The 66,566-nt window shown below is 44.7% G+C and overlaps 1 protein-coding gene across 2 annotated transcripts; it reads left to right on the forward strand.

Annotated features, from left to right (window-relative positions):
* The first annotated feature begins 17,580 nt into the window (after positions 1-17,580).
* On the forward strand, positions 17,581-51,943 carry GRK6 (G protein-coupled receptor kinase 6). Of its 2 annotated transcripts, none has more exons than XM_060240147.1 (16): positions 17,581-17,775; positions 24,989-25,084; positions 36,227-36,339; positions 36,897-36,974; positions 37,218-37,318; positions 38,123-38,215; positions 38,585-38,648; positions 39,470-39,610; positions 42,321-42,511; positions 43,542-43,579; positions 43,702-43,791; positions 45,960-46,168; positions 47,151-47,288; positions 47,404-47,541; positions 47,732-47,866; positions 50,674-51,943. In XM_060240147.1, the coding sequence occupies exons 1-16, from the start codon at positions 17,724-17,726 to the stop codon at positions 50,722-50,724; spliced, it is 1,728 nt and encodes a 575-aa protein (XP_060096130.1). In that variant the 5' UTR covers positions 17,581-17,723; the 3' UTR covers positions 50,725-51,943. The 2 variants fall into 2 exon arrangements, with proteins under 2 accessions (XP_060096130.1, XP_060096131.1); XM_060240148.1 differs by lacking the exon at positions 50,674-51,943 and adding an exon at positions 49,531-49,784 and having other exon boundaries at positions 17,597-17,775.
* The last annotated feature ends 14,623 nt before the right edge of the window (positions 51,944-66,566 follow it).

A 66,566-nucleotide genomic window follows, 5' to 3' on the forward strand; every position in this document is an offset into this window, starting at 1 on the left:
GATACTCGGTCTTTCACCAGTCGCAGACTAGCGGGCGGGGGGGAGGGGTGGCTCTGTTCATTCGAGACGCTTACTCCTTCCGGGCCCTCCCGGCCCCGGAGATCAAGGGCATTGAATGTGCCGGTCTGGCGTGGGATGTTGGGGAGGGGTTGGCGATCTGGCTGGTGTACCGACCGCCTAACGCACCGGCCAGCGCCTTACTATCCCTGATGGAGGCCGCAGCAGGATGGGCATTGGAGCACCCGAGGCTTTTGATCCTGGGTGACTTCAATGTTCATGCCGATTACGTGACCTCCAATCAGGCGATGGACCTAGTGTCTTCCATGGCGACACTGGGACTCTCCCAAGTAGTTACGACACCCACTCACCAGGCGGGTCACATGTTAGACTTGATCTTCGCGACGGGAGTTTTAGTGAACGATCTTGCTTCTATAGCGGTGCCATGGTCGGATCACTATGCCCTCAAGGCTCGTGTGGACGTCCCACCCCAAGCCCGTTTGGGCGGCGAGCTTATTTTAGCTCGCCCGCGGAGCCTGATGGACCCAGAACGGTTCCTGACGGCTCTGCGGGATCCCTGGCCCCCTGGCGATTCCCTCGATGACCTGGTGGAGTCTTGGAATGATAGGCTCGCCAGGGCCATCGATGAGATCGCACCTAGACGTCCTCTGCGCCCTCGCTCAAGGCCGACACCTTGGTATAACCAGGAGTTGCGGCATTTTAAACGGAGACTCAGACGACTAGAGAGGCAATGGCGGCGTACTCGAGACGAAGCGATTCGAACATCTTATAGAGAGTTTATGAAGTCCTATGAGATGGCAGTCAAGGCCGCAAAGAAAACATACTTTGCGGCGGAGATTGCGTCCGCAACTTCGCGCCCGGCACAACTGTTCAATACAATTTGGACTCTTACAACACTGCCACAGGGCAGACCAAATTTTAATGAATTGGAAATTGGCTGTGAGGCTTTTGCGAACTTTTTTGCGGATAAAATCGCATCGCTCCGTTCCGACTTCCCTGCCATATTAGATGCAGCTAGCGAACCTGAGGCTCCGTGCCTGTCTTCGGATCGTGTTCTGGACGGCTTCGGTGCGCTCAGCCTGGAAGAAGTTGACAGGATCCTCCTATCTGCACGCCCAACAACTTGTAAATTGGACCCGTGCCCCTCCTGGCTTATTAAGACCTGCCAGAGGGAGCTAAGATATCCTATACGGGATATCATAAATAGATCCCTATTGGAGGGGCATTTTCCATCAGCGCTTAAAGAGGCGGTGGTCCGCCCCCTCTTGAAAAAAACAACGTTAGATCCGGCCGAATTGGCACACTATCGGCCGGTCTCGAATTTGCCCTTTTTGGGTAAACTTATTGAGAGGGCAGTGGCGTTGCAGCTACAGAGTTTCCCGGAGGATGCTTCTGTCCTTGACTCCTGCCAGTCTGGCTTCCGCCCGGGCCATGGGACGGAGACGGTGCTGGTCGCCCTGGTGGATGACCTTCAGCGGCATCTGGATCAAGGCGGCTCGGTGGTGCTGATGTTGTTAGACCTATCGGCAGCGTTCGATACGGTCGACCATCGGCTTCTGGCGTGCCGCCTTGCCGACGCGGGGATTCAGGGGCTGGCCTTGCAATGGCTTTCCTCTTTCCTTGATGGTCGGGGACAAAGGGTGGCGATTGGGGAAGAGCTGTCCCAGAGACACAAGCTTGATTGCGGAGTGCCTCAAGGGGCGGTACTTTCCCCGATGTTATTTAACATCTATATGTGCCCCCTTGCCCAGATTGCCCGAAGGTATGGGCTGGGTTGTCATCAGTATGCTGATGACACCCAGCTCTATCTGCTCATGGACGGCCGGCCTGCCTGCGTCCCAGAAAATCTGGACCGGCAGTGGCTAGGTGGCTTAGGCTGAGCGGGCTGAAGCTGAATCCGGTGAAGACAGAGGTCCTTTGCTTGGGTCGTTGTGGCCCGGGAAGGGAAATCCCCCTGCCAGTTTTTGACGGCGCGCCATTGATAGCGGCGAGCAGGGTCAAAAGTTTGGGGGTACTATTGGAGCCTTCACTGACAATGGAGGCTCAGATAGCAGCCACTGCCAAGTCCGCATTCTTTTATCTTAGGCGGGCGAAGCAGCTGCCCCCTTCCTGGAACGCGACGACCTAACAACAGTGATTCATGCTACGGTCACCTCGAGGTTGGACTACTGTAATGCCCTCTACATGGGGCTACCCTTGTGTCGGACCCGGAAATTGCAGTTGGTGCAGAATGCCGCTGCCCGGCTGCTATTAGGGCTCCCAAGATGGGAGCACATTCGGTCGGGGCTTCGGGATCTGCACTGGCTGCCAATAACATTCCGAGTCCAGTACAAGGTGTTGGTCATTACCTTTAAAGCCCTATATGGCCTAGGACCTGCCTACCTTAGGGACCGTCTCTCCCCACACGTTCCCCAGAGTGTACTACGATCGGGTTCACAAAACCTGTTAGTAATCCCCGGGCCAAAGGAGGCCCGCCTGAAATCCACCAGGGATCGGACCTTCTCGGTAACGGCGCCTTACTGGTGGAACCAGCTGCCGGAAGAGGTGCGGGCCCTGCGGGACCTAGGGCAGTTCCGCAGGGCCTGTAAGACAGCCCTCTTCCAGCAGGCCTATAACAACTAACTGACAATGAGAATATCTTCTGGATGGAACTAAAAATGCATTTATGGACCGCTGCTCTTTATTCTTATTTTTATGTCTTATTAATTATGGTTTTAACTTTGTTATGTAAATGTTTTTAAGCTGAATTTATGTGAATTAAAATGTTGTAAGCCGCCCTGAGCCACTTTGGTGGGAAGGGCGGGATATAAGTCTAAATATAAATAAATGAATGAATGAATGAATGAATGAATGAATGAATGAATGATTCAGAGTTGAGAGTAAGCAGTGAAATGGCTAAGTTTGCAGATGACACTAAATTGTTCAGGATGGTGAGAACCAGAGAGGATTGTGAGGCACTCCAAAGGGATCTGTTGAGACTGGGTGAGTGGGCATCAATGTGGCAGATGAGGTTCAATGTGACCAAGGGGAAAGTAATGCACATTGGGGCCAAAAATCCCAGCTTCAAATACAAGTTGATGGGGTGTGAACTGGCGGAGACTGACCAAGAGAGAGATCTTGGGGTCGTGGTAGTTAACTCACTGAAAATGTCAAGACAGTGTGCAATTGCAATAAAAAAGGCCAACACCACTTCCGGGTTTTGGTCATGGCGGATTGAGCTGCTTCTCAGCCGAGGAGCAAACTAGAACCTCTGTTCTGGGCAGAGAAGGTGATCTCAACACCTGCTGCCTACTTCTTCCAGGCAGGGAGAAGGCCAAGATATGCATATCAAGTTCTGAGGGGATTTACTTTGGGTGACAAGGGACTCCAGTGGAGTTCCTTTTTGGCTTTGAAGAGTCCCCCGAGAAGGACTGCATTCAATCATCTACAGAGGATCTCTAAGGTCATTAAGTTGACTTAAATTCATCAAGATTCAAAGCTTCTTTGGGACTGATTAACATCTATTTTTTAAAAGAGCAGTGCGCAGAAGGATATTGGCATTGAAGGTAAAAGAACTATATCTATCATTCCGGGACTAATATAAGACTAATTTAAAATAAAAACAAAGGTCTGGATCCAAATATACCATCTTAAATTAAGGAAGTTAAAGGAGAGATAAAAATTGGGACTGGTGATATTGGAGGAATAAGATTATAAGAGGAAAAACAAATATTGTTTTGAATACCTGTGGTCGGGAGCAGACAACCCCCTCCGAGGAGAACTGCTGACTTAGTGAATACAACATAGGAAATGTCGTCACAGAAATAATGCGAGACTTCTTAACCACTGAAAATGAGACTTCGTGGCAAGAAAGGAAGGAAGGAGCCATTAAGAGAAGGGAAAATAACAAGCCTCCCAACCCTCTCTAGGACCTCAAATCATAGAGAAGTACTAGCGGCCATTATAAGAAGGTCAACATTTTAAAAATTAATTAAAAGAAAATGGGACATTGAAAAATAGTGGAGCCAGCTGATGTTGTTATTAAAAGGTGAAATCTATTGGATTATATGTTTAGAATCAACTTTGGTGCAGTTTTGGAGAAAAAAGGGAAAAACTTTTTTAAAGGACAGAAAACCCGCGGACACCATTTTGAAGGATTTTTTTTTTAAAAAATTAATATCTGGACTTAGGAGCATCAGAGAATGGTGATTTTGGGCTTATATAAAAGGGCATGGTCCAATCTATAAGACTGAGTACTTGAAATTTGAATCTGAGAGGTCAACTTTAGAGCCTATTTAAGCAAAGGGCAAACAGTGATGTCTGTGTAAAAACCAGCAACAAAGCAGATATGAACGAGGGCTGAGTCACTTGAAGAAGAAAAAATGGCCAAATGGCAAGATGCAATGGATGCTATGGAGGCAAGATTGGCAAAGATAATAAAGGAATCAAAAATAGAAATAAAGAAAGAACTAAAAAAAAGACATTGAGTCCACTGCAGAAGAAATTTAAAAAGAAATTTAAAAAGACATTGAAGATGTCAGAAAAGATTCTCAAGCAGCGTTAAAGAAGGTTCAAGAAGTGGAAGAAAAGGTGAAAGACCAAGTTATAAGAATGGACACAGTGGATTCCACTATTCAAAAAATGCAGGAGAAAGCATTACTACTAGACTGTAAATTAATGGAAAATCAGACACGGTTAAGAGGGGTGCCTGAATCTACTGAGACTGACTTAAGGACATACCGTATATAATAAAAATTATTGCTAGATTTCTAGAAGAAGACCCAGATGAAACTAACCATTTCTATGACTATATCTACAGGGTAAATTCGGAATACGCCAAAAGAAGCTACCAAGAGATGTGGTGGTGAGATTTGTGACAAGAGATATGGTGGGAAAGATTCTGAGTAAACAATTTGAGAGCACACTGGAAGTGGATGGCAGTAGAGTAAGAATCATTAAAGAATTGCCAAGGAAAGTCATCAACAATAGGAGGCTTTATAAAAAGTTGACAGAAAAGTTGAGAGAAAAAGAAATGAGATACAGATGGGAACTCCCAGAGGGCTTAAGTTTTGAATTTAAAGAGCGGAGATTTACCATCACAAACATTCAGGAAATGACAAAGTTTGGGGGGGGGGGCATAAGGACTTTGGGGGAACAGATCAAGAATAAAAACCATTATGGATTACAAATTAATATCTTGGCATGTAAATGGACTTAATTCACCACAAAAAAGGACAACCTTTCACTGGATTGGGAAACAAAAATGTAACATAATTTGCCTGCAAGAAGTACATATCAAACAAATGGATTATAATTTTTTATGGAACAAACAACTTGGCATGGAATTTTGCTCATTGGCCAAGGAGAAAAAAAGAGATGTAGTTTTTTACATCAGACAAGAATTAGATCCAAAATTAATTTTTAAAGATGATAATGGTAGATATATTGCAGTAGAAGTGACTCTGAACTACAAAAGAACTTTGTTGTTGGGAATATATGCCCCAAATGGAGCAAAAGACTCTTTTTTAAAGATATCTTGCAACAACTAGACCAAGTGGTGTATGAGCAAATTATGATAACAGGAGACTTTAATGGAACAGTTAAAAATATTTTGGACAGATCGGGAAAAAAAGATAATAAAGGAAAATTACCAGTCATTCTTTGAATTGGTGAAACAAGAAAGTCTAGAAGATATTTGGAGGCAGTTAAACCCCAAGAACGTGACTATACTTATTTTTCGGCAAGGCATAATTCTTTCTCTAGAATTGACATGATATGGACTACAAAAGATCTTGGACTATTAACGAAAAAAAATAGAGATACTTCCTAAAATAAGGGCAGATCACAATCCAATAATGTGGTCTGCAAAGTCAGGGAAAAGGACTCCAAGGTGGCGGATAAATGAAGACTTGCTACAGAAACAGGAGATAGTGGTGTCTCTGGAATAGGAAACTAAATGCTTCTTCCAAATAAATGAAAAGGAGGACATTCAATTTCAAATTGTGTGGGATGCCTATAAAGCAGTAATGAGGGGCGTTTTAATTACATTGAACAATAAAGAAAAAAGAGCCAAAAATAAGCAAATGATGGATATTCAGAAAGAAATTGGAAAAAAGAAGGAGCTTAAAAAGCGACCTGGGGAAAAAAAATTATAAGAGCGATAACAGTATTACAAAGCCAACTGAGACATTTGCTGAATAAAGAAATGGAATGGAATTTTAAAAGACTTCAACAGAAATCTTTTGAAGGAGTGAATAAACCTAGAAAATATCTTGCTTGGAAAATGAAAAAAAGAAGGGAGAATAAAGTAATTAACAAAATTGTGTCAAGAGGAAAAGACATTGTTGATCATGAAGGAATTAAAAGGGAATTTTATAAATACTATGCCAAACTATTTAAAAGTCAAAGCATAGATAAGCAAAAAATTGATGCGTATCTACAGAAAATCAAGGTAAATTCCTTAGAAAATATGGAGAAGGTGTTGAATAAACCAATTGAGAAAGGAGAAATTGAGGAGGTGATTAATTCAATGAAGATAGGAAAAGCACCTGGTCCAGATGGCTTTATGGCAAAATTTTATAAAGTCCTCGCGGAGACGTTATTACCAAAACTTCAGAACCTGATGAACGTTATAAGAATAGACAGGAAAATTCCCAATACATGGAAAGAAGCAGTAATTTCTTTGATTCCAAAAGAAGACAGAGACGCTACAAAATTATAGACCAATTTCATTGCTTAACAATGACTACAAAATATATACAAGAATTTTAGCAGAACGCCTTAAACAGCATTTGAACAGTTTTATTAAAGAAGAGCAAGCAGGATTTCTTCCCAGGAGACAAATTAGAGACAATATTAGAACAGTTATAGACATCACTGAATACTATGAAAAACACCCTGAGAAAGAAGTTGCATTAATTTTTGCACACGCTGAGAAAGCATTTGATAATGTGCACTGGGATTTTATATTCGCAGTGATGGAGAAACTGAGATTGGGAGAGACCCTAGTGAGCTATAATGCCATAGAGGCCACCCTCCAAAGCAACCATTTTCTCCTGGAGGAATTGATCTCTGCAGTTTAGAGATCAGTTATACCCGTGAAAGCTTATCTATATAGTAATAATTCTCTTATCACCATGGCCAAATTGAGGATGGCCATTAGTTAATATTTCCAGAACAAACAATTGGCCCATCACTTGTTGGTTAGTGTCTCTGGCATCCCATTGGCTGACTTCCCTGTCCCGCCTACTCAGGCTCGGGAATGTTGAACAAACTGCCAGAAGCAGTCTTGACTCAGAGACAGCCACATCTCTTAGCTTTTCTCTGTCAACCGACCTCAGAAACAGCTGCAGAGCTCCTGCAGCCTCACAAAAGGCTCTATCAGCAGCCCACACAGACAGCCTCCCAGCACACACAGCTTCCAGAGGCTGCTGCAAAAGCCAGGGAGCCTGGCGCCACCTCAGAGGGAATGGCTGTCCCACCTTTACCATCTTTCACTCCCTCTCTGTCCTCCCCTCAGCCTCACCCCACGATGGTTGACTGAGAAGGATACAGGGAAGCCTCACAGGTTTCCATCGCCTTCCCCCTCCCTGCAGCTTCTACATAGGAAAAGGACAGTTTTTCTTCACAGTGTGGGGGAGACCAAAGCAGCTTACATCATTCTTCTCTCTCCTCTTTGATTTGAACAACCCTGGGAGGCAGGGTAGGCTATAAGTCTGTGACTGGTTCAAAATCACCCAGTCAGCTTCCACAGCAAGAACCTGTGTCTGGCAGACCCCACTCTGAAGCCCTAACTCCTATGCCTTCCTCAAACTCCACCACAGAATCCCCAGGAATTTCTCACCAACCTGTAAAGTTACCACTAAAGGCCTCTGGGTGAGTGGCCCCCACTCTTGCTGTCTTCTCTCCCACCCAAGTGAAGGCATTTACTCCCCCTCCTCACCTCAAGGGAAGCTGACCCCCTTAACAAACATCTCCATATTACTATTTAATTTAGTTTGTTATAAGGTAATAAACTCTATCTGTTAAAGAATCTTTCTTCAAAAAAACACCAAAGGTTATAGCTATAATCCATCTTCATGGTAGTTCTTCTTAATCATTGGCAAGGAAACGAAAAAGTTATAATCCAATAATCCTATTTTTTTAAACTGCAATCCATATATAGTTTCTTTATGAATTAACCATTGTCAAATATCACCAAATGTTCTTTAACGTTCCATTGTTTTTCAATATATTTTTGGAACTTTCTCCATTCGTTTTTAAACTTCTCTAGATCTTGTTCTTTTAAGATTCTTGTAAGTTTGTCCATTTCACTCCAATGCATGACTTTCAAAATCCATTCCCACATTTCTGGTATTTTGTCTTCTTTCCACATTTCCTTCACTTGGGTGGGTGGGAAGACAGCAAGGCTGGGGGAGTACTCGCCCAGAGGTCTTTAGTGGTACCTTTCCAGGTTGGTGGAATATTCCTAAAATATCACTACAGGCCTCTGAGGGAGAGGTCGTTCCTCCTGGGGAACCACTGTTGCCAATCTCCAGGTGAGGGCTAGAGATCACTCAGAATTACAACTGCTAGCCAGGAAGTTTGAAAGGATACTACCAGCTGCCATCCAAGACCTATCCATTTAAAACCTACCTGGCATTATATACAGGATGCAGAGAAAGGGCCTTAAGATTGCAGCATGAAACATTTTTCCTCCCTTGCCCTTCTTAAAATCCAGCCTGAGGAAGAATTCTAGAGAACTCAAAAGAATTGCACACTGCTGGGTGCTGCCTTGATTTGTCAAGCCCCCCTGGAATTTATAGCCACACAAGTAACCCGGTTTTAATAGCAAACGCTAAAGGTGAGAGCAAGATAGTGCAATGCTACATAATACAATGTCTTGTGCTTTTGTTGAGCTTAGCCCGGCCCTTGCATGTTTTCATTTCCCTGTTGGAATGACAGTTATATGACCCAGCTTGGCCAGATTTTCTATTATTATTATTATTACAACCACCACCACTTATCATCTTCTTCCCCCTTGCCAGCAGCACCTCTGGGAAAGTCATTTCTCTAAAGAAGAATGTTTGTCTAAAATAGGAACACTTCCTGCTCCTGGCTCTCTGGGAAGCACTTGATAGGGTGACAAATAATGCTGAGCTCATTGTAGCAGACAACTAACAGCTGTAATACATGGGAACATAGCATGGAGCTACCAAGAGGGTTTGGACTTTCAAGAAAAGCAGCTGGTAAAATGAAACTTTTTTGCCTTCCTCCCCCCCTTATTTTCCTACAGTGCCCCCTGCTGTCCAACTGTGCCAGAGCATAAAACAAAATCTTTATTGTTTTGATTTCACAGCAGTCCTTGGCAAGTTTAATTTTGAAACTCTTGACACTCTTTCAGACCTATTCATTCAGTTTAAATAAAAAAAATCTTGAAGGAGGTCTCTCTTCTGGAATTTTAACATGGAAAGTGGTATATATCAATAAACTGGAAAAAAGAAAAGTGGTGTATACATAAAATCATGATTGTGATTGATGTCACTAACTAAAATTCTATCCCAAACTATCCATAATTCACAGTGGGGATTCTTTTACCATGCAGAAGGGCTTTGTGTGGCTGCTTTCATGTGATAAAAGCAGTTCAGAAATCAGCACTGGGTACTGCAGGCAAAATGGTACTTGCACATCATGAACAGTGATGGAGTGGTGCAGTCATCTCAAGCAGAATTATGGCTTCTGCCACAAAAATCTGGGCCATGCACAGGAGAGCAAACTATTTGTGAGCCTAGCTCCAGGTAGCTAGCCATGTTGGTCTGAAGCGATAGAACAAAGTTGGACTGTGGTTGAGAATGCAAATGTGTAGTCACTCAGTACAAAACGCCACTAACAAAATCATTTTCCAGACATGCTAACAGTAGCCATACTTACAAAGGCGCCATCAAGTTGCAACCAACTTCAGGCAATCCCTGCAAGCAACTTTCAAGGCAAGTGAGAAGCAGAGGTGGTTTGCCTTTGCCTTCCTTGGTGGTCTCCCAAGACCTTTGTATCTTCTAAAACCTGACAAGATTGGGTTGTACCAAGCTGCTTGCCCTCCAGTTTCAGCCATGTCCTTTATTTATTATATCCAAAAAAGAATCCTGCTGCTGACAAGTCTCTCTTGCTACTACGACACAGAAGTGAAGCTTAATTTCACTACTGATAGAGTTCTGGATCCATTTCAGGGTGTTGGTTTTAACTTTTAAGACCCTGAGCGGCCAGCAACCAACATACCTGAGGGACCACCTCTCTCCTTGTGTACCCTGAAGGGCCTTAATATAGGGTTGCCAAGTCCCATTTTTAAAATATCTGGGGACTTTGGGGGTGGAGCCAGGAGACACTGGGGTGGAGCTGGGGGAGGGGGGGAAACGGCGCCGGGGAGCGTCGCTGCGCTGCCGTGACTGCTCCTCCGAGATGGGCTCAGGCTGGGCCCATCTCGGAGGAGCAGCTGCCAGGGGGGGGGCGTCGCGGCGGCGTCGCGCGCTCCGCCTCTGCATTGGAATGGGGGGGGTGGAGGCGGGCCAGGAGCGTGGCGAGCCGCGAGTCCGGGTCCTAGAGGGGCCCGGATTCGCGGCTCGCCATGCTCCTGGCCTGCCTCCACCCTCCCCTTCTCTGGTTTGGCTGCTCCTCCGAGATGGGCTCAGGCTGGGCCCATCTCGGAGGAGCAGCTGCCGGGGGGGGGGGGGCGCGGCGCGGCAGCGGCGCGCGCTCCGCTCAGCCTCTGGTAGCCTTCCCAACCCTCCCGCTCTGGCGGGGGATGCCAGGTTTTCCACCCTCTTCCCCCGCTCCCACAAAAAACAGAAGCGGGGGGAGGGGGGAAACGGCGGGCACCCCATCCCAGAGCGGGCGATGCTGCCGCGCTGCTCCCGCCCCCTCCCTCCCCGCAGCTGCTCCTCCGAGATGGGCGCAGGCTGAGCCCATCTCGGAGGAGCAGCCAAAGCAGAGAAGGGGAGGGTGGAGGCGGGCCAGGAGCATGGCGAGCCGCGAATCCGGGCCCCTCTAGGACCCGGACTCGCGGCTCGCCACGCTCCTGGCCCGCCTCCACCCCCCCCCCCCATTCCAACCCAGAGGCTAGGGTTGCCAAGTCCAATTAAAGAAAAATCTGGGGACTTTGGGGGTGGAGCCAGGAGACTTTGGGGGTGGAACCAGGAGAAATTGGGGGTGGAGCCAAGAACAAGGATGTGACAAGCATAATTGAACTCCAAGGGAGTTCTGGCCATCACATTTAAAGGGGCAGCACACCTTTTAAAATTCCTTTCTTCCATAGGAAATAATGAAGTATAGGGGCACCATCTTTTGGGGCTCATAGAATTGGACCCTCTGGTCCAATCGTTTTGAAACTTGGGGGGTATTTTGGGGAGAGGCACTAGATGTTATACTAAAAATTTGGTGCCTCTACCTCAAAAAATAGCCCCCCCAGAGCCCCCAATACCAACGGATGAATTCCCTATTATTCCCTATGGGAATCGTTCTCCATAGGGAATAATAGAATGCCCAGTAGACATTTCCCTCCCCCCCACACGCTTTCTAAAAGGGGGGAGGGCCTCCAAACCAGGGAATCCCCTGCCCCCTCCCTCTCTCTCTCACACACACACACACACTTACCAGATCTTCTTCCGGAGAACTCTTGCTGTGAAAGTGAAAGCAAAAGAAAGGGCGGGGCTGTTCTCCCAAGCCCTTCCTGCTCCCTGCCCAGCCTTAAAGGGGAAGACATTTTACAAACGGCTCAGGAGCTCTATAATGAAGCCTACAGGTATGTTCTCCCCCCCCCTCCACCCCCCACCCCCCGCTTCCCACTTCTTGAAGACCGGGAGATGAGGCTGCAAACCCAGGGGACTTCCGCCAGAGCGGGAGGGTTGGGAAGCCTACCTTAATATCAGCTACTGGTAATCCTGGGCCTAAAAGACATCCTTCTAGCCTTGATTAGGTGACCAGGTAAAATGAGCTCCCTATGGAGATCAGGGCCCTGCAGGGCCTGTAAAACGGAGCTCTTCCACCAGGCTTTTGGTTGAGGCACTTTCTGATTCTTATAACATTTGATATTTCAAAAACCCACAGATCAGACCAGATCTATTAACATCTGAAACATACCCAGGCTGACATGGTTTTATAATGCCATCTTAACACTGTTAACTGTGTTTTTAATTATTGTATGTTAGAGTTTTAACATGGTTGTTTAACCCATATGTTGTAATCCACTCTGAGCCCATTTCAGTGTGGAGGGCAGGATGTTAAATGAATGAATGAATGAATGACAGTCTTGCTGATAGTTTGTAGTAAAGAAAGCCCAGCTGCTTGCTCAGATCAGAAGAAAGGATGTGTCCAATAGCAGACCTGTACCCAAGGCCAGAACAAGAGCTAAAAGGGAGCACTGCACACCATTTGAGCCCAATGCCAGTTGCTACTTTTCTCTGTTTTTAAACATCTTTTTGGGGACAAAAGATGTTTAAAAGTTTAAAACAAGCTGGTGACATTTCAGTTAACACACATATATCCTGATTGTATGTGCATATATCTGTATGTAAGAAAGAACCAAGGAGTGTTCACTTTATGAATGAAACCAGGGACCAATATTTGGATAAATATGGGGTTTAAATCAAATCTTCATCTGTATACATGTTGACTGTGCACATACAAAGAACAACCAAGTGTACCTGGATTGTATGAGAGTTCACTTTAATTTATGAACAGGCCTTGTGAGTAATGGTGGGGAATCACTGCAGTATTCTGGAGCTCAAAACAGTGAACTCATACCCTCCAGAAACCTCCATGCAGGGTTTAAGAGGGAGATGTACAAAAGCAGTGAGCCTGTTTTTATGCAGGTTGCCTCAGGGCTGATCCACAGCAAGGTAGCACTGCTGGACACACTTGGGAATGAATCCCTTTGAAGTCAGCAAGAATGACCTTTGGGTAAACACGCTTACAAATCAGATGCTCCAGTCCCTATGCTTAAGCTCCATACTTCTCACAGTCCTCCTCTCTCCATTGCTCACAAGAGAGTCTCTCAATTGAGTGATATCATCAGGATGAATTATTGTCAGTATTTTATGAACAAAAACACTTGGGTGCAGGCACCATTTTTGTTTTTGTTATCCCACTGTGTGGGTAGAGTGCTTGGAAATGTCTGGGCCACCATCAACATTCTTAACTCTTGCCTTTCATGGCTTACATCCAGCCATGGGAGATGATTGCACTTAGCAGGAAAGAGATGTTTCCCTGTAAGACTGGCCTGCAGAGCCTGTTTCACCCTACCCTACAAGGTTTTCACAACAGGTGGAGAGACTTTTCTTTCTCTCTGGTAACCTGCTGCCACCATCTGACCTTTATAGGAATTACTCATTGGGGGGGTCAAGACTCCCAGCTTCCCTTCCAATTCTGAGGCCTTGCCTCTGTGTTCCCACTGTCACCATGGAGACAGTTTACTGCCTTGTGCACCCCTGAGGAATAGGCACATGCCAACTGCCTGCCTTCACCCTGGTGCCCCTTTTAAAATAACTCCTTCAAGACAGTGGAGGTCTATGTGGTACAGAGAACCACTACCAGTATAAAAAGTTATAAAGTATTTATTAAAAAGAAAATCTTCACAAGCATACTTTTCACTCAGCACCGAATTGAGCAAGGGATTCAGAACAAATGGATAAAATGCAATACCTCTGTCCCTCTCTATACATGCCCTAGCAGATCTTAAAATATAGGACAGGTTCCTTATTAGGTGCCTCATTAGATGAGCTGATATAGGACTGGAATCTCTGTCTCTCTGAAGGCCTCAATGAGGTTCCCCCCACCCCTCAATGTCCTCTGTGGTCTTGTGGGAGATCATACTGTTGGTACACCATTGAACTCAGGGGGATGAAACAAGAACTCAGACAACTTGAATGAATTTGGCAGTGGGTTCATTATGAAGCCATGATATAGGACATTTATGAAATCCTATGAGGTGGCAGTGAAGGCAGCAAAGAAGGCTTTTTCCTTCACCTCCATTGCATTCACTAGCTCATGCCCAGCATAATTGTTTAGGGTGATTCAGCCTTTAACTTCCCTCACAAAAGGAAGTCAAAATAGTAGGAATTTCGCCATTAGCTGTGAGGCATCCACAAGCTTTCTTGAACATAAAGTCTTGTCACTCTGCCATAACCTACCTGCCAATATTGATACAGTAAGTGGCCTTTTGGCTGCCTTTGGATGGATTCTTTCAACCAGCTATATCCTACTGATGTTGATAGGATCCCGGGTACTGTCAGACCAACCATATGCCTTCTTGATCCATGCCCATCATGGCTAGTAAAAGCCAGTAATGAGAGGGTACGGGGCTCATGGATGGATATTATCAACTTGTTCTTTGACACAGAGGCTTATCTGGAGGGTCTCAAAGGAGGCTGTGGTTGTACTGCTCTTGAAAAAAACAACTTTGGATCTTGCAAATTACCACCCAGCATTGTATTTATTATTTCTGGATAAGGTAACTGAGAGAGCGGTAACTGAACAGCTCTAGGGTTTCCTGGACGACACTGCAGCATTGGATCCATTCCAATCCAGTTTCCACCCTGGTCATGGGATGGAGACAGTACTGGTCACCCTAACAGACAACCTCCACAGACAGCTAGACTGAGGCAGGTTGGCACTATTAGATTTTACAGCAGTCTTTAACATGGTCAGCTATGATCTGTTGACCCACCGCTTCACTAACAAAGGAGTTCAGGGGCTAGTCCTTCAATGACTTACCTCCTTCCTCTAAGGTCAGGGACACAGGGTTGCGCTAGGAGAGAATGTGTCCTCTAGACATCCCTTAATATGTGCCTCAGGGGGCACTTCTTTCCCTGATGTTATTTAAAATCTATATGTGCTCCCTTGCCCAGCTGGTACAGAGGTTTGGGATTGATGACACCCAGCTGTTATTGGATAGCCACCTGGATACTGCCCCACAAAATCTGGCTGTGGGTCTAGAGGCCATGGTTGGATGGTTGAAGCAGAGTAAGTTGAAACTGAATTAAATCAAGACAGAGGTTCTTTGGCTGCAGGGGATGTGTGTGTGGCTTCGGGACTGGGGCACAGATTGTCCACTCTTGATGGGGCGTCACTGATACCTGCACAGTCTGTTAAGAGTTTGGAAGTGATCTTGGATTCCTTCTTGAATATGGAGGCCCAAGTTACAGACATTGCCAAGCTGGCATTCTTTCATCTGTGGCAGACCTGGCAATTGGCCCCTTTCTTGTCCTGTCCTGACCTAGCCACAGTAATCCATGCAATGGTCACCTCCAGGCTAGACTACTGTAACTCGCTGTATACTGGTCTGTCCTTGAGACTGACCAGAAACTCCAACTGGTTCAGGATGCGGTGCTGTAAGTCCTGATGGGATCATGGATGGCACATATACAACTCGTGCTGCGCCAGCTGCACTGGTTCCCAGTGGAGCACCAACTCAAGTTCAAGGCTTTGGTATTGACCCACAAGGCCTTGATTGGTCAGGGACCAATGTACTGACAGGACCATCTCCTCCATTATGTCCCCAGGAGAGCATTTTGCTCCTTAGACAGCAATTTACTGGTGGTCCCTGACCCTAAAGGCATCTGGCTGTCCTCAACCAGGGTTAGAGCCTTTTTGGTTCTGGCCCCAACCTGGTGGAACTCTCTGCCAAATTCCATCAGAGCCCTGTGGGACACTATGCAATTCCATAGGGTCTGTAAGGCAGAGAAGTTCCACAGACATTTGGTTAAGGACAGCAAGAGTTACCATCGATGTTCCCTTTAAGCTGCAGAGTCTTGTGAGCAAAAATTCTACTTTGTGAGCTACTGGCATGAAAGTTGTGAGCTGCTGCATAAATTAGTTTGCTCTGGGGTCATCTTTCCTGAGCTAAGACAAAAATGTGTAAGCTGGAGGCTAAAAATCAGTGAGCTAGTTCATGCTAACTCAGCTTAGAAGGATCACTGGTTACCATCTTGGCTGGCACCCTTCTTCGCTCTCTGTATGTGCTTTGCCTCTTCCCCCTGCCTGCAAAGCAGGGATTATCACCATCTGATTTTAAAATGTTTTAATTTATTGTTTTATTTTGTATGTTTTAATGGACTCTGTACATGGCCCAGAGCCCTGCAGTAGCAGAAATTGGGTGATTCCAAAATTTTAGAGATGACGACAGTTTTGTGAATGCCAAGAGGGTGGGACCCTTCCTGACATAAGGTGGGGGCCACAACTGAGAATGCCTATGTCCAGGCAGTTGGTTGATTTTGCCCGTTTGCAGGGTGACGCTAGCAGACAGCCTGGGAGTCTAAGCAGGCCAGCCTCTCTCAATCAAAATGACTATCAACACAGCACAGAAATCTAAGTCCTCTGTTGCTCAAGGCCCACTGAAATACAGCCCAGACATAGGTTTACAATGGCAAAAATAGGCCAAGAGGGGAAATGGAAAGCAATGAGTAAGCAATTAAAGGCAGGGTCATGTGGCAGGGGTGGGGAAGATTTATATCCCACCCTCCCCACCAAAGCAGGCTCAAGCAGCTCATAATTTCATAATCCTATGAAAAAGGATGCAGCAGCTGATCCACTGAAAGACACAGACAGTTCCAAGATCTGCAAGACGCTCAATTCGACCCTGTTAAGATGGAAATTTGTTGTTGTTAACCATTCAGTCCTGTCCAACAACACTTGGCAATTCTATGGGCCAGCTCTCTTCAAATTTTCCGATCTTGTACTGTACCTAATAGTTATAATACAGGCTGTGGAAGAAAAGTTTTTACAACTTTCTCTGAGAGACTGTCAGATTCAGGCATCATTTCTAATTTTTCACTGAATTTTAAATTCAACTAAACCTGGATATGGAAAATATCTCCTTTGTTTAACCCAGACTTGTAAGCAATAGAGCAATTAACAGACAACTTTTATTACCTCTTATTGGTTTCCCACACAAATGCTATCCAGGCCAAATGTTCTTTCAATTTGTTAATTTCACTATTTTGCTCTTGTATTCTAACTTTGTAACCACTTTGCATTCTTAACCACTGTCCACCACCTATATGAAGTTCTGCTCACTGTGCCCATTCCATTGTCTGATTAAGTATGCATGCATACCAAACCTTACATTCTGAATAAAACTTTGTTGGTTTTAAAGGTGCTACTGGACTCCTACTTTGTTCTATTGCTTCAGACCAACAAGGCTGCCCAACACCCTTAGCCCAGCTCTGCCGTTCCCCACAACCCCCCAAAACCCGTCTCTACACCAGTCACGTGTGCCAACCTTGTTCCATGCCCTCCAAAACTGCCACTCACATCTCCGATCATCACCAACTAACAACTTCTAGTCCAATCGTGTCCTAGCACAAAGGTGGAGCGCAAAGGGTTGGGATGCCGCGGTCGAACCTAGCCAATCCATTATCAACAGAGACCTGATTGGTAGGAGCTCTCTAGGCGTTCCTTTCCCCAATCAGCTGGCGTAAGGGCTGCTCTGTATTCACTACCGGCTCCTTCCCACCCTCTTTCCCTTGCGATAGCCAATGAGAAAATAAGAGCCAGAAGGAGGTGGGGGAGCTTCACAGGCCAATGGGCGGCCGAGAGGGAGGTGCGCGCGTGGGGATTGGCGGAGGAGCGCAGGCAGCGGAGGTGACTGAGGCACTGGAGCTCGCCAGGCGGAGGTGGGCTGAAGGGAGCGCGGTTAGAGGAGGTGCAGGAGACGGTGGCAGCAGTCGAAAAGGCAGCGGAGCGGCGCCCCGGGTGGGCTCATGGAGCTCGAGAATATCGTGGCCAACACGGTGCTGCTCAAGGCGCGCGAGGGTGAGGGCATGCCCCGTGCACTGGAGGAACTAGGCCGGGCTGTGAGAGGAGGGCAGGACACCGGCCAAGCCTGTGCCATTCAGCACTGTCCGGCTAAGGTCCCGCATGGCCCGGCACAGCAGCGTATCCCTTTGCAGTACATTGCAAGGCGCTGTGAGGAGGTAGAAAAGCAGCTACGGTGGTGCTCTGTCCTCTGTAACTCAGCAGGGGTGCTTGGCTGTGTGGTCTCGCGAATGAGAGACAAAGATCTCCTCCTGGAGCTTCAGTTGTCAAGCCATTCCAGGGAGAAGGGACGGTTGTGACTTGGCCCACAAGCTGCCCGGGCTGGTTTCCTGGAGTATGGCAGGCGTAAAAAGGCTAGCAAGCTGGTGTGTGTGAAAGGCCTCGTTAAGAAGCTGTCCATAAAGAGGTTGAAGCCTGCCTGTGAACACCTGACAGATATAAACAAAAGGGGGTGGGGGGAGGTTTGTGACTGAACTGTGCTTGTGGCAATTGTGTTACTATTTCTTGAACATTTATCTTAGTCGTTCTTGGCCTCTAGTATGGATTTTGGAATCTGTGGAAGGAGGTTTTAAAACAAGCAGAAGTTTTAACTGAGACATAGGGATGTAACCTTATTTCTCCAGACTAAGAGGAGCTGAAAACTTGCAATAAGATTGGGAATTTTTCCTCTTCAAAGGATTTTATGTAGCAACGTGAGAGGGGTTCTGGTTCAATGCTAGAGCATCAGCTTTGCATGCAAGAGGTCTCAGGTTCAGTCCCTGGCATTTTCATTTTAAGGAGCACAAGTAGCAGGTGTTTACCCAAAGCTTGCCAGAGTAGACCACTAAGCTAAGTAAACCAGCAGACTGATAAGATACCTTCGCGTGAGATCATACTTTGTACATCAGACTGTGTAACTATTGTAGGTGGAGCATCTGGAGTGAATTATATTGTATGGATTTTCCTGTAAGAACAACATTTGTTTGCTGTCTATGGCATTGGCCTGTTACTGAGACCAGTTTAAAGAGTTTATGGAACTGGCTTTGACATAAGACCTCTGTGCATGATTTTGTACTTGACTGCTGCATTAAAGCTAGGTGTTGAAAGGTTTTGCAACACTTTTCCTATCCTTTATCTGACAAGGCTCTGGATTGAATGGTGTGTGAAAGGGCACAGTCTGGCATTGAGTTATCAGTTTTGCATGTGCACGAATTCTTATATTTTAATGGGATTACTAGTGAAATGAAATGAGAGCCTCTTTTATTACTTCTTTATCTGCAGAGTGAAGAGAATGAATGAGGGATAAAACAGTGCCTCTAACTGTTGAATGGTACTGTTTTGCAGAAGTACCATCATAGAGTAGAGGTGTGAATCATCTGTGCTGTTTCCTGTTACTGTCTATTTCATTTGGTCTTACTTTTAAGTGCTTAAGAAGAGCTGCTGAGCTGGGAAAGTTGACAGCCTTCTATCAGATAACTATCACAAAAAGGGCTTTCATCTGTTCTTGCAATTTCAAGCCTACCTATCTCATAAAGGCACTATGTAACCTTTGAAATGTACCAGCCCTTTGCATTGGGATAGGGTTTCATAAATCTGTGTGTGTGTGGGGGGGGTTATCCCAATTATTTGCCAACCCCCTCCCAAAGTCTAAATAAGCAATGCGTATCAAAGATTTTGCAACCCTTTTCCCATCCTCCTCCTTCTGACAAAGCTCTGAATTGAGTGGTGTGTAAAAGGACACGGTCTGGCATTATCAGTTTTGCATGTGCATGAATTCTTACATTTTAGTTAAATCTCTAGTGAAATGTGTATGTTCTTATTTTGCTTAATTTATTGTCCTTTTGAGAGTCATGAAAAAGGCAAAGGGGCTATAGAATGCTAAAGCTCCCCCCCCACACACACACCCAATTTCCTGACTCATAGAAGTCTTGGCTCCTTCCAGATATTTCACCAGCAGCTTTCATGTGTCAGTGAAATCTGGGATCCTCAAGATGCTGAATTCTGTGGCTACTCCCAAACTGCATGCAGCAAAAAAGCCAAGCAGACTCAGCCTTGGCTTGGATTTACTTCTGCTAGGGCAGTGACTTTGCATTAAAGGATGTGTGCAAAGTATTATTTCCTTTCTAGACTATTGCTGGTTGGAAAGAAGATGCCATTTGGGTTCTGTTTGTATGGTTGTGAGTTTGTAGCATATTTTGAAGTAAGGGGATGCTGTGTGGCTGTGTTTTGAATTGGTTGCTTTGAGTGGCCTGGCATGACGGTATAAGAATATATGTTGCTTGCCATCCTTGTTTACTTAACCTCACAGTCCATCCTCCTAAAAGCCTTTCCCTATTTTTTTCCATTTAAATACATGACTTATATGTGGAATGAGAACAACTTTCCAAACTTAAGTGTTTTTTAATTTAGAAACTGTTATGACATTGCCTGAGAATGGAAGTGATAATTTAGTGCTAACCAAAGGAGAGTTTTTAAGGGCACACTGACTCTGGTAAGATACTTGTGTTTCTTTCATCCAGAGAAACGGGTATTTCTTGATCATTCAGTATGTTCCTGGGTAGACAGAATCTGTACTACCAGTTAGGATTTCCTTTTTTTTTCTTGTTAAACACCTTGTGGTGGAGTTGCCACAACTACACATTGAAGAACTTGATTCACAAAACTGAATGTTGTTATTAAATACAAAACAAAAATAATCCTGACCGAAGTAATTTAGTTTAGGATTGCACTGAGAGTGAGTTAACTGGAATGAAAGGGGGGGGAAGGGAAGGAGTTGATTTTATGATGGGCCCCATAGTGTTTGGTAGGCAGTGTGGGCAGTTCAGATTATTTCAGGCTATCAGTTTGGAATGGAAGGGACTCTTAATCATAGGTCAACAGGTTTCTTGATGGGAAATAGAAGTTATCTTTGATAAACAGGGCTGTCACAGAGAAGTAAGGGCTTTGGTTAAATTATCTGAAATGGTGGCCTAGGAGTTCCCTGTTATAAATTATTTACCTTTTTAAGGAAGAGCAGGCAACCAGTGCTTTAGGTCAGAGAGGCTTTCTGGCAGTAATTCAGAATTCCTCTTACTCATAACTGTTGAGATGGAATTGAGTGCAATTTAAATGCTGTCTAATAAATATTCTTCAGTAGAATTGTCAACATGCTTGGGGACTACTGGAAACTTACCGGTATATATTGCACTTGAGCTCAGTCATCTTGGAAATACTGGCTTTAACTTTTTAAAGTTTTTACCACTTTTCTGAGAGCCAGTGTGGTATGGTAGTTAAGAGTATTGGACTACTAGCTAGGAGATCTGTGTTCAAATCCCCACTGGTGCCACGGAAGCTCACTGGGTGAATTTGGGCCAGTTACACTTTTTCAGTCTAACCTACCTCACAGGATTGTTGTGAAGATAAAATGGAAAAAAGAGCAGTATAAGTGGCTTCTGTTTCCTGCTGGGGAGACCACTGGGGTACAAATAAACTAAATAAATATAAAATGTGATGGTCATGAACTTCAGGACTCAAACAATTCTATACAGATCTTACTGTTTCAGATATCATTTTTAAAATCAGAGTTTTAGTTCAGAGGCACCTTTAAGATCAACAAAGTTTTATTCAAGGTGTGGGCTTTTGTGTGTATTGTACACTTCCTCAGACAATCCTAACACTTAGTTTTAAAAATGTAATCGAGCGCATTATAACTCTTGATGAGCTCAACTTGCTTGAAATTTTAACTGAGGAGAAACCTTCTAACGCTTCTCCACCTGCCAGGAATTATTTTCTCGATACAAATATTTTGGGATAGCAGCAGTGAAACCTCAATTTAGTAAGAGAATTCAGTATCTCATTGAGTTAAAGTAGGCATGTTATAATAATATACCATTTACAGATCATACTGCTGCATTGTCTAAGACTGCATAACTGTTACATTGACAACCCCAAAATCGCTAAAAGAGATTATTTTCTATCACAAAATAATGATTTTGTGATAAAAATCCTGGTCACTTATCATTAATGACTTGTATCTCATTTGTTGGATCACAGTGATTGGTGCCTGCCTTGCTAAATGTAAGAGATGAGGGGATCCAATGTGTCATGCACTGATTTTGTGAAAACTCCAGTGACATTGGCTGCCAGTTTATTTTTGAGTTCAAGATGGTGGTTGTGACCTTCTGTAGGCCTCCATGATTTGGGACTTGCATATCTAAAGGACTCTTTCTCCCTGTATGTCCCGATGTACCAACTATGGTCTTTAGCTTCCCACCCAGCATCTGGGTGTTATCTCACTAAAGGTAGCTCACCTGGCATCACCTAGGGTCTGCAGTTGCGCCCACTTCATGGAACAGTCTTCCTGAGTAAGTGAGGTAGGGGGTGCTGTCCTTGCAAACTTTCAGGAGGCTCTGTAAAACTGCTTTATTCACCAGAACTTTTAATGGAGTGTAAGTTGCTGCCATTTTACTAGGTTGGAGTGTACTGAAGTTTTATCGTTACTTGGTTGTTTTTAATTATGTATTGTGAGGCATGTTGAACCATGGAGAAAAGCAGAGTATAAATAATAGAGGAAGTCTTTATGTCCACTTGCCACTGAAATCTGCTTCTTCCATGCATCTTTTATGCACTGTATTGCAGTTGGGTTTAAGTATCTGCACAGACTGGGTGAAACTCTTGAGCTCATCATATGCTTTCAAGATGGCCTCCCAAAGCCACTCAAATGTGACAGATTTTCCATACAGAAAGCATGTTCATGTAGGAACAAATATGTATGCGTATCATGCATGTAATAGAAAGCTGTGTTTTACGTTGAAATAGGTGTGCACCCTTGGTGCACAGATTTTACCTGTAGTTGCCATGCTGTTTCTTACATGAGATTTTTATCTAGGTTGGAAATCTGGTACACTTGAAGCAGCTCTAAATGCTGAAAAAGTTGCCCAGTCCTTCTCTACACAGGGTTTCCTGTTTGTATGATTCCAGGTAACAAAATAGCACTTCATGCCACAGACTGCTACTTCTCCAGGTACTTTTAGCATGGGCCTACAAATTTGTTTGAACAAATTTTGTAATTTATTTCAGTTAAGCAATTTATATATGTTTGTTACTTTATAAAATTCTGTTTCTGCTAGTTGAAGATGATGTTGAACTCTGAGAAAGTCACTTGTTTGAATATTTGACTAAGATTCCCTTCAGGCTTAAAATACCTGGTGAAATCTCAGGTGCCAGATTTAAGGAAGCTTTAAGCTACCCTTATAGAAGGATGTGGTTAGCTTTGACTTGGTGGAGGGAAAAGCAAGAGAGCATCTTATCTTCTTTCCTTCTTAAGTACTTCTGCTTAGTGGCCATATTCAGCAGAGATATGATAGCATGGCATGATTGAGCTGCCTTTCTTCTTCATCCTCCCCCTTTATTGGATTTCCCTTAGGTGAGGAGAAACTGAATCACTGGCTTTGATAAGTGGCCAGTTTGTAAGATGCATCACTGAAACCTCTTTAAACTGTACGCCTGTCTTCTCTTTCACCAATTGCTTCCTCCCTTTTAAAGCTTCAGTTTTAGGGCAATAAGTAAGCATTGTGCAGCTCAGTACTCAGTGCCTTGATTCACTTCCTTCCTATGTTTGTACAGTCAATTGCTTGGCATAAGTATTGGCTGGTTTTAGGCAATGCTGCTATAAGAAAAAAGTAAGAATTCATATATTATGCCTTTGTATTCTGTTTGCTTCTCCCCTCTCTGTTCACCCATCCATGGTCAAGGTGCCAATGCAAAATCAGTAACATGTCTAGATGCTGCTTTGCTTCAGCCTTGTCATTTGCCTAGCCTCAGTTCTCTTACTTCCAGTGTAATAATTTTAGCCAAATAGTAGCTTCTCTGAAGCTTGAACCCCTTATTTTCTTTGGGTACTGTCCATTTTTCATTGTAAACACTAGGACATTTGTATCATTATGGTGTGCAGATAACTGGTTTTCATTCCAGAACCTTTGAAACACTAACTGCCACACTATTCTTGTTCACTCAATGAAAACAATCCTAAAGTGAAGGTTCCTCATACGGTGCAATACCTAGAAGGTCGAATAAATGATGTCCTTGTGTGTGCTGTGCATCTGGTTATTTTCTCCTGTCCCCCTCCTGATTTGCATGTAAAGGGCTTCCGTTGGCCACAGGAAATCTGCCTGGCAGGGTATATTTTAAACACATTGATTGTTTACTAAGGCTGTTTCTTTAAAAATATGTGTTAACATCTGTTTTAATTAGCAATTTTTTTTCTCCTGTCCATGAATAAGTATGTGACTGGAAAGCCTGGCTATTAGCTTTGGATGTGGAAAGCCCAAATTCAGATCACTTCTCAGTCATGAAACTCAGTAGGTGGTCTTACGTGTGTCTCAATCTGTCAGTCAAATCTCTTTGCTGAGAGGATAATATGAGATACACACTAACCACCTTAATCCCTGTGGGAAGAAAATTTAAATTTTAAAAAAGGAGCCATTTGGGAGACTTTATTTGGAGCAGTAAAGTGTCCTGTGTACGTAATCTGGGTGGGAAGGAAGTGACTGCTCTGGAAGTTCATTTTCATGTGTTCTAACATCATTTGAGGAGTAGGTGGTGCATGTAGAACTGGCAGTATTGTTAATCTTTTTTTCCATGAATAAAAGTGCTTGAGGGCAGGCCAGAAGGACTGGACAATTAACTCTAACATCTCTTATGAGCATTATGCTGCTTAGCTCTGCTTTTCAGATTGCTGGTTAACTCTCATTCCATTCCTTGAAGGGGAGAAGTAGAGCAAAATCTTGATGTAGTGTCTCAGATTCAATTGACTAACACAGCTATCCTTTGAATTTGTTTCAGAATCAAGTAGGTGCTTAGGCACAGCTGTCTATCAAGGATGAGTTTATTCTTGTAGAGGTGGTTCCCTTTCTTAGCATACAAAGACTTGGCATTGAACCACTAGACAGCAATGTGTGCTGTAATGGTGATATACAAGAGAATCTTGAGATCATGTTTCAGTGCATTGTGTATTCAGCCTAGTGAAGGTTAGTTACAGGGAAACACTGTGTGATCTGAAACAAGCACTTTGCCAATCTGATATTTTGTTCCTTTGTCTGTGATTGGAAGTGGTCTTCTGAGATGCCTGTGTGGGTGGCACCAGAGGACAGCATGATGCAGATAAGAGTCTTCTTAAGGTATGAACTTTGATCAGCTCCTGTTCTTGGTATATTCACTGTATATATTGTTTTTTGTTCTGTATCTCATTCAGGTGGAGGAGGGAACCGAAAGGGCAAAAGCAAGAAATGGCGCCAAATGTTGCAGTTTCCACACATCAGCCAGTGTGAAGATCTTCGGCATACATTGGGTGAGGATCACATCTGTAATTGGTTCATCTAGGTCATTATTATCTACTTGGACTGGCAGTGGCTCTCCAGGATCTCAGGTAAAGGTTTTCCATTGCCTGCTACTAGGTCCTTTTATCTGAAATGCGGATAATTGAACCTGGGACCTTCTGCATTCAAAGAAGATGCTCTGTCACTGACTCTCCTGTTCTTCCAGATGTGATACTGGCAGGGCAGGAGTGAAAATGAAGAGACTTTAGTTACTTGACAGAAGCTCTTGTTTATTCCTCTCTTGTTATCTTGAGAGTTGTAATTCTCAAGCATCTTCAGCATAGAAGTAAAAAATGTTTTGCTTCATGCTGTGTTGCTTGACCATGGTTCTTTCTGTGGCAGCCTTGTGAGGGGCCATAGCTCAGTCGTGGGTTCAGCCTTGAATAGCAGAGCTAGAAAGGCTTTTGCCTGAAAGGGCAATTGGAGAGTACAGAATTGGGATAGATGGACCAATCTATCAATGCATTTTTATCCTGCTTTTCTGTCAAGGAGCTCAGGGAGTTCTACATGATTGTCCCTTTCCCATTTTTATCTTCACAGCAACTCTGCAAAATAAGTTCAGTTAAAAGATTGTGACTTGCTCAGGCAAGGAGGCTAGATGGCCATCTGACAACTATGCTGATCTGTGAACTTAGCGAAACTATAGGATCTTAGCGTACAGCTGTGTAAATTAAAAAACTGCTAAGAAACACTATACATTTTGAACAAGACTGTGTAATGTAAAGGTCAGCGGTGTTCTGACAAAGCTTGCACATAGAACTTCAAATAGCATGTAGCAAAAAAACATTAACAGAAGACAGTTCAAAAGCAGTCTTTCCAATCACAAAGGAGTGACAGTATTCCAGTATTTAGTTCATGGAACTGAAAGAAGCCTTTCCAAAGACGTCTGTTCTAGATATCAAGACATTTCATCTGTCTTTCTTCAGTTTGGAGGCTTATTTATCACTGGAACTAGAAATATATACATAGATGTCATATTAAATCATTATAAAATAGTCCAGGGGTGGCCAACAGTAGCTCTCCAGATGTTTTTTGCCTACAACTCCCATCAGCCCCAGCCAGCATGGCCAATGGCTGGGGCTGACGGGAGTTGTAGGCAAAAAAACATTTGGAGAGCTACCGTTGGCCACCCCTGCAATAGTCAAAAAATAATCAAACAGTTGTCAAAACATCATAGACAGAACACTCACCCCAATCTTTACAATACATTCACAGGAGACCAACAAGGTTCAGAACATGTCTGTAAGATTTCCAAGTTCTCAAAACTCTAGAGCCATGTGTCATGATCCTGGGCCTAGCAAGGCCTGCAGGCCCCAGGGAAGCCTGCTTAGGAGTACTGGGAAGAGCCTACATTTCCCAGGATCCCCTCTATCCCTCTGATTGGGTGGCAAGGGTTTTGGAGGGAAACTGGCCCAGAGAGGGGTAGGGCCTGGAAAGAGATGATAAAAGGGCTAAGCCCAGGAAGGGGGTGTTCTTTTCCTAGGAGGCAGAGCTGAGGAGGAGCTGCTGCCAGGAAGAGACCCTTGCCCTTAGAGGAAGGATGAGTAGATTAGGTCTGACTGAGATAGTAGGGACAATAAGTTCAGATGCGTTAGGGCATTTGCTTATTTTTCCCTTTACTCCTTCTACTGTTTTATGCACCTTGTTTGTTATATTGCACTGACCTTTTAAATAAACCTTTTTTGTTGTTGTTGTTCACTCTGCCTGGTCCTCACGCCTATTACTTGGCCTAAGCTAAGGAAGACCTGGAAGGGCTTGGGAGGGTACTCTGGGCCTTCTCAAGGGAGACCATTAACCCAGAGTGGTAGCAGCAATTGGTAAGACGCCCTCTGAGTCGTGACACCATGTTGCAACATTTAAAAGACCAACAGGTAGGCTTCCCAACCCTCCCACCCTGGCGGGGGACCCCAGGATTTCCACCCTCTTCCCCTGCTCCCCAAAAAAACGGAAGCATGGGGAAGGGGGGGGGAACGGCGCCAGGGAACATGGTGAGCCGCCACATCCCGGAGCGGGCGAGGCCGCCGCGCCGCTGCCGCCCCCTCCCCGCCCACCGCAGCTGCTCCTCCGAGATGAGCCCAGGCTGAGCCCATCTTGGAGGAGCAGCCAAGAGGCGGCAGCAGTGCAGGGGAGGGCGAGGCAGGCCAGGAGCATGGCGAGCTGTGAATCCGGGCCCTTCTAGGACCCGGACTTGTGGCTCGCCACGCCCCCGGCCCGCCTCCACCCCCCCTCCGATTCCACCCCAGAGGCAGAGTGGGCGAGGCCGCCGCGCCGCTGCCGCCTCTTCTCCGCTCGCCATGGCTGCTCCTTCGAGATGGGCTCAGCCTGAGCCCATCTCAGAGGAGCAGCCACGGCGAGCGGAGAAGAGGCGGCAGCGGCCTCGCCCGCTCCGAGACGGGGCGGCTCGCCGTTCCCCCCCTCCCCCCTAGCTCCACCCCAGTGTCTCCTGGCTCCACCCCCAAAGTCTCCTGGCTCCACCCCCAAAGTCCCCAGATATTTCTGGGGTTGGACTTGGGAACCCTACCAACAGATGAGCTTAATTAAGCCAACAGAAGCATAGTTAAGGGGCCCCTAACTATACATGTCCATACATACAAAAAACACCAAACAAGCAGTTTATAAAAATACAGGGTAATCAACTGCCCTATTCAATCCGAAAGGTTCAAATGTTTTTAAATCATAGATGAACCTTGATTCTCTCTGTAAAAGACATCTCTGTATATCCAGTCTCTGAAATGGTTTATTTCTTTGTGCAAAAATCACACAAAATTTTAAATTCTCTATACTATGTCCTGTAGATCTGAAGTGTTCTCCCATAAGGACATTCTCAACCAGTCTAGAAAGTCTAGATTTATGCTCATGCACCCAGGCCTTAATTGGTCTTGTAGTAGATCCCACATATTTTTTTTCTGGCAAACACAAATTGCTAAATAAATTACATTGGAAGTTTTACAACTTGCAAAAAAAATTGTCCTGCAGTCCTAAAGAGCTCATTAATTAAAAATATGCTCTACCCTCAATCATATGCTTGCATGCCTGGCATCTTTTATACTGATGGAACCCTATTGGCATATTATTAGTTTCTGTGAACTTAGCCAGTTCATTAAAAGAAGGACAGGAAGGGTTGCATCAGTGCTTAGTTCTTGTGGCCCTTTCTTATATGCCCAGGGAAATGCTGATTGCCACTTTGGGGTCAGGCAGCAATTTTTCTTTAGGCCAGTTTTGCCAGGGACCTGGAGGTTGGTGGGTTTTTGTTTTTGTTTTTGTTTTACATCTTGGCTTGAGCAAGGTTCCCTGGATGTGTTTGTGGGGAAGGTATTTGTGAATTTCCTGCATTGTGCAAGGGGTTGAACTAGATGACCCTGGAGGTCCTTTCCAATTCTGTGATTCTATGATTCTGAGGAACTTTGTGGCAAAATGGAGATTTAATCTGGTCTCCCAGAGTCTAGCCTAGCACTCTTTACTACAACACCAAACTGGCAGTTTCATATGTTCAGTTATGGCCCGTGCACGCGCCATTACAAAGCTTCCATAATCTTCTTTGAAATAGATGGTGTGCTGTTCGCTAGACTTTCTTGAAAAAGATTTTGTGTGCTCACCTGTGGATATCAGTGCTTTTGCTTCCAGCTGTTCTGAGATCTAAGCAAGCTCCTTTTTGTCTTTCTACTAGCTTGATGGGAATCATCAAAAGCATTTTTCCCTGATCCCAGAGCCTTTTGAAATGCATCAGCATTTGGAAAAAAGGACTGCTTGCTCTGAAGAGATAGAGCACCTTCTCCTAGAAGTTGACCAATTTACTTTTTCCCACACCTGTTAAATGAATCAGGTTTCATCTTCTGTTAATAGTTTTAAAAGAAGCTTGGGATGAGATGAGAGAGACAACTAAACAGCAAAACAAAACAGCTCTTGTGTTTTAGGCTGAGCTTGATTCCTGCATTCTGGCACTCACTGCTGATTGCCATTTTAGGGGCTGAGATCTCTTTTGCAGTCAGAGTGCCAGTCCAAGGATATATCCCAAGATGAAAGATGTTGAGTTTATCTCTAAGATTCCTTTTTAAGTTCAAGCTGATTCTTTTGACAGTACAAGGAATTTTTGGGGTGATGAGCAGCATACACAGCGAACCTTAGGTGCAGCAAATGTGGTCAGAGCAGCTTGTTACTGAATATATAGCTCAAGGTATCTTGTTACTGGTAATACATGCTTATCCAGGCCATTAGAAAGGACATTCTATACTGCTTTGGTGTGTGGCAAAGTATGAGCTTCCTCACAAGATGGCAAAGGTGATTCTTCTAACCTAGATCATGCTGTTTGATGCTGCTGCTGTTAATATTTAAAAGGAGGTCTTTTAACTTGAATTCCACTCTCTATAGAGTGAGTCAGAGTTAGCTATTCTTTCTGAGACTCAGATTTATTCAGATTATTATTTTCTTCAGGAAAATGTTTTTTCCAGTTCTATAGATTCATCTATAAAGAGCTTTGTAAGCTGGTAGGGAAAAGTAATCCTTTTGGGTTCTGCAGGAGGGAAACTGAGATATAAGTTTAAGTTTAATTTGATTTATACCCCACCCTCCCCGCCAAGGTGGGCTCAGGGCATCTGAGCATCTGTCTTTTTAAATTATAAATAGAGCTGAAATTCTCAGTTCTAACTAGCTCAGTTAACTAGGCTATAGTATGAAAAGGTTGCTGAGCTGAGTGAGAGAAGTTCATCACATAAAAACTTGATGGTTTGCTGTACCGCCTAATTAGTCATGCTGACTTCTGCATTATGATATGGAAGACTGACGTTCTGAATACTGATTTTTAGATCCCAGCCCAGCCTCTTTATGTGACCTTTCAGAAAACAGCTCATTGTTCTGTTCAGCTTCTCCTCTGCTCCTCTGTTTTTTGTTTTTTTCCCCCCTTGCTGATCTCAACTGTGGACTAAGCCAAGGTTTCATTGTGCTGCCCACAGTGACGCCCAGGCTTTTTCCTTGAGTGGTTTCACTTAATTATTCTTTTGGATGTGCATTATCTTGTGTGTGATGGAAGATGAAATTCACTGCTGGTGTTCTGCCAGTGTACCATTGCTGAGTATTGAAACTTTCTGCGTGGCTCACCCATCTGACTTTTGTTTAGATCTGGCTTAGTTTGTATGTTACTTCATTCCACCACTGCTGCTATTGAACTAGTCCTCATAATTTTCCTTTCCCATAAGGTGGCTTTTCTCACTTGAGGGAAGGACATCCTGATGTTTGGACACCCCTCCCATAATCCTTGATGACAGGAAGTAGGTTGATTTTTCTGTCTCCAAGATGGAGGGAGTTAACCATTCTTTAGTTCTCTTCCTGTGTCCCCTGCAAGAACCCAGATTAGTCAGAACTCTGTAGCTGGATACAGCTGGGAGTGTGGCTGTGACATTCTCCTTGTATGCCTTGTTTTCCCTTTCATTTGTCCACATCTTCATTAATTAAAAAAAAGAAGGATCCCCCTGTGTCTTCCCCTGTTATCTTTCCAAATTCTTATCTGCTACAGTGATGCTGTCAAGTGGTTCAATGGCATCTTTGAATGAGAAACTGAGCTCAGCGATCCCTCTTCTTAGTCATGTGCTGAAAAGCCCTCAGGTGGGGGAGCCACAAGCCACACTTGTTCAGACTATGAAGGAGAAGTGAAGGGTGCTGTCTCTCTCAGTACACCACTATCACAGCTTCCCCAGTTAGTGCTAATTCAGACATAGCCCTGCATGTGTACAGGTGGTGCATCTTCAAGGTATGGTCTGAAGTTCTGTCTGAATTGGGCAGGAGCTGGCTAGGAGACCTGAGAATTTCCTCCTTGAGTTTCATGAAGAAAGAAAGGTGTGATATAAATGTAATAAACAACTGTGAAACACACTGACATTCTGAAACAAGTATTTGTTTGATAAGGAGACCCTGCTTTGTGCGTTTATCTTCCATAATGTGTGAACTGACCCTACAAGCACTTCCTCTTTTCGGAGCAGCAATTATCATGAAAAGAAAATAACATTTTCCTCCTCTTAAGTTGGAGAAGGAGCAAGTCTGACTAACATAGGAGTTATCTATCTACTCTAGGGCCCTTGTCTTGCAAAATAGCTTAGCTAGACCCCAAGCTCCTCTGATATAGTGGAATTCTCTAGTCTGTCAGGCTCTGAACCTTTCACCTTCCTTCATTCAGTACACTCATTTCCTAGCAGAGAAGGAAACAGTACCGCTTGCATGTGGCCCCTTTCTCCGCCCCTCCACCATTTCTAGTTTGGTGTTGTTTTCTCTGAGCATATTCGCAAATCAGGAAACCACAGTTTCCTTAGAGAAACTGCCGCACAGAGAAGAGTACTTACAACATGCTCCATGAGAGACTTGAGGCAGAAGACAAACTTCCTTGGAAATGATGACTAATGATTCCTGCCAGGTGGGTGGGACTTCATAATACTATCCTGAGTCCTTTGGGGTTAACTAAAAACAAAAACCCTGTTGCAGGGGTGGCCAACGGTAACTCTCCAGATGTTTTTTGCCTACAACTCCCATCAACCCCAGCCAGCATGGGATTGCTCTTTCCTCTCCCTGTGAGACTGTAGTTTACCACTTGATAACTTTGCCTAAAAGTGGAGTAGTGTTGCACTGTTGATGCAAACGTATCCAGTGATCCAATCATACATATCTCTTTTCAGGCCTGCAGACCTTGACTGGTGCCTTAAGTCAACAGGCTGCCCTCAGAGCCTGCTCAGCTGTCTGGCTCCCTGCCCACCACACCTGGCCCCACTGGTGGACCTCCTGAGGGACATGGTTTTTTGGCCACTCTGTGACAGTGTGTTGGACTGGATGGGCCATTGACCTGATCCAACATGGCTTCTGTTATGTTCTTAAGTTCACACTGGAGCTCTATACCAACTGCACCATGCCCAGCCTCACTTTACTAGTCAATCTAACCGATGTCCTCTCCCCTGGCAGTCTCTGCTGCTAGCTGCACTCAGGGCCTCCTCCCTTACAAGCCAGGTGAGTTGGGTGGGGGGATGACTTGGCCAGCAGTCTGCCTTTCAGCCTGCAAAGTCATCAGGGCAAAAGGGCCTCTGTGTGCAGACAGAATAGGGAGGCAGAGGCCAAAGCAGCTCACCTGGCTCACTCCACCCCTGGCTCCTCACCCCCTCCTAGAGCAGCAGCAGCATGCCTTGTCCTCCCCCAGGCAGATGGCTGCCTGCTATGGCCTGCCAGGGGGCTCCTCTTCCTCTTTGCTGCTGCTGCTTGCCCCCTCACTGCCCCTGACTCCTGAAGCAGCTGAAGAGGAGGAGGACAAAGACTAAGAGGAGCCACCCCCATCACCTGCCTTGCGTCCCGGTCCTCCCCGGTTCCTGGCCCTAGCACCCACCTGTCCCCCAAAGCAGCAGATTGGACCCAGGAAACAGCCACCACCAATGCTTCCATGTGCATCTTGTCCTCCCCTGTCCAGCTGCCTGCCCGCTATGGCCCATGTGGTGGCATTTGAAGGGGTCTTTGCAGTAAATGGAGGCATGCCCCCAAATACCCCACTGTAGCTAAAGGCCTGCCCCTGTCATCCAGTTCAGTGCTGCTGCTGTGCTCTCTCTTGCCTGCCTCTCTTGTGTCTTGCTGGCAAGCAAGCTATCCCCAAGCCAGCAAAGCAAAAGTTGCTGCACCCTCCAGTTCCTGACTGTCTCCATCCCTCAGACTCCCAAGCCAACAAGGCAAGTGCCACCAGACTCTAGGTGGGACCTGGCTGGGGGGAGGGATGCCATACTCATTGCGGGACCTGGAGATCCAGTGATAGATAGATAGATAATTTTATTTGTATCCCGCCCTCCCCGCCGGAGCAGGCTCAGGGCGGCTAACAGCATTATATAAAAACATTATATAAAATGTTTATATACTATTTAATAATCCCTAATCCCTAATTTCTTCATGGCTATGTGCTCCACTAAATGAAAAATCCTGGCTATGGCCCTGCCTCTTTCCATGAAATGACAGTCATACTGAAGGGGTCAACTCTTGACTTTCCCTGGTCTGTAGGTGGGTCAGTCTGTCTTTGATAATAAAACTGGCTGATGGCACTGTTGTTGACTGGTGTTTAAAAGGGTACAGCACTGAGGTGAAATGTTCTGCATCGTGAAATGAAAATCAAAATAAATATCCAGCTGTATTAAAGAACAAGGTCTCACATGAGCAAATTCAGCCCTGCTTTTGTTCTCTGTGTGTTTAGGCCAGGGAAGAAGGATGGAGTTTATCAGGAGTGGTATACAGTGGTGTATAGGGAGAGACTGGAAGAACATTCCTCTTTCATTCCATTTTTGTTAAATCTGTGATTTAGAGAGGTTTGTGTTTTTGCATTAGTCACTTGAACTGGATATGCCTTCTGACTGGAGGGAGGATTTAGAGGCTTGGGGAGGAATGATAGCTGTAGTAAAGAATCTCTACTCCCAGGCAACTGAAACCTCGTTTGTGACCATTGTGTTTTTCCCAAATCAGTGTTTTTTAAACTCTGTTCTGGGGTTGGGGATACTTGAGAGTTGTGAAAAATGCTAGCATGTCAAAATAAATGAATGAATTAGACTTCTATGAACCTGAACTAACCACCCACCCACCCACCCACGAGGCTGCCTACAGTTTCCCTGGTTGATGTCATTGCTCCACCCTTACTTTCTCCAAATTAGACTCCACTAGAGATTCCTAATTAGACTCCACTCTCTATACCAGCCAGTTTGGTGTAGTGGCTAAGTGCATGGACTCTTAACGGTGAGAACTGGGTTTGATTTCCCTCTCCTCCACTTGCAGCTGCTGGAATGGCCTGGAATCAGCCATAGCTCTCGTAGGAATTCTCCTTGAAAGGGCAGCTGCTGTAAGAGCTCTCTCAACCCCACCCACCTCACAGGATGTTTGTTTACGGGGAGGGTAGGTAAAGGAGATTGTGACCACTCTGAGATTCAGCATATAGGGTGGGATATAAATCCAATATCCTAATCTTCTATACCTGATATGATGGGATCTTTCAGTCACTCTGAGGAGGTTGCCTTGCTATGTCCCTGCAGAAGTCACTTCTCTAGCTTGCCTTCTTTCACTCAGAAATCAGTAACTTTAGCAGGAATTAACACCTTGTAACATGAACATAAGCATAAAAGCATCAGACCTTCTCCATCAGACTAAAGGTCCATCTAGTCCCATGCACTGTCCATTGGATGCCCTGGGGAACCCACAATTCGGGCAGTAGTCAAGCCACTGGCATTCAGTGACATGCTGCCTTTAGCCATCATGGTTAACAACTCTTGATAGACTTTGCCTACAGAATTTTGTCTAATCCCCTTTTAAAGTCATCTAAGCTAATAGTCATTGCCCCCATCTTGTGCCGGCACACATTGTTTAAAGGAAGTACTTCTTTTCAGCTTTTCTAAAGTTAACTGCTGATTACTTTTTTTGGCTAACCCCAAGATTGTGTAAGATGGACAAATAGTCCACTATCCACTTTCCTTACTCCAAGCACAATCTTATAAAATCATGTTATGTTTACCCACCACCACCACTGCCTGGTCACTTAGAGATTAGAGATTTCCAGATCCTTTAATCTTTCTTTGTAGGGGAGGTGCCAGCCAAGGATTTTGCAAAATACAGGGTGTAACTAACTGAATTTCACAACGATGGGGAGGGGGGAAATGAGATAAAGACAGTATGATCATGATGCTAGCAGTTTTATTCTCTTATCTTTTTATTCTCTTTATTTTTAGTCTCTTTATCTTTTTGCATGGAATTTTCCTGTTCCACCTATTCTGAGTTGATGTTTTCATTGACCCATCCAACAAAACGGTGGTGTCATCACCAGTTCAGATACCTGTCAGTGTACTTGTGATGCTGGAATTTTTTTGTCCCAGTGTACATCATTTCCACTTACACATCAAAGAGAAATGTTAGAAGAAAGCTTTAAGAAGAAGAGAAAAAAGCTTTTATTTCCTGCTTCTTGTGATGGTAGAAGCAGGAAGGAGCTTGTAGTGCCCCCCCAGCTTAATAAGGAAACAAGTAAGATTTTGGAGTGTGTACGGGTGGTGGTTGGAAAAATAACCTGACAACTTTATTAGAATGAAAATACTTAGCATATTATTTGGATCTGCGCTAAGCAGCTTTTCTGGTTGGGTGGCAGTGTTTCTGTGCCTTATTGAGAGGACACAAGAGAAAATGTCTCCCCCCACCCACCCACCCAGTGAACATAATGAAAAGAAGTGAGCCTCAAGTTAGAACCACTTTGGAGCACTTGTTTTTAAACTGGAGAAGTGTGAAGTCCAATGGATTTCATATGCATATACTGAGAGAGAGCTTCCTTGGAAACAGTGAGTTATATGGAGTGTCAGTCTTACTCAAAGAGTGATTCCTCACTGGCATTTTCTCTGCCCCCACTCTTCTCCCTGCTCCGGTTCAAGCGATGGATTCCCCACTAGTTACTCCATGGACATCTTACATTGCAGTTTTTTGATGTTACTGTCACAGCAACAGACTGCTTTTTTTTTGGAGTTCCAGCCCTGAAGCAAGAGGCGCTGTGGAGCGACTGGTGGCTTGTGCCAATGCAAGGAGAAGCATGGGGGTGGAGTAAATGCTGGTGAGGAATCGCTCAAAGAAAGGTTGAGAGAGGATGGGTATCTCTGTCCTGCTATTATAATGAGATATTTAGAAATCAGTAGGAGCTATAAGTTTCCTTGCTTGGATGCTGTATTCTGTGGTGCAGTTTGTGGCCCTTTTTTCTAAACTTTCCAATGAGCAGTGGGAATGTTGTGCAGTTTGGCATCTCCTCTGCTGTGTTACCAGGAGGAAAGATCTGATAGTCTAGAGATATTCTTAAAATCTTGCAGGTAAATGTGGCTTGTAGTTGGAAACTGAGATGAGATCCAAATGGAGGTGAGGGAGGAAATAACAGGCTGTTTGCCTAGGAACATGCCTAGTCCTATAGATTCTCTTCCTTGATTTTTAATTTCCAGAGATGGCACAACTCATTTGTAAACTGAGGGACATTGTAGAAATAACTGAATGAGTTCTCTGGAAGATGGTTTAAATGTCCACCTTCAGTCTCCTCTCTTGAATCTTCCTTGGATCTGGTACAGATATTGGCCAGTGTTTAATGTTTTTTCTCTTTCCAGAGCGGGACTACCACAGCTTGTGTGAAAAACAGCCCATAGGCCGCTTGCTCTTCCGGCAGTTTTGTGAAACCCGGGTGGAGCTGATGCGCTGTGTCATGTTCCTGGATGCTCTGGTAAGCACATCTGTGTGGGATGCTGTCCCCTCTGGTGGCTGTGCATGGGTACTGCCTGCCTGCAGAGTTGAGTGTACAGAGGTGGCTTACTCTCACCTTGTTGTGTCTACTGCAGTCATATTCTATTCAGAGCTGACTTGCATGCTGTGGGTTTATAATGAATACTGAATTCCTCACAAGGAATATTTGGGCAGGTGATGGATGTCCTGCAACTTTCCTCATTTGCCTCAATGCATTTGATCATCTATCCATATCTTCTTTATTTCGCTCTTCCTTCAGAGAATTCATGGCAGTATACATGATCCCCCCCCCCTTTGTCTTCACAGCAGCCCCGTAAGTTGGTTAGGTTGTGAGAACTTGTTTGGCCCACGGAGTTTCATGACTAAGTAAGGATTTGAAGCTGGGTCTCCCCAGTCCTGGTGTGAAACTTTGAACTGCTAGACCACATGGGCTTTTGATAGTTGATCTGGATCTCCTTCCCTTCTGGATTTTATTCTTAGTACAAGCCCATAAAGCAAATAGGTGACACTTTCTGTCCTATCCTCTTTTCTCCATAGGCAGAGTATGAAGTGACACCTGATGAAAAACGGAAGGAGTGTGGGCAGATACTGATTGAGACATACCTGAACCCTAAGGTGAGAACACTCTCAATTTGCAGAATTGAAGAAAAGGAGCTATATGGCTCTAGCCACTGCACTGATGGGCTGTATGGTAAGTGGCTGTAGTGAGAGCTGAACTTAGCCTAATGAAAGTTTTGTCCAGCACAGAGTCTTCGATCTGAATGTTACCATACTGGAGCAAATGTTAGTGCCAGCTACTAGCTCACACAGAAGTTTAATTTTTTCCTCCCAGGTTTGACCCTGATCTTTTGTTCTCAGAGTGCAGACCATGTGCCTGAAGTTCCCTCACACCTAGTAAATCTGTGCTCAGAGCGACTGGAGCAGGAGCCATGTAAAGAGCTCTTCAAGGAATGTACCAAGTGAGTAGAAAGAGTGGGAGGATGTTGGGGTAGAACATCAGCATTTCCCCAGAATAGTAGTCACTGGGTTGGATCCTGCAGAGGACTGATGGTGGTGGAAAGGGGATAATTTCTGGCAATTCCTTTCTCCTGCAGACCTCCAGACCAGTATGCTGCTCCAGAGAAGGAGGGGGTTCTCTGTCACCCAAGAGAAGCATTTAGGGGGCACTTTGGGATGCCTCTTCTTTGTCTTAAACTTTTCACACTGCCTCAGGTTTTGCTTCATAGACTTACCAGTCCTTCCATATCTTGAAAGGACTGTTCAAATTATCACAGAGAGAAAACTGTGCTTATACCTATGGCTGAATTTGAAGACTGAAACAGTACTAAAAGGAAACTTCTTAAACAGCCATTGCTTGAAGGATTTTCCCTGTGTTCTTCATCTTGTCATTACTCAAAATAATTCAAGGCTCTAGTCACAGGCCTTGCAGCTATACAAAAAACTCTGGCACTGTCTCATAAACACTGGTGTTCTAGGAACAAAGAGCCTCTGGTCTGGAGCCTGCTATTCTGCCAACCTCTGCAAAGGGAAGTGCCTGTCTTGTTCCTTTCTATTGCTCCACAGATTGGATATCTTGTCCTTGAACTCATCAGGATGTCCGGGGTCCTTAGTACAATCTTGGCCTCATGAGCCAAAAGCCCTTCAAAGCCTTTGGAAATTGTCAAGCTTTTGAAGTGTAATGAGCACTCAACACCATGTGTCCTCTGTATGTCATTGTGTAGTAGAACCTCACTATTTCTAAGAGGCTCTCTTTACTTTCTCAGGCTCATCCATGACTACCTGAGTGTGGCACCTTTTGCTGACTACCTTGACAGCATCTACTTCAATCGTTTTCTGCAATGGAAATATCTGGAAAGGTAAAGTCCACCTTTCTGTGGTTTCAGCGGTATGTATCATGTATAATTTATTTGACCAAGTGCCCTCATGCATGATGCCCTGGTAAAGAGTATGCTTCATGCTTCTTATCTGTCAAGAAAGGTGCTGCTGGCTGGTGGTCATGAAGGAAAAATGAGTCTGGTTTAGCATATTTTGGCTTTTGCTGTGGTCAGCCTTGAACCTTATAACCTTATAAGCTACATGATCCTAGTCTCTTCATATGTAGCAGTCTGATTGATTGTAATACTGAAATGTTGCTTAATTTGCAAAATAAGGGAGCAGAAAGAACCTTTTTACCTTTGCAGTTGATTACTTCTAGTTCACTCTAGTTTCCTCTGTTCTGTTCTCAGGCGGCATGTGACCAAGAACACTTTCCGCCAGTATCGTGTACTAGGAAAGGGAGGCTTTGGAGAGGTATGTAGCCTCAACACAGGTGGTGACTTCCCTGCTTGCTTTCAAGAAGCAGTAGCATGGAATATGTTGGAAGTGTTGTGTTCCATAATAAGAGCTGGGTGTGCAGTTTCAGGTGGGTAGCTGTGTTAGTCTGTAATAGTAGATCAGAACTTGAGTACAGTAGCACCTTCAAGACTAACAAAATTTTCTAGGGAATAAGCTTTTGAGAGTCCCAGATTATACCTTGGAAAAATTAAGTTGCTACTGGACTCAAAACTTCAGTCCTGTATGCAGGTGCTGTTGGTTAGTTGGGCATTGATGCACAGAAGTACTCACCTGAACTTCAGCATTCTACTGAGTGTCATACAAAGTATCTTGGAGAGCAATCCCTGTACTCAAAATTGTACTCAAGTCTATTCAGTGATGCTTACTCTTAGCCAAGTGTTACTAGGATGGCACTGTTGGGTGCTTTCTGCTGCTTTTATTATTTCATTCCATAAATACCGCTCTCCAAGCAAAGGAATTCTAACACTGAGTAATCATAAGGATACAATCTTAAAACTATTCATTTTGGTTGAACTGCTCTTGAGCTCTGATGGGTGGATTGCATTTCTTTTCCCCACAGCAAGAGGAAGGAGCCATTTTTTTCTGCCATAAGCTGTGGTTTCACAGTATATCACAATATAATCATTTAATCTCTAAGGTTCTACAGCATTTTACCTTGAAGCTAGCTATTCAAGTGAGAGTTATGATTTCAGAGTTTAACTGTTTGATAGACAGAAATCATAAAATCCTAAGAATTGTCAGTTATATTTTTCTAAGGACATTTTTTCTCTCTCAAGGTATGTGCTTGCCAAGTAAGAGCCACTGGGAAGATGTATGCCTGCAAGAAACTTGAGAAGAAAAGAATAAAAAAGAGGAAAGGGGAAGCTATGGCTTTGAACGAGAAGCAGATATTGGAGAAAGTGAACAGTAGGTTTGTAGTAAGTACATAGGAACTGCTTTACTTTTGTGCTTGGGATGAGACAGGGCTTGATCTTGCCCTTGACTCTCACCCACCCCAGTGAAACTCTGAGTTTCATACTACAGAAGGCTGCAGTGCTTTGAATTTCCTCAACCAGACAGCTGATGGATATCCCTCCTGTCAACCATGAGCCCATGGTGCTGTACTTTGGACTAGTAGCCAGTTGTCTGGGGGCACTTTGATAATACTGGGGCATGGATGGCTGTCCTCAGTTACCATCTACTTAAGACAAGTAACCAGGGGGATGTCTGGATTTGGGATGGGTACAGACCAAAAAAAGGCAGTTCGGGCTCTGTGGCAGCCCACGGACCAAACCCCAAACCGAACTGGCCTCACACAGACCGAACTGGTTGGTGGCCCTGCAAGCCCCATTGAAAGAGACTGCAGTCCCTTTAAACAGAGTTTGTAGGAAGCCGGAAAAACAGCTGAGTGGCAGGGAGCACCTTGCTCTCCACTGCTCAGCTATTTCTGGCTGTCTTCTGCAGTCCCTTTAAAGTTTAAAAGCCAAAAAAGCAGCTGTGGGGTGGGGAGGTGCCCCCCCCCCGCTGCACAACTGTTTTGTGCTATCTCCTGAATTCCCTTTGAACCTTAAAATGACTGCAGAAAACAGCCTGAAAAACAGTGGCCAGCAGAAAAGGGAGGGGATCTCTCGGGAAGGGTATTCCCTCTCAGATTTCAGCTGGCTGCAGCAAGCCCTGGCCAATAGAAAGGGGGGGGGGGGAGATCTCTCTCAGCAGGGAGTTGCTGCCAGCAGAAGGGAAGGGAAGGAAGATCTCCTGGGATGGGTCCTCACCCCTTCCATTTAAATCCCTGTTCTGCTCCTCACAAATTGCTGCAGGGGGCACAAAGCAGTAGTGGTTTAAATGGGTCTGAGCCATTTAAACCAAACAACTGAGTGACAGGGAGCTTCCAGCTGCTCAGCTCTGTTTCTCCTGAAGAGCCATCAGGAGTCACCATTAATTGCACCCAAAATTCTTGATAGTTCATCCCAGTTCTTCAGTTCATAAACTTAGATTTGAAAACCCCAAAGAGGCCAGAATTCATGACAAGCTTTAATTCATCACCAAGTTTGTTCTCATCCCTAATCTGGATGATGGCTGTTGCACTGTTGAGCCCCCTTCCAATTCTCTGCCACCCCACTATAAGGTCTTCTAAGGTCTTCATTTCAGAGGCACTGTTCATGAGGTACTCTTCTGTGGTTTTATCTCACAGCTGCTGTAATATTTATGAACCAGATTTTCATTACAGTGGTCTTTTCCATTCAGTTGCCATCCACCTTTCTCAACTGGGTAGCAATCAAGAGGATTCCTGCTATTGGTCATGTTTGTGTGGCACTGGGCTTTCCATCTGTGCCAGTGTGGTTTAAAACCATAGAAGCAGAACTGTGAAGGTTTCCTGGCTGAATGACAAAGCCACTGTGGGGTAGTGATTAGAGCAGGGGTCCCCAAACTTTTGAAACCTGTGAGGTCCATTTGAATTTTGACACAGTGATGTGCACAGCTACAAAATGGCTGCCAAAGGAAGAAGAGCTAGCCACAAAATGACTGCCACTGCTTACATTCATTCATACAGTGCAGATCTTTGTGCCGTAGTGGCAGCTACTGACAAAGCAACATTTTTAAAAATCTGCACAGTCAATCAAATCTCCGATGGCCAGTCAGAAGCCTCATTGGAAAAATCTCCACCTGGTCCTGCCCACTCTCCTGGCAGATGCTAGAAACATGTTTGCAGGCACCATGTTCAGGTCTTTTGGATTAGAGTATCAGACTAACACTTGGGAGATTCAGGTTTGAATCTTCACTGTGCCATAGCCATTTGCATGGTCATCTTGGACCAGTCACTCAGCCTAAACTACTTCACAGGGTTGTTATGAAAATGTTGTAAGCTTTTGGGTCCCTGTTGGAGAGAAAAGTCTGGTATAACTAAAAAGCTTCCACCTCTTGACAGATGGCTGGATTTGCTTCTCCACTGATGGGAAGCTGAGAAAAGAGTGCTTTTGCTAGTGGCTTCAAAGTCACCTGATAGCAGATAACAGTTTTATTTGTATTTAAGCCATGTTTTTTCGCTGTTAACTTGACGGTTTTGGAAGATCTCTGTAAACCAAGTTTCCATTAAAGAATAAAGTGTAATCCTTGATTTCTTAAATTAGGTTGGTTGGTTTAATGAAAGGGAGTAGCAACATGCCTACAAGGTGGATCCTGTCTTTGGATTCAGTGAATGCAGAAATTTCATTGATATGGCTAGGCTTTGTATTCTTTGGCTTTGTCGTCATAAAGGAGTTCCTGAACATGTGTGTGCCCTTCAGCTAATAGGACACCTGTGTATTTCATTTTTAACTGATCTGAACTTTTAAGAGATCAAGGGCGTTATTTATAATTGGGAGATTTCTGCCTGTGGATCATGACTCTAGTCTCTAATCTCCCCCTCATGCTGGAGACCCACCGTAGCCTTTCAGGGGGCATTTGGGCTGCAGCAGGTGATAATCACACTGTGTAGGTGGAACAGTCCTATCTGTGGAGATGCTGCATAGTATCTAATAGCCTATTACCTGAGTGACATCTTGCTTTGAGCCTTCTTTGTATTTTATATACACTTTGTGTTTGGTTTGTGGCTGTGTGAGGTTGTTTTGCTTCTCTCCTAGTAGCTGACTAACCTGGCTTGTATTGTAGGTGAGTTTGGCCTATGCATATGAAACGAAAGATGCTCTGTGCTTGGTCTTGACCCTCATGAATGGAGGGGACCTGAAGTTCCATATCTACCACATGGGAGAAGCGGGCTTTGAGGAGCCGCGAGCTGTTTTCTATGCTGCTGAAATCTGCTGTGGTTTGGAAGACCTTCACCGTGAGAGAATAGTATACAGGTGATGAGAGCAGGTGTTTCTTGCAGCAAAAGGTGGTATTCAGGGAATTTCAAAGCCAGCAGGAATTTGTGCAATCTTCAGCTGGACTCTGAACTCTCTAAGACCAAGACTGAAAGATCTATGAAAATGTCAATCCAGTGTGCAGTAGTGGTAAAAAGAGGCAAATTCCTTGTTGGGGGTTATTGGGAAAGGGACTGAGAATCAAATGGCAAATATTGTAGTGCCCTTGTATAAAGTCATCATGCAGTATCATTTGGAATACTTACAGTTCTGGTCACTGTATCTCAAAAAGGATAGTGCAGTGCTGAGAAAAGTACAGAAGATGCAACTGAAATGAGCAGGGATTGGAGCACCTTTCCTGTAGTAAAGGCTGAAAAGTTTGGGACTCTTCAGTTTAGAAAAAAAGGACCAACCAGTGGGGGGTGTGGGACAGGGGACATGGTAGAGTTTTATAAAATCATGCATGGGGTGGAGGAAGTTGAAAGAGGGGGCTTTGTTTCCTTCTCCCATAATAGTAGAACTCAGGAACACCCAATGGACAATAGGAGGCAGACAAAAGGAAACATTTCTTTACTTAAGTATATTAAATTGTGGAATTCACTGCCAGTGGAGGTAGTGATAGTCTGAGCATAGATGGGCTTTTAAAAAGGGGGCTAGACAGGTTCATGAGAGTAGCTGGATCAGTGACTACTAGCCACATTTAATGAAGGGAATATCTATATTCAGAGGCACTAAACCTCTGAAACACAATGCTAAGAGGCAACTTCAGGGGAAGGCCTTGGCCATTGTACCCTATTTGGCCTTCCAGGGCTACTGGTTGGCTGTTGCCAAATGGGTCACTAGTCTGATCCAATGGGCCATTGGTCCAACCACATATGTATGAGGTATGGGTGAAACAGAGCTTTCAGAGAATGGCAGTTTTCTGAGTACCCTCTATTCTAGTTGTTGAGTTTTCCTGGTGTTCCTCATGTGCTAGCTGAGAAGGAGAAATCTAGTGTGGTTCTGTATCTGACAGGTTTTTTTCACCTAGGGATTTGAAGCCTGAGAACATCTTGCTGGATGATCACGGTGAGTAAATGTCCTCATACATGGGCAAATAGATGCCTCTCCAACTTTTGTAACACGGTTTGTTCTGGGTTGAGGGGCTTCTACAAACTAAACACCTCCATGACTCACTTTCCTTTGATAAGGTCACATCCGCATTTCTGACTTGGGGCTTGCTGTTTATGTTCCGGAAGGCCAGACGATAAAAGGTCGGGTGGGAACAGTCGGCTATATGGGTGAGTATCCACGACATGTTCTGGTGAGTTGACTGAGATCAGCATGGAAACCAGGAAGCACATCTTGCAAGGATGGGGGAAAGCAGTCTTTTCCCAAAACATGTAGTTCTGAACAGAGATGAACATAGGATTTAGTGAGAAGCAAGCCATTACAATGTAGGATATTAGTCTTTTAAGAAGTGTTTGAACTGGGGCCAAACTAGGACCTGTGGGTGCTGCTGCCATTTGAAGCCAAATGCCCTTATGACATTTTAAATCAACTTTCAAATGGTGGTGGCATCCATGGGTCCAGCCTGTGGATGTCATCATGTTTTGTTTGGCCCTCAGAAAGATAGGTCAAACTTGCATCATTTTGCAGTCCATCTTACTTGCTTCTATTGTTACAATATCTAATTTTTCCCTGATCCTTCCTCTGACCCCAGCACTGTTTGCTTTCTTGGATGCCTGAAGTGAACTAATTGCTCTTGAATGCCTTGGCTTCAGGGAAAAGAACAAATCCCTGCAAATTTGTAACAGTGCAATGCTGTCCTAAGCATGTTTTCTTGTAAAGAAGGGTGTGTGTGTGTATAGATATTCAGTGGACTTTACTTCCAAGTAGACAAGTTTAATTTATTTAATGTTATAACCCATAGCCAATACGAATACATTCAAAGAAGCTTGACCTGGATGCAGTATAGACAATTACATAAAATATTATATTAATTTTAAAAGAACTGATGTCAAGCCAATGACAAAAGGATACAAAATCCTTGGCACCTCAGGATCGCTCTTTTATATAATCTTTGTGGCTTCTAGAAGCTGCGAGTGGAAAACTAGAATATGCAAGAGTGACTTGTGGATTGGAATCTGCTAGGAGTATATTCCTAGTTTCAAATTCCAAGAGGCCCTTAAGTTTTGGCAATATGAACTGTAGATATTTGACACATATTTTGCTATAAAGGCTACACCCAAACAGGGTATGTTTAATCGTTTTTTACCTTACCCACAACACGTGGGCAGACATGCTCAGCCAGGGGCACCTTTTTATATCAACCCTCAGTAACCACACATGGAAAGATTACAGCGGGCCATAGAAAAGGCCTTTCTATATGATGGAATTGTCAGATTCATCATATCTACATATCTCTTTTGCGGAAAGGCATAAAATTTTGAAACCTGAATGATATCATTCTGCCTCTCTATGCCAAGCATTCTCTGCTTAACTATAGCCCTACCTTGGTCTAGGGCCATTATCTGGAGGGACTCTGGTGAAAAGTCCAACATGGTCACTTTGTGATGGATAGCCCTAAGCCAAGTGGAACAGTACCCATCCTTAAAAATTAATGAGGTAATATTGGAAGAGCAATGGCAAAGCTTGAGCCAGATATTAATTGAAGCCAGACTTATCTTGGCCTGTATTCTTAATAAGTAAGTTTAACACTGTAGTCTTACTGTGATTTCTGCTAGAGTAGAAGTTGAGGCATGAATGCTATAAAAGTTTAGGATAAATATTTTGTGCCATTTGTGTCCTAACTCAAGTTTGTGCAGGATTCTGGCATCCTGTTCTTTGCAGCATCATAAGAGCAAAACCAAAATGCATTGAAGTAGTTACTCCAAATGGATTACTGAAGTGAGCATTCACCATTCAAGCTCTGCAGTCAACAAACCAGACTATGAATAAAATATTAAGATTTTGCAAGTTAGCCTGCATTAACTTAATGCAGGGCTTTTTTTGAGCAGGAGTGCAGTTCTGACTGGCTTGGTATCATGGGGTGTGGCCTAATATGCAAATGAGTTCCTGTTGGGCTTTTTCTACAAAAAGAAGCCCTGACTTAATGCATGTATTTTAGTGAATGTTCTGCAGATACAGAATCCTGCACTGTTCCAGTGGAGAAAAAGGATGGGATTTCCTGTACATCCGTTGCAACAGGTGTCAGGGCAGAATGTCTAAGGTCTTAGTTGGTTGAATTGGTTGTTTTTTGTGACCAGCCTTAGTAACCCAGCTGTGTGGCACAACTCCTGAGTATGGGTTAAGTGCACCTGTGAATACACATCTTATTGCTGTTGTGATGACATTCAAATAGGGTGTCATATTTGCTGCTATATGTATAGTTTCATGCCACACCCCAGTTGTTTGTATTTGAAGAATCGGCATGGCCTTGCTCATACAGTCCTTGCTACTTTTTCAGCTCCTGAGGTAGTAAAGAATGAGCGATACACGTTCAGCCCTGATTGGTGGGCCCTAGGATGCCTGCTCTATGAGATGATTGAGGGGCAGTCTCCCTTCCAGCAGCGCAAAAAGAAGATCAAGCGTGAAGAGGTGGAACGCCTTGTGAGGGATGTGCAGGAGGAGTACTCGGAAAAGTTCTCACCTGCTTCTCGCTCCTTTTGTTCCATGGTATGAATGCTGTTTTCCATGGCCTTGGACAAGCTGCCCTCCTTTGATCCCCCTGACAGGCACCCCACCCTGTCCTCTTCAGGGTGGGGTGCCTGTCAGGCAGCTGCATATTGGTTCTTGATAAAAGATTGATGGTGCTGTGCTGAAGCTTATTTTTATATGTGAGGAAATTGAACCACTTTTTCAATTCTGCACCAGCTCAAATTCCATTGTAAATAACAGTCCACGTTCAGTTAACTCTGATGTGATTTGAAACTTAAAACTTCAGCTGATCTCGCCTGACATCACCTGTTTTCCCACCCACCCCAGTTCGGGTTGACTTTTGGAAAATCTGCCTGGGATCTAGTAGTGACCCAGTATTTGAACCCCTCCTTGTGTCATGTTACATTGACTCATGCTGTCTCAATTTACCAGATTAAGGCACTTGGAAAATAAAGTCATGAATAGCTAATATAGATGGCCTCATTGAAGGCATCTAGGTCTCTGGTTAACCAGTAGTCCCACATCAATAGTGAAAGAATCTCTTATCTGCATTTTAAAGAAAGGTAGACTGGTGGGAGTGTCCATATGTATAAACATGTCTCAGCCCCACTCCTAGGACTTGCTGCATGAACAGCCATCAAACATTGAAGTGTGAGGCTTTCTTTAGGTTTGGCAAGTGTAAGGATTTGAGAGAACAAAATACAGCCAGTTGCTTTTTTAGCGTAATCCTATGCAGAGTTTGAAATTGGTGGGTTTAGACTAGAGCAGCTCTGCAGAGGATTGCATTGTAAGTCATAATATTCTAAGCCAGCAAGCTAAATAGTGTTTGGGCTCAGGGTGAGGGAAGGGATGGTTTGAATTCAGTTCTAGTTAAAAGCAAAATGTAATGGTCTGAGGTGGTTACTGATGATTTTCCTGGAAGCAGGACTGCTTCTTTTTGTGGCTGAGGCTCCCTGGCAGTGTAGTACTGTACTGTTGACTGTACTGTTCTGTATTCTAGCTCCTCTGCAAGGACCCAATGGAACGGCTGGGTTGTCGAGGTACTGGAACCAAAGAGGTGAAAGAGCACCTGCTCTTTAAGCATTTGAATTTCAAGCGGTTGGAAGCAGGGATGCTAGACCCACCATTCAAGCCTGATGTGAGTTCAGGATGCTTACCTTGTTTCCTGAGAGCATCTTGTTCTCATGCCAGTTGCTCACTGTGTACAGGAGAATATGCTCTTGAATAGAATCTCCCCCCCCCCTTCTTCCTAGCCTCAAGCAATTTATTGCAAGGACGTGTTGGACATTGAGCAGTTCTCCACTGTCAAGGGAGTTGAGCTGGAACCTACAGACCATGACTTCTATCATAAGTTTGCAACGGGTAGTGTCTCCATTCCCTGGCAGAATGAGGTAGGCAGCTTGATGCTTTTGCCTGGTCAGCCATTCTTGTCAGGGTGGGTGCAGAATTGTTCCATGGCTGGTTGGCTGGTGGAGGAATTCAAACAGCGCTAATTGGGAGCTGGTGTCACAGAGTTATGTTATGTCACAAAGTTATATTCCCTGAATGGTAGCAAATTCTGCATATTTCCCCCCTCTCTAGATGATAGAGACTGAGTGTTTCAAGGAGCTGAATGTCTTTGGTCCAGATGGTGCTGTTCCTCCTGACCTGGACTGGAAGGGGCAACAACCTCCCCAGCCCAAAAAAGGCCTTCTGCAACGTCTCTTTAGCCGACAGGTAATGTCTTGAGGGGTAGGAAGCAGGTATCTCTTAAGCTGTGGAGTTCAGCTTGCAAAACACATCACTATTGTATTGGGATACTCTCCTTCATCTTTCTTGCTTTTCTATAGCCAAACACCTCAGCCTACACCGTCTTTCTGATTGCTGGGTCTCAGTTAGTTCAACTGATTGACATAAACTGCATATAGATACTTGTTCCTAGATGACAGCACTTAGGGTAACTTTCTCCCTGGATAATACAATGCTTGTTTTAGGTTTGTTACCCACAAGGCAGCATGTTTGTGTGTTTAAACACTCAAAATTGAACACATGTAGGTGCTTACACTGAACCAGACCATTAGTCTATGTATTGTCTTCTCCTATTAGTATTGACTTTACAGGATCTTGGCATGAGGTCTTTCATGTTATCTGCTACCTGACGCTGTAACTAGTGGTGCTGAGGATTGAACTTGGAACCTTCTGCATGCAAAGCATGTGTTCTGCCATTGCTTTGTATCTAGCTGGTAGTTTAGCATAAGCAATCATTAGGTTGTAGTTGAAAGGCTTCTTTAGCCCTGGAAAAGCCTTGTAGCTGTCTGCCCTGTTACCTCTCCCTACCTATCCACAGATGTCATGTTATGACTGGCTCAAACTGACTGGTCTTTTTCACAATTGCAAAACTCATCACTGCAGTCTCGGCCCATCTACACTGAATCCCAATCTGTCTGTGGACAGATTGAAAGCCCCACATGGTTTGGAACCAATGTACTTGAAAGGCAACCTACTCCCTTATGAACTTACTCCCTTGCTCCCATTTTTAGATATCATGCTTTGAGTTTCCCCACCTCCTGAAATTAGGTGGGTGGCAGCCTGGGAGAGCGCTGGAACTCAATCCTCAGGGACATTGGTCTGTCCTCTTCTCTTGCTGTCAACCGCCAGCGGGTGAAGCTATTTTTTATTTGTGTGGTGTTCTCTCAGTGATTCCTCCTTCCTGCTCAATGTTTTGATTGTTGTGTTTTTGTATATAGTTTAGTTCTAGTTTTAATGATGTGTCTTTGTTAGTTAAATTATTTTAAAAGATTTTTTTAAATGTATGCTTTCATTTGTTAACTGTCTTGGTGGCCCTGACGAGGGCGGAAAGGCAGAGTACAAATTTTGTTAAAGAAACAAACAAGTAAAGCTTTAAGCTAGCAATGTGTATTAGAATAGGATAACTTTGGGAAGCTCCATGCCATGCCCCCTTTTTGCTTCTTGCATTTTGGTGATTTAGAAACAGCCCTGTTCACAGCATATGTGCTTGTAGCTTTTTTGGAGAAACAGGTGTTGTGCACCCAAGTGCAGCGCTGTAGCCAGTTGGGGGGGCACAGGGGCAGTTCCCCCTGTAGAATTTGCAGCACCCCCACCCAATCTTCCCAATTAGGATTCTATAGGGGGCACTGCCCCTGTGCCCCCTCTGCTGGCTACAATCTTGACCCAGTGCTAGAGTCCTGCCCTTTCAACAGCATGCCATGAGTGACAACTCATTTGTATCGGCAGCTGTGAGCTCATCACTTTCCCTCATCCTGATGGTTCCTGCTCAGGAGTCTGTCTTTGACAAGAGGGGTTTGTGCAAGCTGGAGAAGGGCTCAGGAGAGAGCATGGCTGTCTCTGACTGGGCCTCACAGCATGTTTTCTCTTTCCAGAGGTGAGCAACTCCTTCTCTCACAGCTGCTCTGCTCAGGAAAATGACTACCTGGTGCCCTAAGCTCCCTTGCGGACATGACAAGACATGGGGATGTGGATTCTACCTCTTCAGTGCCTCCCTTTCTCTCCCCCTTCCTTCCCCCTCCAGATTGCATGTGCCTTAATAGCCCCTCAAGCCACTAACCATGCTTCCTGTAAAGCACCATAAATTGAATCAAGAGCTTCGTCCTTTTCCATGGAAGCAACAGGTGTGTCTTTCTTCCCCATCCTCTCTTCTCCAGCATCTGAAGCTGCCGTGCTTCCTTTGTGGCCCTCCTGCTCTTAGGAAATTGAGTTTTACTTCTTCAGCTTTGTACCTAAAGGCCTTAAATGCTTTCTGAGGGCTTGCTGATGTGCTTTCTGCTCCTAAAGGTAAAGGTAGTCCCCTGTGCAAGCACCAGTCGTTTCTGGCTCTGGGGTGATGTTGCATCTCGACGTTTTCACGGCAGACTTTTTACGAGGTGGTTTGCCATTGCCTTCCCCAGTCATCTACATTTTCCCCCAGCAAGCTGGGTACTCATTTTACTGACGTCGGAAGGATGGAAGGCTGAGTCAACCTGAACTGGCTACCTGAACCCAGCTTCCGCTGGGATCGAACTCAGGTCATGAGCAGAGAGTTTGACTGCAGTACTGCAGCTTTACCCCTCTGTGCCATGGGGCTCCTACCACTAGTCTGTTCTTTTTGTCACTGCAGTTGTGCCACTGGAATGAATGAAAACAATCTTGCAACTTCTTCTAGCTGCAGTGAACCTAAATAAGAGCTCACCTTTTTTATATTGCAAATGCATTCTTGTACTATGGATCCTATTCTAACTATGGCAAGTAGTAAAGGGTCCCAGCAAGATCATCTCACAGGTCTTGTGGGTTGGCTACCAAAGGGCTTTAATCTTGGGAATAATTCCACCAAAAGACTTGGTTTGGTTTGTTGTAGGGCTGCAGCTATCCTTTCTAAGCAATGGTGTCTGTCTTTGGGGGGCAGAAAAAAATCCTGTGTCTGTCTGCCTGTTGGAAAAATAACTACTCACTCTGTGCTTGCTGTGTGCTTTTCCTTTTCCCATTGCTTCCCCTGCCCCCTCCCTACTCCACCTCCCTTCTTTCTCCAGGACTGTTGTGGGAACTGCAGTGAAAGTGAAGAGGAACCCACTCGCCTATAGGTGGTGCAGCTAATGTATTCTCTCTATGAGCCTGGCCAGGCGGCAAGCTGACTCTACACAGGAGATGGTACTGGCTTAGCGGACGGTCCAGCATATGCTAGCTGGACAAATACGGGCTCATTCTTTCAGGGTGGCAGCAGACACTTGCTGGACAGAGGAAGTGCTCCAGGACTGGGGAGAACAGGCCCCTCTGTGGAGAGGTCTTTGGTGTACCGCCAAAGGACCACCCTGCTGTAGCACCTCTTCCACAGCAGAGAGATGATGGCAGGAGCCAGTGAAACATTCCAGGGCTGGCCCTGGCCTCAGGCCTCCCATCTGCTCATCTGTTGGAGTTTGTTTTATATATTTATATTGATATATCTATGAATGTATGTATATAAACATATACATTTTTAATTGTCAGGGAGGGGGGGTCCTTCTGCATTTCTCTCCTTTCCTACCCTTGTGGTCACTGTGCACCAGAAACATCTGGTTCCCGTGCAAGTCATCTATCTCATGTGCTGGTAGAGATGGATGGTGGGAGACAACAGGGCAGGGCAGCTGTATCACAAGGGCAATCACTACTAGCAGATGTAGTTCACAGGGAACAACTTCGGCCACCCTGTCCATTCATGCCCCCACCTGATTTGCTGTATTACCGTAACGCACTGTGAGAGAAGCAGAAACAGCTGAGACTCTCTTTAGGTATGTAGACTTGTTTAGGCAGCACTCATTTGAGGGGTCTCCCCTGGGATGGCAGGCTATGGATCTTGCCTCTAGATAATGGTCTGATGGGAATCCTGAAGTGCTAGAATAGCATGCTGATTCCTGGCTTTAATGGCTTGTATGGGACTCCATTGGGTGTGGCAGTGAATGGGCAGGAAGCTGTTTGTATTTCTGCCTTCTGTCAGGAGCTTCCATAGGAATTAAGCCTGCCTTTCTCTCTCTCCTCTCCCCCCCCCCCAAAGAAATGAAGCAGTTCTACTGTTGTTTTCCAAAAGGATGAGTCTAAAGGGATCCTGCCACCTGTGCCAGTGTGGGAAGAACATGCACAAATTCAAGCCTGGAGTTTTGAGCCCTCTGGGCTCTTTGCCAAAGTCCTCATCCTGTTTCCCCATGGAAATCTTTCATTGTTCTTCATGGCTGGGGCCCATGCAGAGCATTCAAAAAGCTCGCTTGACTGTCCTGCTGTAGTACTGCTCATTGCCTGTACTAAAGGTTTCAGCCTTATTGTTTCCTATTGATGTATAGTGTGTTATTACTTCAGGCTCCCAGTCTTTTCTCATCTTCAAGGGGTGTGTGTGTGTGAGCATGTGAAACACATCATCTTACCGCAGGGCAATCATTCTCATTTCTCAGTTGCACTGTTTAGATTACTGAAACTATTTTGAATGTTTTTACCTGTAAGTTCTGCCTGCATATTGCTCTGGTGCATAGATGAATGCAATTACCAGGTGCTGAGCAGTTTCCTCCTGGTGCTCCCCTTTAGTGTGGGATTATCTGCCTGCCTTGACCCTAAATTACAGAGAACAGGTTTTTTTCAGTGCTTTTGTGTCTGAGAGAGCCTCTGCTACTTGGAGATTGCCTTATATCTTGAACTGCTCTTGATGGCATATTGTTCAGTTTCTACATTTTACTTCAATGTACTTTTCAATGTCCTTTTTCCTTGGAACTTCTAGCCAAACAAAAGCTATTTACACTTCTTCAGTGTATGCATCCTCCCCTCCCGCCTGTTTTTTTTGTTTGTTTCAGTGTTTCTTAATTTCTTCTTTAACAACTTTACATATTTCTCACCATTTTAAGATTTGAGGACTTTGCTGAGAACATGTATGGATTATATTTCTGTCATAGAGCTGATTCATGCTTTTTGAATCATTTTAAGTAGAACTTTAGGAAAAAAAATTGAAAAGGGCAAAATATGAAGATAACACTGCCAAAAGTGAGAAGTATAAAAAAGGTAAAGGTAGTCCCCTGTGCAAGCACCAGTGGTTTTCAACTCTGGGGTGACGTTGCTTTCACAATGTTTTTGCGGCCGACTTTTTACGGGGTGGTTTGCCATTGCCTTCCCCAGTCATCTACACTTTCCCCCATTTTACTGACTTCGGAAAGATGGAAGGCTGAGTCATCCTGGAGCTGGCTACCTGAACCAGTTTCCGCTGGGATCTAACTCAGGTCGTGAGCAGAGGGCTCCGACTGCAGTACTGCAGCTTTAGCACTCTGTGCCGCAGGGCTGTTAGTGAGAAGTATAGGCTGATTTAAAAATAATGAATAGAGATGAAGAAACATCTGTGCACCATTCACAATGGATGATGGCATGTATTTTGTCATTGAAACTATAGTCCTTTTAATAATTTTTAAAGTGAGTTATCCCAAGGGCTTGTTTAAATTTACATATTACAAAATACTGATGGAAGAAACAGTTTTATTTAAGTATAAAGCCGTTTGATGTAATAAAATCCACAATTTGTTACTAGAAAGACATATTCTCCAATATGTTCTCTTTCATCAACTTTGGGAATATAAAATGTTCCCCACTATAGTAAAACAAGCATTTTAAAAGTCATTTTTAAATGCTCAGATTTCATTAGTGCACATGGAAGATTAAGATATAAAAGACTGGTTCTCTGTAGTAACAGGGCACAGCAGTTATGTTCCCAACGGCAAATTTTTTTATTTTATATTTTGACTTTGAATACAAAATAGAACTAGTCTTTTTTACAAAGAACGCAGCCCCATCAACTGAATTAGAACCAAACTTTTAACCTGTTAGCGACAATTTACTTGACTTAGAGCTGCAGTTTTGTAGTGGAAAGTAGCTTCCCTTTACATGCCATCTGAAATGGAGCAAGGTACTTTTTGAGATTAGGAGGAGCTGGGGCTAGTTGACAAAGCATGAACTAGGAAGTTAAAATGGTCTAGGAGCAAGCAAGGCCAGCACTGGAGGGGACTGCTCAGCTCTGGCCTGCGGTGCTAACGATGGGCTCTCCCATTGCTGCCTCCTGCACCACCACAACTAACAGTGGTCCAGGAGAAGGCAATGGGCCTGCTGATGTCAATTATTGTTGCTGCTGAAAGGTCTGAGCTATGTGACCCTTGCCAGGCTGACAGAGCTGCTGGGGCTTTGCTGTGCTCTTTCCTGTGCCAGTGGCCTGTCCCCCCAAGGCAGCAGACTACCAGGAACTCTCCTGGTAAGATGAATGATCTGTCATTCTTAGTAGATTTTGTTAAATAATGCAAAAACTGCAGTATGACTTGTCACCTTAGGTCTCTTCTTGCTTCTTCATGGTCTAGTTCTTCATTCCTGTCTGGTTTTTCCTTAAGCTGTACAATATGTTCTCCCCACTCTCAATTAAAGTAATATCTGTTCTTCTGTCTTCAAGGGCTTAAGCTGACGTGCATTTAGCATGTCTATGGAGCTCTGTGTTCTATGTCTAGCTTCCATTGCTCTGATGCCTCTACAGCTGCCATAGCTTAGGAGCAGTGGGCTGATGTATGTAGAATGATGACACCATGAGATGGACAATACCAGATGAACCCACTAAGTTATTTTGGGGCAGGCTACTGCTACCTACTTATACCGCCTAGGTAAGACTGGTCCTGGAACTTTCTCTCCCTCCCTCTTCTTTACCAACTTCTTTCCTTCAAGTGGGACTATAGGAATAAAAGGACCTCCTTAAAAACTACTGTTGTGTGCCGTGTTTATAAGTTCAACTCCACAGTTTCAAGCTTGCTGCATTGGTACGTCTGGGACTGGCATACCTGTCTTGCGTTGCATGGAGATGTAATGTTGTAGGAGAGCCAGTTTGGTGTAGTGGTTAAGTGTACAGACTCTTTATCTGGGAGAACCGGGTTTGATTCCCCACTCCTCCACTTGCAGCTGTAGGAATGGCCTTGGGTCAGCCACAGCTCTTGCAGAGCTGTCCTTGAAAGGGCAGCTTCCGTGAGAGCGCTCTCAGCCTGACTTACCTCACAGGGTGTCTGTTGTGGGGGGAGAAGATATAGGAAATTATAAGCCGCTCTGGGACTCTGATTCAGAGAGAAGGGCATGGTATAAATCTGCAGTCTTCTTCAAGTGTCAGTCTAGGATCTGGCCAACCCAGCTTCAAATCTTCACTCTGCCACATAAACTGGGTGGGCCACACCCTGTCATCCTAACTTACCAAACAGAGTTGTTATGAGGAAGAAAGGGATAATGTTGTAAGTGACTTCTTAGCATGATACCAGTGTAGCATGCTCCTGCTCTTGTGTTTTTATCTTAAAGACAGTTTTGAGCATATAGGAGCTCAACTGCCAAGTTTACTACGAGTGTACCTTGAGAGTATCTAGTCCTGCTGGAGCCTGTAAAGCACATGAAAACAGGATTGGAAACTATTAACAATGTGTGCCATGGTGTCACTGTGTTTTACAAATGATAGGGAAAGTAGCAGCCACCATCTGACCTTGGCTACTATAGGCTGGTATGACCACAGTGCCCCTTGTTCTGATCTTGTTCTGTAGGTGTGAAAGGCGAGGAATGTCACAGAGTAGACAGCTAAGCTCTTGCTCCCTTTCTGCTGCTAGTGAGACATGTTTCCTTTCAAACAAAAATGAGAACTCTACAAAGTATGATATGGTTAAAATAATTTATGAAACTTCACCTTGTGTACTGAGAGCTGAACCTTCACTGGCAAAGAAAAAAGCAAGTAGGGGTGTGCGTGTGTGCACAATTATGTCAGAGATGGTCCTGACAAGGGTCAATAACAAAATATCAGCTGTGGCAATCACAGATAGTTAACTTCATCTGAAAACTGCTGCTTTAGCAGAATGAGTCTGACCTGAACAGCTAGCAGGCCATGTTGCCATTTGCTCTTTGTCACTCCTCTTGGTAAAAAAGCAGGTTGCTGTATTGCAAGTCGGCCAGCACTCTGCATCTAGAATCAGATAGTTACATATGGATTAGGCATCAGGCACTGGTGAGGCCTAAATTCCTGCAATTCTCCTGCCATTCAACAAGTTTGCCTAGGAAGTATCTTCAAGTTTAAGAGGCTGCAGCTGATGGGCTTTGCAAGATATTCAATTCCAAACCTGTTGTTTTCTGTCAACACCCACAATGAGTAGGCATTGGGATTCATTTTAAATCTTTCTGCCGAAGATAGTTTATTCACGCACTCGCTCCAGCTGCAGCAACATAATTTCTAATATTCTGAAGTGAGACTTGATTAGTCTGCTTTTTATGAGCATAATTCTAAGCCTTCTACAGTCTTCACATAATTTGACTAGATTACATTGTGTTCAAATCATGCCCTTATACTGTTTTGCATCCTGGTCTTATTCAGCATTAGGAGTGCCTGAAGCCACTTTCAATATATAATTTTGGGTTGTAAATGGTAAGTCTGGGTTTGGTATGCTATAATAGATGCTTAACCTCCTCACTGCCCCAGGAATTAACAGTTAATCCATAGACCATCTTTTCTGAACAATATGCCCACCCTTGACCTTTTAGCTGTAGAGAAGAGAACTGCTGGGTTTGTGAGTCTGCTGCTCTACATAACAGTACTAATATAAATAACCTTTACTTTATGCTAAACTAGCACCGTCAAGCAATAGCATGTAACTGTGCTGTCTCTTGGGCTGACTATATTCTGCTAAAAATAAGAGTCAACATTCTGTGCCGGGGAAACTTGCATTTAGCACTTAAAACAAATTACGTCAATCCTGAAGCTAATTAATTTGCATAATGTCATTGTACTATTTTGGTGGCATGTACAGTATTCAGGTTGTTGTGGTGAAGTGGGCTTGGCAGGGGAAAGAGAGAGAAGGGAGATGCTAAGCCCAGTGTGCCTGGCCAAGATTTGTCTTTTCTCTCCTTTTCCAAGGACCTCCATCACTAGTAGGTGTGGTCTTGGAGGTGCCAGCTTGTCCCTGATGTTGAGATCGAAGTCTTTATTTCCCGCGGCCATGCACGGATAAGGGCGCACCAATGCCTTTTAATAAAAATCTCATGGGGGGGGGCTTTTTCCGGTGCTTTCATCTTGCCAGGAAAGAGTGAGGCGTGATCTCGCTGCATTTTCTCCCGATGACGTTTCCAAGGCAATAAGAATAGAGGCAAGCGCTGACTAAATCAGAGAAGGAGGTATTCGCGTTAGGGGCGCCTGGCTCTCCTCTGCTAGGCTCTCGACTTGAAAGCACTGCTCGAGTGCAGCGGATAGGCTGACTAGGATCGCCAGTGAAAGTTTCGGCGTAGAGGGCGGGGGTGCTTGATCTTGTCTGAGGGCGAGCAATGGGATGCGAAGTCCCTGAGGATTGAGCACCAGATTATTCTATACTTCTATGGGAAATACCCCAGGTTTCACGCAAGGGGTGCCAGAGTTAAATGAAACCGAAGGGCTTTTTCTTTTTTCTGCAACACCCAAGCTTTCTCCAGGAGAAAGCCAGTGCTAGCCATACTGCTGTTTTAGAGGAAGACTTCGTTACAAGATTAGTTGTAGCAAGATGCCAGCCCCGCAACTGACTTCTGCTTCCCACCCCCCCGGCAGGAGGGGAGAATAGCTTGACTGAAAAGTTACGATTACGAAGCAGCTTTTAGTTCGAGCGTCTAATTCGTTCTCTTTTTTTTACTGCACTACTACTAGCGTGCACACCAGACTAACGGGTCCTTGTTTTAGCTCAATCGTTTTCCCTGAGATAGGATGTCCTGCGCTTCGTACTTGCCCCCAAAGCTGCCTTGCCCAATCTTGGAAATTTCCAAGCAATATTGCTTCTATTGTTGAAAAGCCGTTTTCCTTCAGGAAGTTCTCCCTAATCTACCATCTAGATCTAATTTCCTGTAGTTTAATAACCATTGTTCTCTTGTTTCGCGTTATCCGGCTAGGACAGAAAGGCTCTTCCCTACCTCCGCCACCACCCCCCGCCTTCCACTAGTGCCTTATACATAACCAACAGGACCTCGTCTTAAGTGGAAATCAGCAGCACCTGGAACGTAAGAAGGTGAACGGAGGTTAGGAGGAGGAAAGAAAGTTTAGGAGGGTCGTTTCGACGCACCCTCTAATCCCAACGCTTAGCAACTCTGCTTTCTTCCCAGTGAGAGCTCCGCCTCTCAGCTCGGGAACAGTCTGATAGAAGGCTGATTCCATTCTGGAATTACTTGCATTGACTTCCGATCTGAACGCTGCGGTTGAAAAAAAAAAAGGGGGGGGGGGGGGAGGCGGTTACGACCGGTTTGGCATTGCTGCTGTTTGGCTGTGTAGCCAGCAACACCATTTCCCATGAGGAACAGGCAGGGAGTGTATAAACGGGGGAAGGGGTAGCACGGTGTTTTTCATTGACAAATGTTCCCAATGAAAACTCTCCCAGCAAAAAAAAAAAAAAAAGGAAGTCCATCAGTCATGTCTTTTTTTCCATTAATGACAGCCTGGAAAGGTTGTAATATGCCATTTTTAAAAAAAAGATTGATAGAAGCAGCAGCCCCGCCTGCGTGCCAGCGCCCGCAGGAAGAGGCCGCTGGCTCCCTGGGCTGCAGATCGCCAACCATTACGAGGAAATGGCACATGAAACTGCAGCCACGTGTCAGGAAGATCCGAAACCTCTTCTCTGCTGCAAAAGAGCTTCAGGAAGGGGCGTTTTGCTGCCGGAAAGGGGAAACGGGTGGAGTAAACGCGTTTCCTGCCGCCTTCGTGTCCTCCTGAGATGCGTCCTTCTTGAAGTGCTTGTGCTTCTTCCACTCCCATGACCTAATGTTTACCTTATGTTTGATACTTTAAACTAACAAGAAAAAGGCACCTGAAACGCTAAAGTGCCTGACATGACATAGTATGGCCATGGTGAAAGGCTGGATGCCATGGGCATGTGGTCTGTTAGAGTTGCCAAGTCTCTCCTCCCCGCATCCCTCCCCCCCACCCCGCACTGGAAGGGAGAGAAAGGGTTGCCACTGCCAGATCCAAATCCTAGATATTTGGGAATGCTGCCTCGGGGGGATAGGGACCTCAGTGGGGCACAATGCCATAGAGTCCCCCACCCCCGCATCCATTTTCTCCAGGGAACCTGATCTCTGTAATCTGGAAATAGGGTTGCCAAATCCAATTCAAGAAATATCTGGGGACTTTGGGGGTGGAGCCAGGAGACATTAGGGGTGGAGCCAAGATCAAGGCTGTGACAAGCATAATTGAACTCCAAAGGGAGTTTTGGCCATCACATTTAAAGGGAAGGCACACCTTTTCAATTCCGTCCATAGGAAATAATGAAGGATAGGGGCACCTTCTTTTGGGGCTCATAGAATTGGACCCCCTGGTCCAATCTTTTTTAAACTTGGGGGGTATTTTGGGAAGAGGCACTAGATGCTATACTGAAAATTTGGTGCCTCTACCCCAAAAAACAGCCCCCCCCGAGCCCCAGATACCCGCAGATCAATTCTCCATGATTTTCTATGGGAATAAATCTCCATAGGGAATAATAGAGTTCCCAGCAGACATTTCCCACCCCTCCCCCTGCTTTCTGACGACCCTGAAGCGGGGGGAGGGTCTCCAAACCGGGGGATCCCCTGCCCCCACCTGGGGATTGGCAACCCTATCTGGAAATGAGCTCTTAATTCCAGGGGATTCCCAGGTCTCACCTGAAGGCTGGCATCTCTAGGTCTGGCTGACTTTGTTTCAAGCACTCTGGATAAAAACATCCCCTTCAGTCTTTCCTAGCAAGATCCCTGGAATGTGTGAAGTTCTCAGTCACCTTGCCCAAGAGTAAGCACATGCCACTTCTTGTCATGGAAGCTTTGGATATTCATTCAGGGATCAACACTCTTGAGAGGAAGAGCCCATCCCTGCCTGTGGCCTTAGGGAGCAGCTGCAAGGCAGAATAGACCAACATGGAGCTGGATGGGCTAAACGAGGCTCCTGTGTTGGAGGAAGAATTGTGGCTCAGTGGTAAAGCATAGGTTTTATATTTAGAAGGCCCCAGATTCAATTCTGGTCTCTCAATAAAAACATGCGACAAAGTGGCTTCTAATTCATAAAAGGTGGTGCTGGAATAGAAATACCTTGATCTCTAAAGGTGCCCAAAGGCTTGTTCATTTTTGCTGCAGTGGAATAACAGCTAAATCTCAGGAATCATCTCCAAATGCTCAGTAGTACTTGGAGAGCTGCTGCCAGTCAAGGTGGGATGGACCAAGTGGTGGCTGTTTGGTCTACTTCATTCCTTTGGGTTGTGCTTCTCACAGACTGAGCCTTGAACTGAAGCCTCCTGAGGATGGTGGCAAGGTCATCTGACTGCATAAAGTTGTCATTCTGAAAGGCTCCTTGCCTGACAGAAGCAGCCAGGGCTCTTCTCTGCACTTCTTGTTTAAAAGGGGGGCAATCCTGAGGCTGTCAACTGTGTCCCAGCGACATTTTCTGCACTCTCTTGCAGGAGACTGCTGAGTGCAGTTTGTTATCTTGGGAACAGTTGCTATAGAAACAGGCGGAGGTGGGAAGATTTTTTTTTTCCCCAGAAGGAAAGGGGGCATTTTAGGCTGAAATCTCTTGGATAATCTCTGCTGTGAAGCTTCAACAGTCTTGGTTTTGGAGATTTGACACTACAGTCCAGCCTTGGACATTTGCTCTCCTGGAGATGCACAATGCATGCACACCAGCAGTCGAAAGGCTGGAAAATAGGGGAAAGGAAAGAGGTGCCTGCCCTTAGTGGCTGGGACCTATAGCATCTTTGGGACTCCATCCCATTCACTGCTGTTTCCCAGAAATTCCTAGGAGAACCTTCATCTCATACCTGCCTTGGCTTTGATGTATTTGATGGGAAGCACCAGGGAAGCTGCCTTGTCCTAATGTCGTCCATTTGGCCTAGTATTGTCTAGTCCAGGGTTTCCCAAACTTTTCTTTCCCGTGGCCCAGTTATTTTTACACTTCTCCTTCATGACCCACTAAAATTTGGGGGTGGAGCCAGGGGACAGGAATTATGTCATTTCCTGTGGTGTCAAGGGCCAAGTGATGTAACTTCTGGGGCACACTGAACCAAAACTCCACCTTTTCCTATGATGTCACTTCCAGAATGTCCACCAGTGGGGCCAAGGCACTAGAAGCCCTCCCACTGTTGCTTCCCCCCCTCCCAGCACCAAGAATACAGACAGAGCATCACTTGCAGGGAAAGAATGAAAGGGGGGGCAAAGAAAAAAAAAGTCTTCCTCACCATCAGATGATCTCAGCCAGCAATAATTCTGCCCAGGGGGCATTTGGTAAAAAATATATATATACTGGAATGCCCACTCCCTGCCCCTCCCGGCTGAAAAAAAACCACACACACTTCTTTTCCACCCAGGCCTCCCGGGGAAATCTCCCCAAAACAACATACTGCAAGGCACAGGAAAGCTCATACATTGAAGAGCACTTCATGGGTCTAAAGTGCCAGTGGATGCCAGCTTTTCTCTCAAATACTGGGAGGGGGGGGAGAAGGAAGGAGAGGCAGCCCAGCTCCTCTCTGCACGACACAGAGATGGGAGAAGGAAGGAAGCTGAACAGAGCTCAGACTTTGCAGCCTGTGTCAGTCTTCAAGGCTAGTTTTTCTCTGCACAACAGAGAGATGGGGAAAGGAAGGGAGACAAATGGAGCTCATGCTTTGCAGCCTGTGTCCGTCTTCAAGGCTAGCTTTTCTCTGCACAACAGAGAGATGGGGGAAGGAAGACAAATGGACCTCAAGCTTTGCAGCCTGCATCAGTCTTCAAGGCTAACTTTTCTCTGCCCAACAGAGAGACGGAGGAAGGAAGGAAGCCAAAAGGAGCGCAGGCTTTGCAGCCTGTGTCAGTCTTCAAGGATAGCTTTTCTCTGCACAACAGAGAGATGGGGGAAGGAAGGAAGCAGAGCAGAGGTCATGCTTTGCTGGGGGCGGGGCTAGCTTTGGCTTTTCTTGTGACCCGGTACCAGGTCACGAACCTGCAAATGGGAAACACTGATCTAGTCTAATTTATGAGAGCTCTTCAAGGTCATCTTTTAGACTTATGAACACATTTTCAGGCACTGAGCTAAGGACCTTGTACATTCAGAACACATATACTACTAAGCTAGTTGTAGCAGGGTATAACAATATCTGCTTTTTACATTTTTTTATCTAACGCCTTCTCTAAGAAGCTTAGGGTAGCAGATGGTCCCCTCCCTTGCTTTTTATCCTCACAACAACCCTGTGAAGAAGTTTAGACTAAGAGTGAGTGCGACTGGATCAAAGCCATTTCATCAGCTTCAAGGCAGAGGGGTGATTTGCGTCTGAGCCTCCTTCCCAGTCCTAGTCTACCATACTGGCTACGCTAAGAACTTACCCTGTCAACAACTATCCCTGCATTATGTCACTGTCCCTAGTACTGCCGTTCACTAAGGATACCTCACACAGATATACTTTTTCTAAAAATAACTAGGAAAAAGCAGCATATCTGAGTTACCTGCCCATCAGTTCTGCACAGGGGTATTTATTTAGCAAGATGTCTGACAACAGTAAATATACCAAGCCTAGACAGACTCACACCACTATAATCAAAGGGGCTGGATGAAGCAGAAAAGGAAGGCACAAATTTCATTCAGAAGTTCGGTACAAAGGTGCAACCTACATGGTATCTTTGTGGCATTTCTTTTAGCCTGCCTTTCTTCCAACAAGGGACTCCAGTGAGTTACAGTGTTAATCTAAAACAACAATGTATACACCTTGTACAACAATAAAGACCAGCTCCAGGAACTCAGCACACAAACCAATCCCTTAAAGGGGTCTATTCATTATAAGAAAGGTTGTCTAAACAGTTTGGATTTGCAAAGCCTTTGAAAAATTAACAAAGCAGGAGACTTCCTGGAAAAATCAGGAAAGCTTACGGTGTCTTGGTTAAACTGACAAACTAAGGTTGGGGGGTATGTATCTGAGGAGTCAATTTTAACCAACTGTGAAACGTTGCTTTAAGTAGGATCCTGTAATGTGCTTTTTGTATCTTTAACGTCATTTTAATGCTTATGTTTCAGTTCTGTTCAAATTTCTATGTAGTTCCAAATTTGTGCAATCCAAATCCTGTTGCATTATTTATTGGATGTCCTGTCCTCCTGTTGATCATATTTGACATGCTATGGAATTCACCTTGAGTCTCAGAGAAATGTGGACTATAAATAACACAAATAGATATACAATGCAGTCCTAAGCAAAGTTACATCCTTGTAACACAATTAAGTAACTTGGCTTATAAGGGTGTCACTCTACTTAGGACAGCACTGTTAATGTCTAATGTTACCATCTAACTGGGAAGCTGCCCTACAAATTTAAAGCTTTCACATTGAATTAGAGGGTGAATTCTGAGGACAAATATTGAAGTCAGAAACAAAATATAATTGGAAATGTGGACAGATTTCAGAATGTTCCAAAGCATTGTTTCTGTCTTACTCTGAGCCCAGTCCACAGACTTCTGTGTCTCTGGAACTGTCTTCTGCAGGAAATATGCTTCACCTAAAGAGACTTCCAAACCACACCTTCCCTGGCCAGATTTCGACTTTGACTTTGCTCCCATCATATCCCCGCAGCAGCCTGATGTTCTGCTTTCCCGGGATGAGCCGTGGGAGGCTCCTCTGCAGGGGTAAGCAATGCTCTCAGCTGTTGCTAGGAAACAGCTTCTCACCCAGCACAGCACGTGGCTGATGGCTGCAGGATTTTTTATATATAAAAAAATATTCCTTCTTTTCTCTTAGTTCTAGTCTTGGCCTGTGCAACTGAGACTCCAGCAGCAAACCTGGTTCCCCCCCCCCTCATTTCGTTGGAGGAGGCCGCGGTCACAAGCTCCCAATTATGAAGTGCCAAGATTCATTCCTTTTCTTTCAATCAAATTGCAGATATTGGCCCCCTGGAATCAATCTACCCATCCAGTTACTCTCTTGTATTATTGGATGAAGATGAGGTAGCAGGGCCTGCTCCTGATAGCTTTAGAAAGCATTGGCCAGTGGACTATGAGTTAGACAACAGTGGAGGCCAGCAGTTTTGGCAAAAGTGCCACATGCTAGCTATAAGAATATGCTACTCAAATGCACACTACAGTGCATGCATAGGTCTCCGTGTTGTTTTATTTTCCCTCTGCAAACTGGGGATTATGTAGTACTGCCATGGCAGGATCAGCGAGTCCAGTTAGATACCATAAAAAGGCCTGTGTGGTTTCCATATCCACATATGCCATTAGTACTATTGTCCATGCCCCATTTGTGGTTCACCTACCAAAGAACATGGAATATGAATACTACAGGGTCCCTAGGAGGTGAATGCCTCTGTTTCCTGCAGCAGAAGGCAGAAGTAATTATTGTAGCGTGCAAATGGTAAAGAGCTGGAAGGAGAAGTCATCCACCACAAGGACAGATGCTTCTTTTTGTATACTGCTATTAAAACCAGGAAAACACAATGGAAGGACTGAGCACTGAGACATTTTTTGCTGAAGAAAAGTCATCCACAAGTGGCGTGTTCCAGTAAGAATGCACTGTTCCATGATGCTGAGTAAGCCCCAGTTCCTTCCCACACAAAGGAAGTGCTATTCTTGGTCACATTCCGCAGGGGGCAATGGCCACAGCATGGCTTAGCTGACTCATGGCAAAATAACCCTTTGCTCCAACCCTTGGTTCATCTTGACATCCCCAGACAATTCATTCATGGGAAAGAGCATTCATTCTTCCATGACAAAGGTGACAGACCAATAGCTACTCCCTATTAATACAGCCATCCCATGGCACATTTTACATTACATGTCTCCCTCCCACAGGGCTGCTGCCATTCATTGTTCCCTTCTTGATTGCATTTTTGATCAGAGTTCTGGCTTTCTTGGTTCTGGGGTACATTTCCTGTCTCAGAACTCCAATTCCATAGCTCCAACCAACATATTTCTTTTAACACATTGCTTTGGTTCTTTCCACAGGGTGGTGCCAACAGGGGTGGGGTGGATCTATCAGTAAAAGTATCTGCATGCGATTCAGTTAGCAGTAGCCAATGAGAAATAATAGGGGCATGCCACATGACAGGAGAATGAACCAATGCTGTTGAAAATAGGCTCATCAAGAGTGAAGAGCTGAAGCAAGCTGGAACAACAAACTATTAGTACAGGACACTCCCAAACGGAGGAGCCTGATGAGTCTCAAGACTGAACTGACCCTGAGATGAGCACCCATACCTGATGCTGGCTCCTACTCTGTGGCCTTCTTTCTGGCACTCAGAGCTCCCATATCACAGAAGATCACTGATATGTATGTGTTATGTGTTGTTACATTACTTCCAGGGCTTTGTTTGTAGCAGGAACTCCTTTGCATATTAGGCCACACACCCCTGATGTAGCCAATCCTCCAAGAGTTTACAGTAGTCCCTGTAAAAAGAGCTCGCTAAGCTTTCGGAGGATTGGCTACATCAGGGGTGTGTGGCCTAATATGCAAAGGAGTTCCTGCTACAGAAAAAGCCCTGATTGCTTCTGACTTATGGTGACCCGTTGATGTGTATGGATAGATTATTGCTTATGGCAAGATGTAACTTACCATTTTGTAATCAGTCATCAATCATAGACACTGATGGAAACAGAAACTTTTGAGTTCATGTCACCATTTGGCAAGCCAGTTGTCAATACTGTCCTGTAAAGCAGTGATGAGGATTTTATTGCGCTGGGTCAGAAAAATGTGGGAAAGCAAGAGCGTGCACAAATGATGCTGCGAGGTTGTGAGGCCAACTGCCCATGCACAAATATCTTGCTCTTGGTTCCCTGACTATTGCTGCCTCCCCCACCCTGTGCTTACTTGCAAGAAAGTCACCTTTCACATACTTGTGCTTTTCTTCATTGTTGACAGTCAATATTACAAAGTGTTCAGTTCTGTTTGTTGAACACAGAACTAAGGCAAGGAAGAGGACTTTAGATCAGAAAAACAAAGCAGGAGTCAAGTTGCACCTTTAAGACCAACCAATTTTTATTTAGTTAGATCAGGAAAGTAGCTGCTAGTTTCCCCTGCGGTCCCTGCCAGCCAGCTCTCCCTGTAGCCTCCTTTCCCCTCCTTGTAGGAACCACTCATGATTTGTCTTTAGCTTCCACCTCCTCCACCTTCTCCTTTTTGAAGGGGGCAAGCCTTCAAATGCAAACAGGAGTCTTCCATCTCAACCTACACTTGCAACAATTACCCACCCAGTCTGTGAGTGTCTGGGAGACTGGGATGCGGGAGGAAGGGGGTGGAATAGCTGAGAGTCATTCAGGGGAAGGGTGAGGGAATCCTTTTGTGAATGTATTGATTGGTTAGACTGGCTTATTGAGATGCTAATTCTATGTACTGTATTTGGAGATGTTGATTTGTATTTGAATTTTTGTTAACTGCTTGAGCAATTTTGGAAAGGTGGAATAGAAATATTCAGATAAATAAATACAGATGGAGATTTTGGCCGCAAGAGCCTCTCATGGAATTTGCGGCAGAATGACGGCTCTGAGCATGTTCCAGATGCTAAATGTATCTTCAGTGGTAATAAGAAATGAAGGATGTGTAAATCTTAATCAAAGGTTTTTATTTTGCAGCATGGAGTCTGTATTTTTACTAATGCATTAGCATTTTTCATTTTCCTATATGCATGTTTCACTTGTAAGACTCACAGTGGTGCCATCCAAAACAGAATTCCCCCCCTTTAAAGTCCTTTGGCTTAGAAAGGTGCAACACTGCTGCTTAGGATTCTACAGTAAAGATATTTTGGTGCTAAAAGTTGAACCGAACCTCAACTCAAAAACTAATTCAGAGAGCCCCCCCCCCCCTCCAATGAACCACAAACCAAATTACCTTGGTAGCCTTGAGCTTGGGTAAGAAATTAACAAAAAGTGACAGCCGGTTTAAAATAAGTACTTTAAAAGTCAGGCATAGCATCTCTTCTTTTCTGCCTTCCTTGGGAGG

The sequence above is a fragment of the Heteronotia binoei genome, chromosome 5, assembly GCF_032191835.1.
Source record: "Heteronotia binoei isolate CCM8104 ecotype False Entrance Well chromosome 5, APGP_CSIRO_Hbin_v1, whole genome shotgun sequence".
Lineage (NCBI taxonomy): Eukaryota > Metazoa > Chordata > Lepidosauria > Squamata > Gekkonidae > Heteronotia > Heteronotia binoei.

Coding starts and splice junctions, on each gene's coding strand:
- GRK6 (XM_060240147.1), top strand. CDS start 17,724: ATGGAGCTCGAGAATATCGTGGCCAACACGGTGCTGCTCAAGGCGCGC. Junction 47,289..47,403: donor ACCCACCATTCAAGCCTGAT/GTGAGTTCAGGA, acceptor CCTTCTTCCTAG/CCTCAAGCAATTTATTGCAA. Junction 47,542..47,731: donor CCATTCCCTGGCAGAATGAG/GTAGGCAGCTTG, acceptor CCCCCTCTCTAG/ATGATAGAGACTGAGTGTTT.